The 72,089-nt window shown below is 39.9% G+C and overlaps 4 protein-coding genes across 9 annotated transcripts; 1 reads left to right on the forward strand and 3 right to left on the reverse strand.

The window, feature by feature from the left end:
- Positions 1-2,027: 2,027 nt before the first annotated feature.
- LOC126848151 (homeobox protein SIX3) lies at positions 2,028-48,450 on the reverse strand. 4 transcript variants are annotated; one of them, XM_050588786.1, is made up of 3 exons: positions 47,105-48,450; positions 3,779-4,174; positions 2,028-3,445 (listed from the first exon to the last, which is right to left on the reverse strand). In XM_050588786.1, the coding sequence occupies exons 1-3, from the start codon at positions 47,731-47,733 to the stop codon at positions 3,064-3,066; spliced, it is 1,407 nt and encodes a 468-aa protein (XP_050444743.1). In that variant the 5' UTR covers positions 47,734-48,450; the 3' UTR covers positions 2,028-3,063. The 4 variants fall into 4 exon arrangements, with proteins under 4 accessions (XP_050444743.1, XP_050444741.1, XP_050444742.1 ...); XM_050588784.1 differs by having other exon boundaries at positions 2,028-3,478; XM_050588785.1 differs by having other exon boundaries at positions 3,779-4,177.
- A 13,444-nt stretch (positions 48,451-61,894) lies between these two features.
- On the reverse strand, positions 61,895-65,442 carry LOC126848159 (vasorin-like). Of its 3 annotated transcripts, none has more exons than XM_050588812.1 (5): positions 65,218-65,442; positions 64,524-64,738; positions 63,809-64,168; positions 63,088-63,689; positions 61,895-62,664 (listed from the first exon to the last, which is right to left on the reverse strand). In XM_050588812.1, exons 2-5 carry the CDS (start codon positions 64,587-64,589, stop codon positions 62,370-62,372), a joined length of 1,323 nt encoding a protein of 440 aa, XP_050444769.1. In that variant the 5' UTR covers positions 64,590-64,738; positions 65,218-65,442; the 3' UTR covers positions 61,895-62,369. The 3 variants fall into 3 exon arrangements, with proteins under 3 accessions (XP_050444769.1, XP_050444768.1, XP_050444770.1); XM_050588811.1 differs by having other exon boundaries at positions 64,524-64,741; XM_050588813.1 differs by lacking the exon at positions 65,218-65,442 and adding an exon at positions 64,836-65,201 and having other exon boundaries at positions 64,524-64,741.
- A 497-nt stretch (positions 65,443-65,939) lies between these two features.
- On the reverse strand, positions 65,940-69,713 carry LOC126848144 (protein C12orf4 homolog). The gene is made up of 10 exons (XM_050588776.1): positions 69,387-69,713; positions 68,081-68,589; positions 67,664-67,885; positions 67,358-67,561; positions 67,136-67,251; positions 66,910-67,046; positions 66,716-66,836; positions 66,507-66,625; positions 66,293-66,418; positions 65,940-66,209 (listed from the first exon to the last, which is right to left on the reverse strand). Exons 1-10 carry the CDS (start codon positions 69,411-69,413, stop codon positions 66,096-66,098), a joined length of 1,695 nt encoding a protein of 564 aa, XP_050444733.1. The 5' UTR covers positions 69,414-69,713; the 3' UTR covers positions 65,940-66,095.
- A 244-nt stretch (positions 69,714-69,957) lies between these two features.
- Positions 69,958-71,957, forward strand: LOC126848167 (SUMO-activating enzyme subunit 1). The gene is made up of 6 exons (XM_050588825.1): positions 69,958-70,173; positions 70,432-70,603; positions 70,693-70,949; positions 71,034-71,215; positions 71,294-71,426; positions 71,518-71,957. Exons 1-6 carry the CDS (start codon positions 70,076-70,078, stop codon positions 71,678-71,680), a joined length of 1,005 nt encoding a protein of 334 aa, XP_050444782.1. The 5' UTR covers positions 69,958-70,075; the 3' UTR covers positions 71,681-71,957.
- Positions 71,958-72,089: the final 132 nt, after the last annotated feature.

Here is a 72,089-nt window from a genome sequence, read left to right on the forward strand (position 1 = left end):
AATGAGAAATTGCTAATGGGAGGTTTTATAAAATAATAATTATAATTTTTCGATATATATACACACACATACATGCATAATTTTCATTGTTAGAAATATAATACGCCTTCGCACAATGATGTGGATTACGGTTTGTCGTTATCATAGGATCGCGTGACCAGCTTTTATAGAGTCGCGCGGCGTAAATGTTAAGCCATTTTAATGCATCGATGTGTTTAACGCGTTCCATGGATTAAGCGCAAAATTTGCCACTTCGTTTAACAGTCGGGATAGGACAGGACATATAATGGATGCGAGGATGCGAACAAAATACTCATATGACGGTCCGTTGTAATGTCATAATAATCTGTTAATATATTTTCGCGCGAACGTATGTACAGGCGCAAATAATAATAATATTAATAATAATAATAATAATATTAATAATAATGCTTCATTTGCGTTCTTCGTATATTTATATATGTATAATTCTGTATCGCTAGTCATCTTTAGGTAAATTACGTAGTCTTTACCTATAGTACATGTATATATACTATATATATATATATATATATATATATATATATATATGTATATTTTTTGTATGTATAATATATATGTACTGTATAATATGTTCATATTTATAAGACGGATTATACAAGAATTTCGCTAGACGAGTCTATCTACAAAGACAAGGGCGAAAGCGTGAGGGTCCTATCGTCTCGCGCTTAATAAGATCGATTGGCCATACCCAGCCTCGAAATTCACTTTTACACTCTTCTTATTCCCGGAGTGACGCAAGTCTTTCCCAAAGAGCCAGGCGATTAATGAAATATACAAAGTCGCTAGTTTCTACTTGATCTAACGGGGAGAGGATTGATGGAAAGAAGGGAGCGTAAATTGGCTCATTGGTTTTGCATTTCGCGTTTAGCATTTTTCTACAGAATAAACCGTTCCTCTTCTCTCGTTTAGACCAGAGTTGTTCTTGTAGCTATTTATGTAAAGTATCAAATTTTTTTCCATTTTTCATTATGAGAGTTTAAAAAGGATATAATACAATAGAGCATGTAGAGTCTTATTAATAACATGAATATAACTCTGACATGTAAATAATTACGCTACAAATATAACTGAGGTCCGAAAACAATGTGTCACAAGATATTACAAATTCATATTTAAAAAAATGGATTGCAAAAATTTCGAATGAGAATAATAATCTTGGTATAAAATGTCAAAAAAGCAGGGATGGAATGTATCGTTTTTATGAATGGAATTTGTAAATCGTAAAAAAAGCTACATTTTTTATGAAGAAGAAAAAGAATACACGTAATTATATTTAATAATTTATTTTAAAAAATCTGCAATTCTTTTTACTAAGATATCTGATGTTAAGTGACGAGAAAAAAGAAAGTTACGAAGAGAAAATAAAAATTAAAGGAGCTAAATTTATTGTACAGATAATTTCAATAGACAGTTACGCATAAAATAATTTGTACGTTTCTGTTTATTTTGAAAAAAAAAAGACAATAAACAAAGAAAGGACTGCTCTCCAGTATTAATTGAATGTTTTGCTGCGACTATTTCCCGACTTTTCAGTATTAATGTCATAGCGTCTGTGGCTAGACCAATCTCTCATATCTGCCGTACTATGTAAGCGTCTGAGATCCGTAGTGATTTCAACTTTGAGTTTTCTTGCGTTCTTGTTTTGACGTCTCGTAGATCGGCTTGCCACTACGGCATTTCAATGTCGGCAAAATATAGGATTTCCACACAAGAAGTAAATACTTTCGGAATGAGAAAGAAAGAGTGATTTTTATAAAAGAAAGATCATACATAGTTCCATTAAATAAAAACTTTAATGCTCTCGAAATGTGTGAAAACTTTGCAAAATTTTGAAAGACATTTTTTAATCATGAGATTCATTTGTTTGAAATAATTTTTAGTCACGTTTTTTTTCATCGTTCTAAATGGCAGAGACATTTTTAAAATAATCACATTTTATATTTATATCGAGATATGTGGTTTATTATCTCTAATAATAATCTCTTTTCAAGATACGGTAATTGTATTCTCATAAAATGTCTGTGCATGTTACGGATAGAATATTATTATATAATATAATTTTATAAAATATAAAAATATATAAATAATATATTATATAATAAATAAATTTACATGTATAATAAACAATAATAAAATAAAATACGTTTCCAAAAGCTTTTGCTTCTTTTGTGAACATCCTCGATGAATAGATTTTGGAAACTATTCACGATAGAGAGAATATGAATTAGAAAAAGCGGCGCTATTTAAAAACTATGAGAGACTCACTGCATCTGGTTCTTGGGCTTCGACGAACGAACATGTCGGGAACATCTAACGAAAGTTATGTACACACCCTGACCGATTGACTTTTTTCTTTAATCTGAGAGATTGCACTTATTTAGTGGATTCGCACTCACTTCTCGAAGGGTCTATTCTGTCCTCGCGTTTTATAAGAGCGTTATCAGAAATTATTTCTTCGAATAAATTCTATTGCCACGCATCATCAAATAGATTCTCCCTAAGAGATTTACAGCGTAGCTTTTCGATATTTTTGAACAAAACTCAACAATGTATCTACGTATTGATATCATTGAGTGATTTTCGCATAAGTCCATCATTTTAAGCTCCTTCGATCCGCTTTCCGATGATGATGTTAATTGATGTTGTAGCGGATGAAAGTAAGCCGTCTTGTCACATCTTACAACTATCTGTGTTAGTAATCTCTGTGCGATAATCTTAAATATATTTATCGATTTTACTTCGTCACGTTCAGTCTTCGCAAAACTACGAACTGTTCTTCGGAAAGTCGTATCGCGTTCACACTTAACAATTTTTCTAGACACAATCATATATTTTCTTATCCCGTGATTTGTCGCGATTCCTGAAAAGCTTTTTCAAAGTCAGATTATCATTCGATTAGCTTTCCCATCTTCACAACACCTCAAAGCGCTCGCTCGCGACGTTACCGCATCGATAGCTCTTTCTCGGTGTCAGACGGTCCTCTGTACCGATGGCGTCTTCCAATTCGTCGTCCTTGTCGTATCACGCGGGCGAGAATGGTCTGTGAATTATCGGTCGTGGATTCGGCAGCGGCGGCGTGGCAACCCTTATCAACCCCTGACCTTGGGACTGTCCTTGAGGCGTTGGCTGACGGGGAGGCGGGCTGCCTCGAGAGGAGGGGGTGTGCGGACTGGGTACAGCCACCCTCAACGGACCGGTGACCGATAGATTCGCCGCCATCAAAGGCGGGCTGTGGGCCTCCGATAAACTGTCCGATAGGCGAGATAACCCGCCGTCGGATAGTCGCGACGTTTCGGATATCCTGGATATCCCTTCGGATAGCTGATGCTGGGGATGCGGATGATGTAACAGTCCTTCGTGCGGATGGAGTCTTGGCGGTGGTAGTCCCAGTGAATCTGGCAATCTGTAATAGAACAGAGAAAGAACTGCATTTTCTCTGGAGAAAATACAGTTTAGCAGAACCGCGATCTATTATATTATATGCGACATCTTATTGTAATAATATGTGTATATATGTATATATATATATATATATATATATATATATATATATATATATATATATATACAACATACACACTCACAATATCTCGATATACATATATTTATGTGTAAATAATTTAAATTGATTTTAAAACAAATTTTATTACTTATGATAAAAATAATGAGAAGAAAATATAAATAGAACATTTCGAGAAGAAAAAAAATTTCGTAAGAATCAGCCACTAAAACTTACCTTGATGTTGGATCACCCCTGGGCCCTACCGCTTGAAAAGGGCCGGACTCCGTAAACCTAAAAATCCCTCCACCCGGCATATTCGGATGATTAGGCTGCGGGCTGTGCGGTCCGAAACGGAAGTTCGTTGGCGGGAATTTAAAAGCCGTCGTATGGCTAAATCGGAAATGCGGCTGCGTGGGATCGAAACGGAAATTCAAGGAAGGAGGTGGCAGAGGTCCGAGAGATCCCAGGGGGACCGGGGACGGTTGGTGATTCGGTGGCGGCGAGGAACTCGGCGACGGCGGAGAAGTTCCTCCGAGGGAAATGTCCGAGTCCTCGCTGCTGCTGCCGCCGGGCCCCGGACTCAGAGTACGTCGCGCGTTTCCATTTCCTTGGCCTGATTGTTGCTGCATTCTGCTGCAAATAATCCGTAATTTGCGATTATCAACTGATATTATCGGTATATTGAAAAAAGATTTAAAAATCGTGAGAGAGATGCTTGTCGTGAAGAAGATTATCTGATATCTCTTGGCGAATGAAAAAAGTAGTAGAGAAAAATATAGCTAGCAATATGGGAACCAACTTAGAAAGAAAAGTAATAGTAGTAATTTATTTATTAATAATGTGGAAGATCTCGGAGAGCGTACATAGAATATCAGATAAGAAGATAATAAGAAAACAGAAAGTTAAGATCGCAAGAAAAAAAAAATAAATAATAAAGAAATTTTATTTTTAAATTCTATTTCCTTTTTTCTTCGTCATATTTTGTAGAAAAATTAGAATCCATCGATACTCTAGTTTTTAAAATATCAAAAGTCGCCACATACATATATAGTGATTGCTGCTCGTGTGAAAATGTCAACACCATAAAAAATCTTTTGCAATAACATTCTGTCATGTTATTACGAAGGAGATTCTTGGATAAAAAAAAAAAGAAAAAATTTGTTAGCTATTTGAACTTTAGACCGCTTAGTTTCTCGGTGCTGCGAAAAGGCGCGTACGTAAATGTGCGCGGTGGGAATTTTAATTCGTTCCCGCTTAGAGAGGTAGCGCATTGTAGGGGTGAATATACACATACGTAATATATACGTAGATGTGTGCACGCGGTGCTGAAAACACTTTGTTTCTCCAGTCATCGCCGCGGAGAGCGCGGTCGTAATTAATGAGCGCGTTCATCCTTCCCAGGTGAAGAGGCCGAGGATTCACGGGAGAGTAACGACGATTCCCGACGACGGTTCTCGCATAAAGAAGGGATCCACCTCATTACTCGGCAGATCACGGATAGATACGGAAAAACACGGTAAGCTTCACACGCGCGCCGCGCAGAAATGACGAATGACCGTGCGTACATCGACGGGAAGTTACATATTATACCGATATTCGCGGTATTACACTACTCAGAAGCATCCTCTAAAGGCATCTTGTCAGGAGCAATTAAAGAATTCAGAATGCCTCGAGATCGGATTGGAATTAACTCATTATAGGATGAAAAAAAAACTCGCGATTACGGGATCTTGGGAATCAATTTTATCGAACCGTTATCGGCCGATCGAACTTCGTGATAAGAAGGCGGATGTTAAGATCGCGCGTGACGAACGGCTGCAAGTATCGTCAAGGACGGTTGTTATTTCGGCAACGATCGTGTTTATTGTTTATTCGAGAGAGAGAGAGAAGAGAAAGAAAAATCGTTTGGGGTTCATGAGGGATGAAGAGCGCGCGCGAGAATCATTCGCCATTCTGCTAAAGACAATGAGACGTCGCGGTCGTCTTAAAAGCCTCTCGGCCGCAGATCGATCCTAGTAGCGGGCTTTCCGAGATCCTCTCGTATTTTCTTTGCTAATCGAGTCTCGAGTCGAGCCCGTACTGTTACCACGGTAACGCCTCCTCGAGAGGCGGAAACGTCGAATTGTTCGTTCTCTCTCTCGTGATCGGGGAAAAAAGCCGATTGCGACGAATGGTAAGTTCGAGGCGAACCACTCATCTTCCTCCCCGAGAACGCGCTCGAGATGCAGATCGATCTCGTTCACGATATATGTATATCGGCAGTTTCTAACTCTTTATCTAGAGGCAGGTAATAACATTATAACAATATTTCTAAATTAAATTTTTTCTTACAACGTTTGGTTAAAATTTGTGCTTATATACATATATTGTGTAATTATAAAATAAATTTCTCTTAAATAGATGATTTTTCACAAGCTTTATCGAAATATTTATCGCCTTCGTTCAGGTTATTTAATTAACACCATGAAGAATGAAGAACATGAAAATGTATCTTGCATTTTATGCTTCTACGAATATTCATGTAAGCTTCCTCTTCATTGCGTCTGACGGCACACCCGGATAGATTAATACGACACGTGCGGAAACCGGTGAATCCTTCCGACGGTGGCGTTAAAATAATTTGCGATCGTACGTAGCATAGAAACGTAGGCATACGTATGCTGAAGAGCTAAAAAGGTACGCGATGTGTAGTTAATCAGATGAAATAGCATCATACTCTTGCCAATCGGGACTTGATCGTCGTCGCTGAATTATACTCATGAATAATGAAATAACTGACCGTGAATACGCCGTTCGATTTTGATTTTGCGCGAGCATAATCATGATACAAAAGATGAGAGTGGGTTGTTAACGCGTAATTCAAGAACTCGGCTTTCATATGGAAATCCAATTCCGCTTTGTTACTTATTTAATCTTCTTTTATTATTTATATTTAATTTTCAATTAATTTATCTCTCGCTTATTATTTAATAACCGTTCCTGTATTACATGTGTTTGTGTACGAATTTTTTGTACTTGTCCTATTTTTTTTTTTTTTATTTTTATGCCAGTCTAAACTTATAATTTATAATATAATATGTCATATTTTTCTAAATACACTTTTAAATTTTTTCAATCGCTTGCTATCTCATTGACAGGGGGAACCGAGTTTCGCATTTTTCGCTTCCCTTTTTTACTCTTTCACCCACGCCTTAGCCTTTCTCTTTGTCGCTCATGTTTTCACCTTCATATGCGAGATATTCGACGCGTTTTAATTATGCTCCCGGACCGTTGGCCTTTATCTTCATCCTTTCACAAGATACTCGCACGAGGCGGTCCGACTTATTATGTGCCAGGGATCCCATCCCACACGGTATTCCACAGCGATCGTCCCCATTGAGATCGTCTTAATGTCGTGGCATTAAAGCGCGGAGACTCGGGTGTCAATTTTTCGGCATGCATAAAAGAAGCATTAAAGCTCTACGGCGCAAATTTTGTTACACCGTGGTCTGCGCTAATTGCATTCTGATGAGTGACAAATTGAAAGATTTTCAATACTTGTAGCAACAGTAACATTGTCCATATTTTTGCTGTACGTTTTTTATTTTAATGATTTTTTTATATCGAATCAATATAAGCTATCTAAAATGATATCTTGAGTAACAAGAAAAAAAAAAAAAAAAATTAAAATACTAAATTTTTTATAGTAACTTGAAATGATAACTTAAAGAAGATAATATTTTTGCTAATCTGAAATTTGAAATATTTTTCATTGTAACTTGGAATATCATGCTTGACATTTATTTGGTTCCCATTCTTCAGTATATAATAGTTGATTAATTAAATATTTTGCACTTAATCATCTCTGGCCATATTCTCAGCTCATTAAATCAACATATTCGTAATTCTTATTTGATAGAGATTACGAATGAATGAATATATGTATGTTCGTAACACATTTTAAATATTTCTACCATGTTAATATACAGAATATATAAGAGCGGATTAAGAGCAAATCTTGGGTGGGAAGGCAGAATAATTTACGATCGAATTATGTGCACTGGTTTCCTATCCTCGGCATTAAATTTTCCGCCCATCAATGTTCGGAAAAAGATTAATGAAGCATGTGCCGTTATAATTAGTATTCCGACCAGTAAACAAACTTTTTGCAAACTGTCTTAGCGTTGATAATCTCGTTCACGAGACAATATAGGAGCTAATATGGCTTTGATAGACCAGAAAATGTATCGTTGCATAGACATAAGTTTGAAGAAAGATAATTTAGATGATCGCGTTTTATTCCCTTATACATATTTACTGTAAATTCATCATCTTGTATTTATTAAATTATTATAGAATATTTAAAAAATGGATACATTAGGTCGGAAATTTTTGCTAAAAAAGCATTTGCACGAATTGGCAGATAAAGACGCGAAGCAAACTCGATTCTTCATCGTGCGTTCCTTCTTCCGCTTGCACTAAAAGCGATTTCGTACGCACTTCGTTATGCATTTACGCGTCGCTCTCGCGCGCGCGCGCGCGGATTCGCGTGGCGAATTGCAGTGCCGAAAAGAACCGGCGCGATAGCAAAGGCCAACAGGTGACGTTGTACTTTCGGCGCGAGACGCCGCGGTGATTAAAAAAGAAATTCATCAGCGCGACCGGGCGAAAGTATCAGGTGCAGCGAGAGAAGGAGGAGGAAGAGGAGGAGGAGGAAGAGGAGGAGGAGGAGGACGGTGCACTGCCGCCGTTAAAGTATTTATGCCGCATGACGAGTCACTTTTGGAATCCCGCCGTATATTATAAAGTATTATACACGGGGACGATGACCAGGGCTCAAACCGTGACGGAAGCTACTGTAATTACGCGCAAGATGGTTGTGCCCGACGTTGGTAGCTCTCCATTGATCCCCGATCGAGGAACACGCGGTGAAAGGTGCGCGGCTTTTATCCCGGAGGGAAGACAAGTGTCCCGGCTTTATTCGAATTACTCGGAATTACGCTGAGAAATTGCGTCGCCGTCGCGCCGTCCTCGTGATTCTCGCGACAAATTACGGTGCCCGGTGCCCGCATGTGGCGTACTGATGAGCGTTCTTCGGAAGATTGACGTTGAGGAATTAGCATGCAAAATGGTACGACACACGACATTATGAATGTACCGTTTCTTATTATTTAATATTAATTATCGATCTTGCGGACGCACGTGATGTGTCGATTGTCAAACTTTGATTTCTATAAAACACGTAGCAAAATAGAAAGCAGCGATTATAATTCGCTGAATCAGTGCCAAGATATTATTCGCTCCACTCAACCTTTCGAGCTGAAATCGTGATATTGCTGAGTAGTAAATGCCCGATCCAATCCTTCACCTCACGAATGAGTTTCTATGATTTTTATTTTTTTCACAACGTAAAAAAAGCGATCGATTTCAGTCCGATATCGTGAGCGGATCTATCTTAAGAGTCGCGAGAGACTGACGGGGGATATCATTTTAACAAAATCTACCCCCCCTCGTGTCAGGGGACACCGTGAATTTCGTGCGCGGTACGAGACCACCTCCCCGCCTTCGCCCTCCCCCTTCGGCTCCACGTTCGGACCAACCCCGTACCAATGCTAAATATCCGTTGCACACAATAGAGTACATATCGTTCGAGAATCTGAGCCATGCGAAGTCCTCCACAAAAGGTAACTGGATACCGGTACGAGGAAGAGACGGCATGTGAACAGAGGTCTCGCGATTTCAAGGGAGGTTACTACGCGAACCCCTCGTGTCTCTTTCTCTCTCTCTCTTTCTCTTCTGTGCCCGTGCCTTCCCGCTCATACCGCGTTTCGCCCTCGTTTCTCAAGTTCTTTTTTTCGACGCTAGCTCATTTTTAATAGCCGCTAATAGAGACGTTAAAACGATACGGGCCCTCTTGCTCGACTCGGAACTCGATGCTCAATTCTTTTCTCGCTATCGCAACCCTTTCTTTGCTCTCTCTCTCTCACTCCCTCTGTCCCCTTTCTCTATCATTCGTTCGTGTTGTTCTGTTCCTCGGTTATGTCTCTAGAGAAAAATGTTCCATTCATATATCCATCGAAATTGCTTGAAGATTGTCGTAATAAAATAATTAAAATAATTATAAAATAATTGAAAGTCTCGAGAATGATCATATGAAGAGTGATTTTGAATGTTTGTTCTCCATTAGTAAATTTTTTATCTTGAATTTTGCTAAAAGAATTTTTGCAAAAAAACAAGTAGTAACGTCAATATTTGTTTTGTGCTTTTGTGCAATGGATAAGAAAAAAAAAAAACCAGATCGTAAAAAATTGCATTCTACGCTATAATAATCAAACGTTATTATTATCGCAGGAAACTAAAGTGCGTATAAAGACGCATCCACATTCGTGCATCTTATCGCGCCACTCCTTCGCATCTCAAGGTTAACCATTAGACGGATAACATACGTTCGAGACAAAGAAGGGTTCTGGTTCGCGCATTACGCCGGAGTTTCGAGTGGCAGCGCGACGAGCGAGGCCGAGCGCATCAGCGGGACAGGTAGCCGCCCCATGATTTGCAACATTTTTATCCGGGCCAACATCGGGAGACGCGTCTCCTCTTTGCCGCGGCACGACGACGGACGGGCGCGTTGTACCGATGAGAGGAGTGCGGTTTGCATTTTCTTTGGCCTGGCCCCCGGGGTTGACAGGCCAGATCCTTTCCGTCTTTCTGTCGCCCTTTCTCGGGAGCTGCTCTGAGAAACCGGGCAAATGTTTGCTCGCGAACAAAGAGTATCCACTGACGTGGCGACCTCACTTGTTCCGCCGTCGCGTAGCCAGCCCCCGCGGGCTCGATATATGTTTGTGAAGATTTTTAAGTCGGCGCGATGCACACCGACTGAAAACCGATACCCATCGATAGTTGTCTCTCGGCTCTCCGAACGCGATCGGGCGGATAGTCGAACGTTCTTTTCTTTTTTTCCTTTTTTTTTTTTATTTTTTGGCGAATTTCTTGTTTGTTTGAGACGGGAAACATTTCACGACCCATACATTTTGTAGAAAATGTAGAACTTCGCTTGTATATCGATATTTTTTTTGCTCCACTGTTATACGTGATTTTTTTGATTTTTTTCTTTTTGTTATAAAATCACTTATATTATTTAGCTTTGTAACGAAACGTTTATATATATTTGCATCAAAATTATACACGTAGCTGTATTGATTGATGCTACCTTGGCTTACTTATATTGAACTTAATTACCTGACGTAAATCGAGCACTATAATTTGCGATACCTTATCGTTTGATATGTATTAACCGAGTCTAGCTACAAGCAAGTTACTCGAGTTACATCATTCGTACACATGTTGAATTTAATATTATTCAAATTATAATTTAATGATGGGGCATGGTAGTTATCGCATTAATTTTGCAATTCATTAATCTGTATACTATAGATAGTAACATTGATCGCGGCCTTGGCTTCTCGATATAAATGTTTCAAATAAATATAAACACATACACACACACACACACACAGGTTATTTCAAACGCGCGCGTAGCAGGTTAAGCAAAATATGAATAAAAGGAATGTAAAACTTTAACTAAACAGGTTTATAATTAAACTATTTGGAAAATATAAATTCACATTTTACTTACGTACGAAGCATTACAAATTGCAAAGTAGATTTAAATTTTATTGCAAAAAGTGTTAAATTTTTAAATTTGTCATTACGATCTCATGACAATAGTCCTGTCGCATTAGCGAAACGCGCGTCTCTTTCCCTCTCGAAAGACGCGCTCGTTGACTAGAAACGACGACGACAAACATTTTCCTACAGGAGCGTAGACATGTTGAGTGTTTGCCCAGGCTTTTGTACGGTGTACCCGGTTTCCCGGGCATTCTTCGTGGGAAAAATCTCCGAAAATTAAATCCCGACCCTAATATTTTACGAGAATACGTGGTCAGCACTAATCCCGTTGTCTCTCTCAACCCATGTGTATATATGTGTTCATCTTTGGCGGAAATTATCCTCTGTTCCATTCTCCGAAAAATTATCTGTACAACGGGAAAATGTTGTCGGCATTGGAGCGAGAGAAACGAGAATAAGACCTTGAGAACGCGCTTTTCTCCGCGAAATTTTAAATATCCGCCTGCGTGTCTTGTCCGGGCGATCGCAAAATCGACAGGTTAATGATTCGAAGATCCGTAACCGGCTACCTAGATAGCTTTGAAAATTGGAAGGGCACGTTTTGCACGGTTTACACTGATTGCGGATCTTGTTTTTCGTTCGCTTCCGTGATTTTTACACGACGCATTGGATAGTCATTTCTTCAAGTATTTTGACAGTTGATTAAAAAGGAGGATAAAGATACGTAATGAAGTGCATTGAGCGACCTAACTATGGAAGATTTTTTTCACAAATAAAATTATATTTTCCTCCCCAGAAAGAAATGATAACTTGACACGCTTATGATATTTAATATTTAAAATTAGTATAATTTTATTCGAGCTTTAGTGTTTTTGGAAAATCGTGTATAGGTTTAAAGACACCGATTATTTTCTCGGTACACTTCGCATACGCTAAATTTCGTTTCAGTTTGCCCTTAGAATTAGAGTATTTCGCGCGTGAATATTCACGGGGACACGCTGCGCTGTGGAATTCGGCGTTTCATTTAATTTAATGACCTGTTCCGGAGGAGACGGTCGGGGTACGTACATCAGAAATCGCTCGGTAAATAATTAATATGTAATCAGACTCCGTTTGTGTGCACGAGAGCGGTAGTAGGGACACGAATGCGCCTCGTCTCATGAGGTAGCAGGGGCGCCATCGAGGCAACGCTAGAACGAAGGGTGTTTGCCGGCAAACACCGTGAAGGGCCTCTTAACGTATCCTAAACGTGTGCGTAGGGTTCTTTTTGTCAGGCGAGGTGACACGGTAGATGGAATCAGAGAGAGAGAGAGAGAGAGAGAGAGAGAGAAAGAGAGAAGGGATGGATGGAGAGACTTAGAAGAACTTACGATGTTCATCTACTTGCTTTTCATGTTGGATTGACGTGAAAATGGAAAATACTTCAATCAAATTCCGGGAGAAATTCTTTATACTCTCATTTTTTCTCTCAAAATTTGCAAAGTTTCTATTTTGATCAATGTATGATTCTTGGAGTCTATTGAAAGAGAATCCTTTATATGCATTTTGAATGCATAGAAATTTACTATTCGGTAAAGTTATTATTCTTCGCGCAACCTATATATTCATTTATAGTTTCTAAGCAAAGTCGGTTTAACTGTATAACCCGGGAGTGTATTTGGGAGGAGCTACTTTGTAGGTGGTCGCTGGCGGAACGAATTTGAACTGTTGGCGAAACTCGGGGAAACAGGACGAGATCGAAAGAGCCGCTACACAATTGATGCCTCTCAATTATCGCATGACGGAGGAGAGGAGAGGAGAGAAACCTCAATGGCATCCGATTGAGGCACGCGCCGTCGCTTAGAGGCTCTCCGAGGTTCGAGGGCCCTCGAATCGATTCGAGTCCCGTGGCACACTTCGGGGCAAATTAAGTTTTGCTCCTGAAATATGCTCTTTCTCTCTTTCTCTCTCTCTCTCTCTCTCCTCTTTCTATAGCCGCGCGCTCGCCCTGTACTCTGTCTCCGACGACGATCTTGTTTGGCGGCGTTGCGAATTACCGCGAGACGTTTATTTCGCTCAGCAGAATGGAGACGCGGTCAATGAAAATTCTCTGTGGCCCGGATGAATAGTCTGCTTTCTTGCGCGATAAAAAGCGAATAAGAAATTGGTGGTTTAGGGTTCCACGTTTCGGATTATAAAAATAGCTACTTAGAAAAGGAAAAGAAAATATTATAAATACTTTTATTCATTCCGACATTTTAAACGTGACAGCGACGATTTTGCGATATATCTTTATTTTATAAAGGAGATAGAAAATTATACAACAGACTTGCTCTAAAATGAGAAAAATATAAACAGCAATGCGTGCGCTTATTATCTCCAAAATAATAAAAATAAGAAAACTGTAGACCTAGTTAAAAAATACGAATTCTTTTATGGATGTGTATCACTGAATAGAAGGACGGCGGCGAAGAAGATCCGCGGGTGCAAAAAGAGGAGACAACCTCCGGTAACTTTTCGCTTGCACCGCGGCGCACGCTCAATTAACTATATTCAGGGAAAAAATTCGCCGTCCAAATTCTGCGCGACAGCCCGTAAAGATCGTGGCTCGTGTTCACCGCGATCGGCAGGACGTCGTGATCGCGAACGTGTAAGAGAACGAAGGAGAGGAAAGAAAAAAATGAGAGAAAGTACGGGAGGCCTATTGAGCGTGCCATCGTTGTATCGTTTTTCAAAGAGTTTCTTCTCCCCCTCCCCGCGTCACGCGTTCGTTTTCTTTCCTTCTAGTCGCGACTTTTTTTTTCCCCTCCCCTCACGTCGCCTATCTTTTCCGTCTGTGTCTTTTTGTCTCCTTCGGTACGAAGAACATCGTATATACGCCGCGGTTGGGGTATAAGATTTCACGTGTATACGCAGGATGGATCAGATTGGCCTGGCCTTAAGCCGTCGCAAATTACCCCGTAAGCCTTTTAGTCGTCGTGTGTGTTTAGCTGGCTGCGCCCTAGACTCCGTCGTCCTCCCCCTCCTCCCTCCCCCTTCGCCTTTAGCCCTGCATCCGTCCCTTCTGTTGTCCGCCCCTCCCCCTTCCTGCCTCCTTTGCCCTCTCCTCGCCTCTGCGCGCGTTATTATTTTGTTGCTCCGTAATATTCTCGAGACCCCCGTGGGGCTCTCTTGCCAAGCCATCCTCTAAAGGGAATCTAACCGGAGCTCGTGCCTCGGGGTACATTGTGGAAATGATTATAAACGGCGAATTGTCATAGTTCAGGTCAGGTTTTCCCAAATTTAAATACGAGAAGTATTCCTCTTCTCATATTCTTCTCGAACAAATAATACAATTGTATTTATATGAAAACAAAAAATATTAAATTTTTGCAAAAGTATTTAATAATTTTACGAATATAGTATATTGATTGCGAATTTTAAATAAATTCTGGAAGAATTATTATTAGATAAATTTTTACTGACAACGACTCATTGGCAGATTTGTTTTTATATTCAAAATCTGCGTGGTGATTCATATTTATGCATCATGTGAAGTCGAAATTAAAAGTCTCTTCTCTTGAAGTCGTTTCTCTTGGATACATCTTCTTTAGCGAGCCGTCAAGGTTCAAAAGACCAAGATGCGAGGCCCTAGGGAGGGCGCAGGAGTAAAAATTTAAATTTAACGCAATTCTGGGTGATTACCGCGGCCCGTTCTCTGATACAGCCCTTATATACCCACCCCTTGATTGGCTTACATTGTCGATGCTTAACTGTTTCATGCACCAGTGACCGACTAGGGGGATATCATTGCGCGCGATAGGGGTAACGCTTTCATGGCTCGAGGCGGATATCGTCATTGTCAAAATTCAAATGTAAAAATCGTACCGCGAAGGTCGATAACGCGACACGCTATATTTTGCGTATTTCGTGGACGAGCTGCGAGCGAAATCATTTTTCGAATTTTATCCGCGCGAACAAACTCTTTCGTCAGACGGTCGGGTCTGATAAAAAGTTTGAAGCTCGTTTAATGTAAAAATTTATTATACATCGTACAATGTTTTTAGGGGACAGGTTTATCCATATACAATAATTCTAAAATGAGAGGCTGATAACTCGCGCATTTCTAAATATTAAACAAGAAAGAAAGATACAAATATTTTAAATAAATTATTTTTAAAAAATAAAATATTTTTTGCTGTCGCGCGAAATAAGTGTACTTATCGAGATCGAAATATATTTAATTTTAAAGATTTAATTAAAATTTTACATCTCTTGCTCGATATCTCTTTAGAGATAATCCGTATTCGAGTTACGTAGATATATAGATCACGTATGTAATCATTTTATAAAAGAAAGGTATTAGACGCGTCGAATACGTTATCGTTCGCGCATTATTGCAAAAGTAAAGTATAGCCGGGATCACCCGATACTTGGTCCAATATAATACGCGCATCATACATGCGTGCAATACACTGCGGGCAGGTATAAGCGCATCGAATGTACGCATCGTGTGCAGGACTACGGAGATACCATCTCATTCAAGGATCAGGATCAGGAGGACCCGCGGTGTTGCATTACATCACCGGTTACGGTTATCCCTTAATATATACCGGGTGTTCTCTTAACGAGACCACAAACGAGCGTCGTGTTACTATAGGAGGATCGGTTTTTAGCGTTCGTCGAGTACAAAAGTAAATCTAAAGGTCTCTCTTACTGCGAATAATCGCTGACTCGTATCCATGAGCAAGACATTTTTTGCGATTGTCGCGATGACAACATAATGCGAAAATGTGCGAAGCCTGTCATTAAAATATCATTGTCATATAACCATTAATTATATAAATATTGTTAACGAATCGCGGCGGAATATTCGCGATAGTCTATCATCTTTGCGTGATTGAGAATAAAAAGAGGAACGTTAGATGCATCTGTTTGAGAAAATAAAAAAATATTTTGATAAATTTTTAATAACGCGGTTGATCGCGAAAGAAAAATAAGTAGATGCCAGAAAAGACAGAAAGAAAGAAGAGCCTCCGTGTATTGTATCGCATCGCCCGCCATAAATGTCTGTGTGTCGCAAGATTTACTACGTCTGATTAAGCAATTAAGCCGCGCCGTAGCACTTCGCGGTGTTTTTGCCAAGAAGCGATTCGCTTCCTCGTTATACACTCTACCAGTCTTCGATATGGAGGCCTGTCAGGAGGCCGCCCCCCTATATTCATCCGGTTCTGCCGTCGTCTCTTTCCCTCCCTTTCCCCTCGCCTCTTGTCCCGCGATCGGACGCAAGAGGGGCACGAGGGGGAAGAATATGTCAGAAATCTCGTCACGGTGTACCCCGCGCTAATTGTCGCTATAATCTACGTGGCGAGACCGAAATTCCAGGTTGTTAGAGACTAACGATTGCGCAGACGATGTGAGAGGATGGGGAGTGAGGGGAAGAAGACGGGAGAACGCGGGAGGTGGGACGTTAATTATCGTGGCTAATAACGCGACTACGCTCCGTATAGTTGCGAGTCGATCCCCGACTTCTCGACTTATCGTCTCTCTCTGTCTCTCTCTCGGTTATCCGTCTCTCGATGTCTATCTTTAAAAATACGCGAGGGATTTTACGGAAATTATATTTATATAGTCATTTGTGGAGAATGTGTGAGTTGAAAATTATAATCCGTGATTCTAAAAAGTGTGAAAATAACATTGATTTTAATAATTTGTAAATAAGGAGGGAAATCAATAATCATTTTTTATTTTACATATTTCTCTTTAAAAAGTGTGAACGGCAGAGTATAAGAGAAAATTTTTATCGCGCTTGAAAAAGACAATAATAATATATCTTTTATCAAACTTATAAAATGTGTAACTGTTAAATACAAAAATGACATTTGTTAAGCAGGAGGAATATTTAAGGAGGAAAGGTATTTCCGCGCAACCGCGTATATAGATGCGAAAAGATTCGATAAACTTACCGGTACTTTTTGCGCGTGGAGATCTTGAATTATGAAGGCTTAAGCGCTGTCTCAACGCGAAATTAGATTCATCAGGACGAGAGGCGCAGGATCGAGTCGTGGAAATCGAGCGGCTTCGCAAGGCAAGAATCCGTTTAGCTAATTTTTAGTCCGACGACGCTGTGCGCGCCCCACGGCGCCGGTTTGTTGATTCATTTTATTAATTTTTCTCATTCTTCGCGGGGATAACTCGATCGGAGCGAGCAGTAGGAAGACGCGTTTTTTGACGGCGAATTAAAAATATTATCAGTAGCTACCCCAAATATTCTGCCGATCTTTCATTTTCTTCCAATCCGTGAGAAAAGAAAAGCAGACAGTCATTTTCTTTATAAAAATAAAAATTGTATGTGGTAATATTTTTCTATTTATTATTATAATAAATTTTGTAATAAAAAGTATGAATACACATCTTTTTATTAAAGAAACATTAACTCCAAATTGATCGAAATTTATTGGTCAAATTGATTATGATTAAAAAGAAACGCAAATTGATAAAAGAAGAAATGGTTTGTATTTGCGACAAGATACATGAAATAAGAAGATGCACAGGAAAGACTATAAATGGTGAAAAATTCTAAAAAACATTTTGACAAAGAACATTTTTTCCGTGGTAGCGTACGAGTCGTTGACCGGCCCGTTGGGAATAAACGCAGCCGGGAAGAAAAATTAAACGCATTCGGAGTCTCGTAGTGCGAACGGGACGGAGGGGAGGCGAATCAATTTCTGATGTGCCGCCCGTGCGCGTGTAAACCAATTTCAGGCAATTTCGCGTCAAGAATAGCCTCTTCAATCATGAATTGACCCACGCGAGGACCTTTCCAATTTTAACCGATCTCGAGAATGCTTCTTGGAGAGTGCCCTGGCCGCCGTCTTCGGTCCGGAAACTCTTCTTATATCCCGCCGTTAAACGATCATGGAACCACGTCGAATTAGATTCGACGAATTTCCCTGAACGAGACGAGAGAGCTCTCGCCTTCGACTATTTTCCGCGGATCTGGTGTCCCAGATTTCTTAGTTCGGCTTTCATATCGTAATATCGCTATTTATATTTCGAGAAACATTATAGACATTCTAGCAAGAATATGAAAAAAATTATAAGATTATAAAAAAATACTAAAAAAATATAATTTTGATAACATTAATTTCTCTAAGGAAAAGAAATATTTCAGATTATTTTCAGTTTTCAATTATAACGTAAATCGTTTGTTATTGCTCATACATATATCGCGTTTCGAGGAAATTAGAAGAGATTTGTCGATTGCATCTCTTGGGGATTAAGGACGCTTCGGCAATTCTGTGGCGCGAACATTCTCGCCGGCACTCGTATGCGTGTGTGTCCGGAGCGAAATTAACGAATCCCCGTTCCCCGGAGGCTGAACGGAATATCCCGCATCCGCGAGAGTGGTTGCTTCGACGGCGTAATGCCGGATATATATTCCGCCTGATATTGCCAGTCCCTTTTCAATGTTCCGAGTTCTTGAAGTGTCAAATTTAATAAGCTGCAATGCTCCCTCCCTCCCTCCCAAGATGTTTCGAAAAGAGGGGACACGAATTTTCTTTACCATAACGTTTGAATTTACGCGAACAATAACTCACCAAGGTTTTCAAGGAAAATGACGAGCTTTGATATATCGCAATGTAAGAAAGCAGACGACGATCCCATGTATTGTGCATGAATAAAAATTATAAAAGAATAGATATTTCGTATAATGAAATTCGTACAAAGATAATTTATTTTTGCCGAGTTTTTAGATTCCGATTAATTAATTAATCAACGCACAGCATAAATGCAACTTATTACGCACCTCACAATGCATGTCAATCTTTCTTATCAAGAACATTTAATTAATTTGTCGCTTGGATCCTCCATTAGCGATGTTATCTTTTCTTTTCATTTTTATACTCTGCAAAGTGCTAGATTTATAGCAACTTTTGTTGCAGCCCTTTGGCGTTGCGCTATAAGTAGTGCCTACTAGAGCTGCGTACGAAACAGCGCGCAGCTCGTCTATCGATTCCCGGCATGTAGCGGGAAGTCTAGGCAAGAGCAGGATGAAAGGAGGCGGCAAGAAGCTGCGATATTGCGTTTAAGGCGAACATGGCGCAAACGACGGGCAACTAATTACAGCTTTGATAATGACCAAGCCCTTGTTAAGGCAACGAGCCGACACTGTTACGCGCGCGCGCGCGCGATATCGTTAGCTTTTCAGTGAGATCCGCTCAAGGGAGTAGCAACAACGTTAGTATTGTCGTGAAGTATCTTTATATCGTTCGTAGAATAAAGTAATATTTAAAATGCTTATTATAAAGTAACGACACTTAAATGACCTATAATTATGTAATTAATAAGAGTCATTCATTTAACTCATATAATCACGATATATAGTATAATTATAAATGAATTTTATTATTTCACGATTATAAATGCATTTATTATCCATATACATTCACATACATCTGTCATTTTGCGAGCAGGTGAAGATATTTTTGTCTTCCTCCCCATGTTCGTGGATTCCCTGAAAAAAGTAAAACTTGGAAACTCGTATCCCGGAAACCATTTTTAATGGCTGCAAACAAAAAATTTGCGTCTGAGAGAATCGAGTGATAGCGCGAACGGATGAATAGGTGGAAGTTTCGAAATTAATCTTTACGTCCCATCGATCTCCGGATACCTGCCTGCGAAACGCGGTAGCGGCGGGATTACATGCAGATTTCACATGGCCGCGACGACGCATCCAGTCGTTCCAGTTTTTGCACGCGTTTTCGGTACTCGTGGACGAACGCACACGGATGTGCACGCATGTCTGACAAACAGGCAACGCTCGTGCTCAACGCGCAGATGATATCTTGGACGTGGCGTGTACGTGAAAGAGAGAGAGAGAGAGAGAGAGAGAGAGGAGCGAGAATCGCAAGAAAGACACGTCCGTACAAGAAGAACTGACGGGTTGTACGGTACGTCGGTACGTAATTAACCCGTTATCTTCGGCATCCGGTCGCGATTAATTTCACGTCTCATCGTGCAGCGCGATATTCTTCACGCGTGTCCACCGCGACATCGAGCGACATCGATTAATCGACTCTTCGAGCCTAATACGCGTAGTCCATATTTTCGCGTCGACATAATGAAGGTGGATTTATAGGTTTTAATGAAGCATTGGAGACTTTCTCACCCCGAATTAGAATTTGACTTTTGTTTTTTTGTTTCGGTACCAGGATGTTGTATTATTATTGTTCCATTCGAGGAATCGATCGCGCGTTTTCTACAAGTGTTTATTATCGTCATTTTTAACGATCGCTTAGCGTTTTACAAGTCTGTAATATAGCCGGTAATACAACCGGTTTTCTTGCTTAGAAAGCGATCTCTTTTTTCATCATGTTGCATTATCGCATATTGATTCGTTGAACGATAAATGCCGACAGTGTTGTAAACGGCAAAATAATCGTCCGGGAAGCGGTGACCGCTAATGCGTTTAATACTTGATGTTTAATACTCGACGATAAAAAAAAGACTATCAAGAGCATCGGCTTTCAGGTAATCGATGACATCTTTGACCGCGGAAACCGTGCAAGTGCACGTGGGATCGATGCTCCGGATATGCAAATCGGGAATAAGATGTCGTTTCAAGGTGACGTGATTCCACAGCTATCTCTGTCATCGATGATGTGAGACGGTCTTATAACAAGATCAGATATAAGATTGAAGAGACGCGTTTGCGCAGAAGTTTCGAAATTTCCTGCCGAGTCTCGGAGAGATTATTTTTCACTCGCTATAAGATCCTAACGACACTCGCAGAATCGTGGCAACAGTGTAGCAATTATATTCACATAACACGATTCAATGCATCGAGCGTAATAATTCGCGGAGCGCTAATTAATGACAGTTGCGATAGCAAGCAGATAAACGTCGGTTCTCGAATTTTTGTGCATCCGCGTGAGAAAGGATTCGAAGGCGATTAATTTCAAGGGTAGAGCCGCGTAATCACGGACGATGACATCATAGGATTCCTGTGCATTTATAAGCAACGAATATCGCTCACTCTCTCGATCATTTGCGTCATCATTGCGATCATTATTACATAATCGGTCGGGCGCGCGATTCTTTGTACGACGACGAGACAGAGCGGTTTGATATCATTGAAACACATTTGTTATTTTCCCATTTCCGGTATAATTAGAACGGTGTCCATGTGTGCACAAACATACCGTATCTAGTGCGCCTATGCGTCGTCCGTCCCCTTCTAAATGCATGCGTGGAATTAATCGCGCAACTTTTGCGTAAAAATTATGAAATGTACGCTGTGTCTTTTCATTCCTTTTTTTTTCCGCCGACGATAAACTTCCAGTAAAACGTGAAGATCAGACAAAGCCGAAACACTTAATCATTGAGTTGATATTGATAAAATCATCTTTTTATCACTAAGAAAAAAAAATTATAAAAAATTGTTAAAAAATATACGTCATGTTAGATTTAATATGTCGTATTTGACTTAAATACTTAAATATTTTAATTTAAAAATTGATAATTAGTCGAATGGATTTAATCAAATTAGCAACTTTTTTTATTGATATAATATTAGAAGATTGCACATAAATAATAACTTAAAAAGTTTGCTAAAAATATTTTAATGATATTAATTCTTATTTTAATAGTGAAATAGAAGACGTTCCACAACTCTCTTCCTCTGTCTCTAAAAACAAAATAAAATAATTCAGTGTGATTTATTTTCCCTATATGCTATTCACTGTCGTTTAAGTCTTATAACTTCGAGCCGAAGTTATAAGACTGTTTCGTCGTGCCGAATCTGTTGATCCACAAAGACAGGCGACGACGACGGGTCAGGTGTTGTGGCGAGCATTTCTATCTAGGCGCTCTCGACGCTATAGGAAAACGTGTCGATTCGACAAAATTACGGGTGAACCGGTTTCGAACGATCCTGTTGAGATCGATTAATGGAGACTTTTTCTTCCCGGCCAGACACAGCCCGGCATCGGTCGATTTATTACGCGCGCTCGTGTTGCTGGTAGTCTTAAAGCCGTCGCGACACCTCCGCTAAAGCGCCGATATTCTTTTGCACGGACGGTTGGAGCGCGGCGAATCGCGACGCACAATTCGCGATTAAGGTGCGCAAGGGTTACGCCATGCACAACGCGAAATTCGATAACAAAGATTTTTTGCAATAGCATACTTTGAGAACGAACGATAGCGTCAAAGCTATCAAAAATTTTTATTATTATTTTTTATTCCGATTATATATACATATTTACAAACATATATATATACATGCGCGTTACATCCGGCGTAATACAGATGCACGACTTCATGCAATCGTGTTTATCGTATTTTATTACGCGTTATTATACAGGGAGTCTCTATTGATGTTACGTCGCAAAATGCGAACACATCAACGTAACGACGCGGAAAGACGGAAACTTCCACGGTGAGCGCGGATCGTGCATGCGAGGCTTACCGTGACACGCTGAGGTAAACCCTGTGAAAAGTATACCGTATGTAATGAGGTTTCCAACGGTAATACTGTACACTCGTGCGATTCTCTAATTTGTTGTACAGAGACTTAGGAGATTAAACGATAATATACGATGATATGTTTAAATATTGGCGGAGTACAGTTGGCTTCTGATTATTGATGTCAATATTTAATAGATGTATGAATTATAAGTTATATAACGTGAGATTAACGTAATTACGATATGATTATTATGAAAAAATAGAGGTTGAAAAATTTATGACAATTTTCGAATCATGTAATAAAAATTAATTTCCATTAAATGCAAAATTTGAATATTTTCTTCATATCGTTAAAAATATAAGTAGTATTAAATTTATAAAAGTACAGTCCTTCTCCGTTTTTCTTTTTATAATTGATAAAGAGGTTGCAACGAATAATCGAGCGATTATTTACAATATCAAGAGATAAATCTATGAGAAAATCTATCAGAAAAAAATATCGAATCTCATTATAATCTTTATGAATTGTCCGTGAAATTTGTTTTGCCGCTTGGTTTAATATGTTATTTTTCCGGGTCTTTCAATTACAGCGATCTGCAAGAGGGAATAAAGACAAAGTACGTAAACGCGATGCATTTTTCGGTGGTGTAGCACAAGCTACTGTATTTTTCTTCTGCGACCAGTAAGCGCGAGAAGTACACAAGAGGGCTTATATCGCGATCTCGGATCTTTGCCGGTAAAAAGCCCGCTTTTCTCCGCAAATTAAAGGCTCGCGGCTATTTTCGGTGGCGGATGTGACGTTGCAGCCTTCGGAAGTGGCCCTTTTTTTCGAAGCCGCAGTCCGAACCCGCCAGTCGGCCACTTAATAGCCAGCATGCTGTCCCTTGTCCGCGTGTGCTTAAAGGGATGGACGCTATTCAAGAATATATGAAACGTGTATCACTCAAAATATATTAAACTATTTTGCGGGCCATTTTCTTGGAAGACATCAAAATTAGGCAACATTATTCAAGATAACAAATATTATTTTATAAAGAGAGAAAGATGCAATATTTTATTAACAAAAAATATATCAATTAATATGTATTTACATACACTCGATTCTTTTTTTAATTATTAGTTATTTAATTTAATTTAATTTTTTATTTAATTTTATACGCAATACTTGAATATTTAAAAAACAATTTTTTTTTTTTTTAAAACGTTCGTGTTATTATTAAGTGAAGATTTGCGCATTGGAGAGAATAATTGTCCATTCATCAGAAGGGTCAGTGATAAAAAAGCTATCCGTATAATGACCTTCTCTTTGCACGATAATGATCCCTCAATAATTCGGGGCGCATGTGAGAAGAAGCGCCCCGTTTGGAAGAGTTATAATGATCGTGTAACGAAACGCGGGTCCCAAGAGAAGCGTGTTTCTCGCCCGTTCTCCTTTCCATCCTTCGTTCCTCATGCGCACCTTGAAAGAGAATGAATGAGATGGCGGTTTCTTCGGTGGTTTCGAGTTTTAACAGGCGTGCAGCCCCATTCGCGAAAACGACAGGGCGACGCTAACGGTGATTGTTGGGTCCTCGTTAAATGTCAAATGTATGGTGTAAAAAATCATCGCTCAAAGTTGGATAGCTAAGATTTGCATATAATTATAATTTACGGATATTTTATGTAAATTCGGTTTTTGAGTCTTTTTTTTATTTAGATGCAAATTTTCAGTCGAAGACAATTTTTAACGGTCTCTCGTAAGACAATACCCTCTCTTTGCGGAACTTATTGTATACACGGAACGTGGTATTTCCTTGTGAAACTGAGTTTAACTCGATTCTTCGCCCGGCGGATTTCACCGCGAAGAAAACGCGTTATCTGACGTTATCTTTCGCGATGAGAAGCAGGAAACACTCAGCTGTAGTCAAGTGTCATTTGCCGGTTGTTACATCGCGTAGCTTTTCGCTTTGATGTCGCGTATCATTCGCAATTCCGCGCGGAATTCCGCGTATATATTCTAGTCTCGCGTAATCGAAAAGAAATATTGAGACGTATAATACGTGGAACGTTGAGGAAATGTCCGCAGCCGCGTGATTTATCACGTCGCCTGGTCGTGCCGATTGTGACGACTATTCAAACTGGACACGCGGTACAATATTTAGAGAACAGGCACTGTGCTAGAATTGATGCACGATGAAATATAAAAACGAGATAAATAAGTGTGATAAGAGAAATAGATATATAATATTATCAATTAATCTCTCAGTTGTCATCGTCGCGCTCTCCGCTTCCCGTTATGATATTGTTCGCTGACGTATCCGGTAACGGATATGCCGGTAACAGTGCGGCATTATATGCCACCACAATCGGTCAATTCGTTCTTCCTTTAGAAGTCCTTCCGACGCGTTGTATTCCCGGATATACCATTACAGCCAATCACAATCTCACGCTGCCATCGAGCAGCGCCTCGTCTTCCTCGGCATTCGATACAGTACTTTATTAAATTTGATTACAGTCATCATCGCCGTCTTATAGCTGGGCCATTAGCGGTCGAGGCATGTCGCCTAATATGCCACCTCCGGATAGCGCGAAGATTTATATGCGTCATCCGCGGTGCGACGTATATAATAATTAGGATTCGCATAGGACTGAGAGAGCAATTGGCCGTTCTCTTACGCGCGTTTCCCTGCCCGCGATGGGCAAGGTGGCAACTTGTGGGTCGACTCTCGCGGCCATGCGGTTAATTATGCTTTACTAACCAGCCGGAGGTCAGGTCCCCCTCCCTCCCTCCCCCTCTTTCCTCCGCACTTCACCTGGGTCCTGAGGGCAGAGGCCCCAAAGGCAACTACGGGCACGATGGCACGACGATAATCGCAAATTGGATTATAATTTGCGGGAGATAAGTCACGCTCGTCACCTCGGCTGCGAAATGGCCGAGGGTGGCGAAGGAGGAGGAGGAGGGAGATCCGTAGAAAGAAACCGCCGGTCTCGTCTCCGAGAATCGCAACGGTCCCCCTCCCCTCCCCGCCTCTCGTCTCGCCAATGTGTTTGCCACCCTCTTCGTCAATTATTTAGTAATTGAATGCGAAGAAGCCGAGAGTCATCGTTTAAATTATCATTCCTGGCGAGCCACCGGCGGGCTTATTGTTTATCGCCGTAGCGGGGTTGGAATGAGGAAAGAAAAGGGGACCGAGAGATCATCCTCCTCGCTTCCCCTCCGTACTTCCCTGTCTCGTTTGTCAACTGTCCACTGGGACAGTGTGTTCCAATTGTTTTTTTTTTTTCCCTCTTTTTTCACGAGGGTTCGTGTTTTGCGGAAGACCCCGGACACTCTACGATACCTTGACCGGAAATTCTGATGAAATAACGCGATAGAATTATGGTTTCATCAACATTATATTATGTGAAATGTGTCATCATATCTTACATAGTAGAAATTATCGAAGCGATGAGAATATATCAAAATAAAAATGATTAACATGCGTTTTCTGATTATGCAGCATAGAAACTTCTAATATATATATATATATATACTACTTTCTACTACGATTAAGGCAGGTCGGGGATGATTTCTATTTCGGTCCGCGCAGGCTAATTTATACGTTCCCGGCGTGTATCGTCCAAGGTATCGGGATATATTGCTCGAGACCAGGGGTGGTAACTTCGCCGTCTCACCTTGACGGCGGAAGAACCACGTCGTCACTACGAATCGAAACCGAAGAGCACGATTCGCCGCGCGGCCGATTCTTATCCGGTTAATAAATAGCTTGAGACGTGACTACAATGTTTCGTGACAACTTAATCACGTGGCGTAGGACCAATCCTCCCTCCACCCCTCCTTTCCCCCCTCCCCTCCCCCTCCCTCTCTCTCTCTCTCTCTTTCTTCCCGCGAGAAACTGCGATGGATGAATCTACAGAAACCGCACATATTTATGTAAATGGACGCGAGTCGCGCGGTGTCTGCACCTAACACTCTTTGTTTTACAAATATAGGCACTCGACGCCACGTATAGTCGGCCATCTTTGTTTGATGAGTTGGCACTAATGCAGCGGCGACTAGCCGCGCCGGCAACCGCGTCGATCATCGGCCCCCCCTGATTGGCATACGATTAACATTAATCATGTGGGCCGAGCCCCGATTCGATACGGAATAACTTTCAGCCGGTGTTACCGTTAATATATTTAAAGTGCACTGGATTACAATATCTCTCGGCAATTAGCACTCACGTAAGTAAGCTGCATCTCACTGGCGAAGCTGAGGGGATGTTGAAAAAGTATATTTATTCTTCTGAGATACACGAGAGCGAGAGCATGCGCAAGATGAAAACAAGTTCTCAAGACCCAGATATTTAAGATCATAAAAATATCTTTATAATTATGTAAGATATTAAGACGGAATTAAATTTCTACATATAATTTCTGTAGTAGAGAAAGGGAGAAGGAGAGAGAAATCCATATTCCCTTGTGCTTTTGAAAATCGTCTACATTAAATCTAAACACATTTTATTTACGTATTTATATTCTATTCAATAACATCTCTGTTTATATACTTGTCTCTACGTGTGTTTAGCAATTAACGTTGGCCTAACAATCGTTTTTTACGAGGCGGAGCCGCGCATGTGTGACGAGTTCTCCCCCTCGGGCGCTTGAAGCTTACAACTATCCTCTTACTCGATCACGCCGGTCTTACCCCCGCGCGGTGCCCTCTAGATTTTCGGTTATATTTGTATTCGTTGATGCTTCAGCCGCGGCGCGGGGCTGGATTAGCGCAAATGGTAATCCCGTAGGCAAAGCGCGCGCGCGGCATTACACGCGGCGTAGCGACGTTGTTTTTACAACGGGGACACGTTGTGACGCCCCGCGACACACTTGCTTCGTGTTTGCTCGCTCGTTTGATCTTTAAGCGCGCCTCATTTGACGCTTATTTGCCTTGCGAGCGTGTGCCCCATCATCTACGTCCAAGAGACTCGCAACACCGGCCCGAGATTTCTCAGTTCGCCTGTGATTCAGTTTGTTTGTGAAGATGCGAGGCGAACACGTCCCTCGCGAAGAAGGCTGAAAAGTCGGAGAAATCAATTTCGATTATTAGCCGATCGTGACTGCGAAGCGTTTCGTTTCCTTTGATAAATAAACGCGTGGCAGAATGACTCGGGCGTCGTTAACGCTTTTTATCCCTACTATACGTAATTGAAAATTGATATTGAACGAAAGTGTGAAGAGTTCGAGAGAAAGTGTCTGTAGAATTACAACTTCTCTTGGGAGTCTCTCGCCAACAGCGTATTCGTCATAGCACATTTGTGATGTTTCATGCGTCTCGACCTCGCGTCAACATACACGGCCCCCGTTGAGTAAGCTCCCTTTAATTTGATGAAGTGCTAAGATGCTCAACACGCATTTCTCGTATGCGTTTTTCTGCGTCGATCTACCTATCGAGAGATTACCGTATCTCGCGTCACGTAATGCGCTCGAAGTGCGCCATCCAATTTTTAGCGAGACACCTGGTCGCGAAGGAAACCCGATGTATACGTATGTGTGTATATACGTGTACGTGTATGCGCGTGTGAGAGAGAATACGCGAGTAACGATTAATTCTTCCGTAACTCGCCGCCGTCAGCAGCACGGCGCGGATGTGAAAAATTTCGGACGGCCAGTAATGAGGCACATTCACAAAAGGACCGCCGCGTTCACGTCGGACGGCCGACTGTCATTTGTTCTTGGATCCACGGTCATTTATTTGAACGCGGGCCCTGGGCTCTCGGCTTTTGTTGCGCACCATCAAAACAGCATCGCGCGGCATTAACGACGCCACCCTCTATATAGACAGGGTAACTCGGCATCATCGCGCGTCGATCTTTAATGACACGTTGGTTTGACAAATTTCGAGTAGCCGATAGACAGTAGCCCGTTGCGTGATTCCTGTCGATCGATCCCCACTCGTTTATCGAAACTATCTCAGAATAAATGACGCGTGATGGATTATTAGTATGTATCGACTTGGAATGTTTATCTAACTGATTATGCATGGAAATAAATAGAATATGTAATCGCTGTAATCATCGAATGATTGCGTTTTAATACATCGATCGAATACGATCGATACGCGTTAATCCGAGTGAAATTACAAGATATCTAAAAAATGTTAGTAACATAAGGTCATCGATAAATTAATACATATGTATATTGATTGCATATTTCGCAGCACGTGATCGATGATGACACTACTATGTGACATTAAAAATTCATGCAATCGATATGTGTATATTATATGTGTTTGAGTGCCGCTGGTTGTATAGAATTAACAGTTTGTGTAAACAGGAATATATTAATCGCGCTTATTTATTAACGAATTCTGGTATTACGCGAAGTTATGTCGATTGTCGTCATAATTCATTCCACGCGGAGTGATTTGTGTACTATCTAATGCATGATAATTATCAAGCGTAGTTGTCTGTGCGCAATAAAAAGCGCACGCACGCTTCCATAGTTAATGATCTACGAGAGTTAGGAATTTAAATTAGATATCGCAATTTCTGATCGCCGTTTAAAGGTATCCATGACAGTTGGAGGACATTAATCAAACTATTTTTTCAATAAAAGAGAGCAGGATATATCGCTATTCAACTCGCTGTTATACTTCTCGATCTTTTGAACAGGTTACAGCTTATCGATTACTATCTTGTGTATGCGTAACTAGATTTTAAACCAGTTTGCTATTAGTGACGATCTGTTGCGATAGCCTTGAATATATATATATATATATATTTCTGAGTATTTATAAGGCGCTGAAGCAACGATAAATTCTCAATTACAAAAGACTCATTCTAACGATTGTATACCGAATATTTTTTATTTGCACGACAGTTCAATTGAATAATACATTTATATATTTAATATTTTCATAATTTTATATAAAAAAGATGTTCCCCGGAAATTATATAATATTCATAATATTATATAATATTAATATTATATTAATTATAATTAATTTATTAAATATCAACTCGAAAAACACACAAGTAGAATATTCAATACGTGCAATAATTATGAATTTGAATTATTTTGCGCATTGTTATTTGCGAAAAAATTATGTGTATCGAAAAAAAAAAGATTTGAAAAAATCTAAAGAATTATATTTCATAGAGATCTATTACCTTAAAATAACGAATAAATATATAAATATGATATACATATATATAAACTTTTATTAAATAAAAAATTTTCTCGTGACACGTGTTTGCATTTAAAAATGTTAAATAAAGTATGAATTTTCAAGCAATACCACTCATCAATTCATAAATGAGCTAAGAATTCTGGTCGGATGAAGGCGCGGGGATATCTGATGCTATCAGTTGACAATCAGTGGCACCACCCACCGAGATGCCGCAGGTACTATTAGCATCGAGACAATTGACCGCCGCGGGTCACGAGAACAGTACGAGAAACCCGCTGAATTTATCGTAATTTTATGTATGGCACAATCAGCGGGCTCGGTGGCGGATAAAAAGGAAGGCGAAAGCGTATGATTTACCGCCTTTTAAGAACGCTACTATAGAGACGATGCCGGGACCACAGCGATAGAAGTTACGCGTTTCCGACGCGTTGCATTGTAAGCGATACCCCTCGGGATGCGAGGCGTTCTTAAAACAGACATCATTTAGAGCGACGGAAAGCCTTACGGAGAAAACCGGTTTTGTATTTAGTCTCGCGATGTATTTTTAATGGATTCATATTAATTCGTAATTTATAGCAGATCGACTCTATCGCGCGTGTTGAAAATGCACTCACGCATTTATCGTGTGAATAGAATTCAAACTCTTTATACAAATTGTAGGGGGAAAAAAATGCGAAACGCATTCTTCAGTTTCCGGTTCACGAAGCGGTTGCGATTGTTCTTCTAGTTGCAAGCCAAACTTACAAGCGGCGACACTGTGAATGAGACGAGCGCGAGAATGATTAACCGTTGTTGTCCGCGTGAGATGTGTACTTTGGAGCGAATGAAAACTCGACGGGTGTTATTAAGACATTGATCGTCGGGACGATTATAGCTACCTAACTTTCACACGTTACTCCCAGACAGCCCGCGGCGAACGAGTGCGAGAGCGCGACGTCGCGATGAGCGAATTAGGTGCCTTAAAGAGCAGCTGATTGCTTCACTTCAGATCGATGCGCGGGATTTTCTAAGACCATTACTGCAGCCACGGTGTACATCACGGCGCGGCGTCGGGCGCTTTGTTTTTGTAGAGGCAAGCAAGATGAATGACGAGAGGATTAATCGCCTCGGCGGCGAGGTAGGACGGGACGGAACATTGCCGCGGCTCTAAAACTTTATAAAGCGTTGCCTCCTCGCGAGCATGTAACCGGTAATCGGCTGCGCACGTAGTTAAGTAATTTATGCGTCATGCAATCACTGCTACGGATTGAGGTAGCCGATGGTGGAAAAAAGAGGAGCTTGATCTATGAGATTTACTGCCTCTTGTACTCGAGCCGATGAGAGCTCTGAAGAGATGAAAATTCTCTCTCTCTCTCGTGAACAGAGGCGAATATTCGCGCCATGAACGCTCTGCTCTTGTATCAAAAATTGCTTTCTTACTATACATATATAGAATGAACGTAAATACACTAAATTAAATACCCTAAAACAGATTAAAAAGACTTTTGACTTATTTGAAGCTGAATTAATATTAATTAATTAAAATTCTGAAGTGTCTGGAGAATTATAAATTATCGAAAGTAAGGACTCGAGAAGATAGACTTTAGAGTTGTGAAAAGACTTTAAATATATCCGTCCCTGAACGGGGATCAGCTGGTGGCTTTGCCTAACGATCGGAAACGATCTCGCGGCTCTTATGGCTCGGCTCGAGGCTGGCCGGTGTGTGCGGTGCAAAGACCCGGCATACTTTGTAACCTCATATACCGTGGCTAATTGACACGCGAGGCGTAGGGTATCGCAGACGACGATAATCTGGGAAACACTCACGGTCCCCCCGCATTATACTTTATAATAGTACTGGTGGTCGAGCGAAAAAAAAAAAAAAAAAAATTGAATGAGGAATCGACGCCGACATTCAATTTTCTTGCTGGATTGATAGCGCGGTCGATGAGGGGGGTGGGATAGCACGGCAGGAGGGGGGAGAAGGGAAAGACGCCGATGGAAAAAGTCGTCCTCTGGTGGGTTGTAACCACCTCCTCTCGGAACTCTTTTATGCCACGCGAGCTGAACGATCGGCTCTTAATGAAGACGTATTATGTTGTTGTCGAGAACGTATCATTTAATGCACGAGCTGTTAATTCACTATTTCGTAACTCGTGCTCGTTTCGCTGTACACTCGAATATATTTATTCTCGGATAACATGCATGGTCGTGTGAATTAATTTCCAGTCGCAGAAATGTAATTACGACAATGTCAATGTTAATACATGTATAATTGTATGCGTGAGAGAGAAAAAAGAAAGAAGTGCATTATGCAAAATAACATCCTGCTGTTACATAAGCAAAGAATTACCAGAATGATTTTTTTTTCGCCTTCATAGAGAAAACACTCTGTTTCGAATTTATCTTCGGTAATTTCTTCGGGCGTTATCCTTCACGTTTCGCGGAGATGCAATTTCTCGCGGAAATTCTTAAATCGCGTTCGGGGAACAAGTGCCACGAATTACGTCACGCCGGGTGTCGGCAGTTTCGAAGTTGATACGTCGCTTTTGGCGCACATCCGGACCAGGAGGATACCCAAGGCGGGACGAGGGCGAGATATGTAGTAGGCGGGAAAAAAACAAAGAGCGCTCTCTCTTCGAGGACCACCGTGGAATCGAATGTTACTCGTCTTCGCCGCCGCATCGAGCGTCCCCGCGGGCGCACTTATAGTTCGCCGGCCGAGGGGGTCGACGAAACGCTCAAATCGATACAGTGTTTTGTTTTAAGTGACGCTAAAAGGGTCTGACGAGACAAAACATCGGGGATTCGGGGACACCCTTTGGTCGCGTCGCCAGAATTTTTCGCCATCTTCATTTACTGTGGGGTGTTTATGTGCTTAGAAAAATTGCGTTGAACTCTCGTTTCACGCGACAGAAGCAAATGGTACGTAATATCTGCGAATATATATTTCTAGACATTGTAACGTTTAAAAACTCGTCTATTTTTATACTTCAAAGAGAGAGCTCTCACATCAAATTATTAAAAATTATTAGAGATTTTACAAATGTACGGAAGTCATAACAGGCGATATATATATATAACCAACAATTAAAATCAACAATTTCCACGAAGGAGAAAAAAAAAGTAGTAACCACGCTTCCAGTGTCGTACAATATTTTCCAAACGAGCGGCCGTCATTTGGAAAACACAAAGTACCAACAGCGACGGGGAGTCTCTCACTCGCTCTCTCTCTCTCTCTCTCTCTCTCTCTCTCTCTCTCTCTCTCTCTCTCTCTCTCTGTTAATAAATATGCGCGAGTATTGTGCGAAGCGTTCGCCACGAACTATTACGGCGCGCTGCGTTTTCTCCCCGGGCAGCCGAGCGGACGCATTACATCGTTGATAAGTTTTTTCAATTCGCGAACGTTAAAAAACAAACGCGTTGCCTTCGGTGCCGCGCGCGCGTTCGATCAAAGCGCCGGCATTGTGACGAGAAACACGAATTCCTGGTCTGGAAACGAGTGTTTTAACAACGCCAACTCCCCCTCTGTCTCCCCTCCACCCCCTCCCCACCGTCCCCGTTCCCACTTCCGCGGCGCCCCTTCACGGCTCTTCCACCCTTCCCCATCCCCCGTCCCCCGTCCCCCTCGCCCGTAGCCCGGGCACGGCTCTCAAAATCTATTTTCATCGGCGGACAGATGTAACTTCGCTCTCTCGTGGCAGCGACGCGTGCATCGATCGTCAGATGTCTCTCGCCCACCTCACCCCCGCCCCCTCCTGCCGAGGGCGTACGCTCTCTCTTCAATCTGCAGTCAATTGTTTCCAGCTAAACTGTTTGCCTTTCAGTCGGCACCCTTTTGCCGCGCAGCTCCGTCTATTTGCCCCGTTAAATGCGGCGCGAGCTTTCGAGACACGCCGAATTTTCGACGCATGTCGTCGGCCGAAGGAGAAAAGGAACCCCGCAAAGAAATCTCCCCCCCCACCCCATCTATAACGAAATCCGCGATTGATATCGCGATCAGATATCAATGATGTTCTTTTCTAATTCGTGTCTATTTTTTTTTTTATGTAAATTATCTTTTGCGCACATAATATCATTGTAGACAGTTTATGATCTATATACATTATATTACAGTATATAAGCTCAGCTAATTAATAAAGCGATTCGCTTGTATATCGCTGGTTTAATATTAAGAAAGCGGCTACTTTTTTTTGTCGCTAAGAGATGATTAGGCTGTCATACTGGATTCGATTACGACCGGATCGTTCTGGCGAGTTTTAATTTATTTTTAAGCCGAGTTCGGGCCTCTCTCTCTCTCTCTCTCTCTTTCTTTCTTGTCGGAATCACGAGCACGACTTTGCACGGGCACGATGAAATTAAGACGCCACCGCGTCTTATAGGTTTTCAATTCGAAAACAATTAATCACCACTGTCTCCCGCGCGCCTTGCCTGGTATAACGGCTTAATTATAAAACAATCATACTTGGGTACCGGTACATGTAAAAGACGATCGAGCGCCCTCCGTAGAATATGTGCTAAATCATCTGCTGGTCGTTTGTTACAGGTATATATCGGAGCCTTTTTCCTGGTATAACTACCCGCCGTGAGCGCATGAAACGAGAGACGATATCTTCGATACACCATCGGTTCGGGGTAAGTACGCTCTCGTTTCTCCTCCGATCCACTTGGATGAATCTATAAAGTCATCGGACGTGTCTTCTAAGTGAATAGATCGCGACTCACCAAGAATTTAATCGATCTTGAGTAGTATTCGAGCGTCCTATAATTGTAAGACGCTTTATGGCATCGAATAGATGCCAAGTTGCAAAGAAATTTGACGATACAATAATAATTCTGGCTCTGTAATATACGTATTATTAATTTAAATTACGGTGAAAAAATTAATTATAGTATTTATTTAAATATAGTATATTAAATTAAATATTTTGTTTATACAGGGTGGGCCCAAATGTTTTGATCAGGCTTTGAAATTTTGTAAGAAATTTAATTTTTAAGGAATTTTAACTTTTTAAGAAAATATTTTTCGACTCATGTTTATAGAAAACTTTGGACCCACCATGTATAATATTTCTTTAAACATTTATACTAAAATTTATTTATTAGCTAGAAATATCGAATTTGTATTATGCATCACACATTGATAGACGCGAAATTATCTCGTGCCCTTGCCCTTCTCTCTAAAAGCGCTTTCGTGAAAGCGATCCATTTTATATAGCTTATACAATGACTCTTTCAATCGGCTTAAAAAGTGGCGATCCTATACGAAGACGCAATTCCCGGCGCACGGTTTGTCGGGGAACATCGAAAAATATCGGTCGTCGATCCGACGATGCGTTCTTCTTCCCAAAGGTGGCCCGACGATCAGGACGATCGATATCTCCTGTCAATCTCCTTTTTTCTTTCATTTCTTCTACCCCAAAAATCGCCCTCCTCCCCGCAACTGTTCGTCGCGCTCGTCTTGTCGTGGCTTCATTCATGCTCGAGGAATTCCTTCTGTTTACGAGTTCTTAAAGATCGCGAGGCCTCCCTGGCCGCTAACCGTCTCGTGGTCAGATTGTCAGTCGCTTAATTAACCGTGAAACGAGCGTAGGGTAGCCGGACACCGTAGACGGGACCGCAGGATGGTAGGACATTCGATACACCCTCCGAACTCTCGCGCAAGAGCAACCTCGTTGGAAGAACGGCAGTCCGACGGGGAGAGAGAGAGAGAGAGAGAGAGAGAGAGAGAGAGATAAAGGTAGAGAAAGAGAATGAGAAGTGGGGTCGTTGGTTCTCCGCATACGAGATAGTCCTTGGAAAACATCGTAGATAGATACGTACCTGGCTCTAACTAGGTAACCGGACACCCTGATCACGGGCCGGTGGAATTCTATATCGCACAGGTGGTAGTGGCCACCGCATGAAAGTGCCTCCAATGACAGAACGAATGTTCTTCTATCTTATTGCTAGAACGCGGATCACGCGGGAATCTGTGACATACTTGTGCGCGCGCACCGGAACATTGCTCAACAATTAATTATTTCTCGAATTAGAAATCCATCTTCTCGTTCGGATGAACGAAAAGACTCGATTTCTATTTGTAATTTAAGAAATTTTATTCACTCGCATTAACAATATATCAATATTTTATTCAATTAAAATATCATTATGTTCGTCATAAGTGGATAAAGCAATCAATCAGTGTCAATTATCGGTCACGTTTAATTCGTTCTATTATTTTCTTTGACCTGACGAGAGATATCTCTTAAAATTACGATCGGTAACATTCACGAGCGAGCGTTAAAAGTCCATGCGAGATTACACCGCGCGGTTACATCAACGATGCTAATTGATCTGTAATTTCATCCGACGCGTATCGATTCGCGGATTCGATTTATACGTTTTACGTTACGCGCACTCGAGGTAACATCATCGTACATGCTCTCGCATGCGTTTATTAGATTATTAAGGATCGAACAGGTGACAGGTCGGAAGAGAAGACGAGCGCGAATCGAACCCGCGAAGATCAATCTTGGAGTTGAAGTCCGCGCGGGTAATAAATTTCGATACACGCGGGCGCGTATCTCGATATCGTTAATTATCCGTCAGGGCTGCGTTGTTACGGAACGAGTGTAATGAGCGGTGTCAGGTGATCGAGGCTCGCTTGAGCGTATCGGTTGGCGCCGAGGTCACGTCAACGAGCGAGCCGTCTCTTCGCGCGTCGACACCTTCCTGAGAACGCGCATCGCGAGCATTGTAATCACCGCGATGTGATGTATCACGCTACATTATAGACGTCCGTCGACATGAGGATCGAGACTCTTCTCCTCGATTCCGCGCCGTGAGCGATTGGAATACCTCAGATCGACACAACCGACAATAAAATATGCGAGATGAAATTTTTTTTCAGAGACGGACTCGATTTCATCTTTCGTTTAGATTACACTCTCGCGAATCGATTACATATTTTTAATGATAAACTCTTATCGCGCTGGCTTATATTCTCAAGTGACCATTGCTTATTCAAGTTTAACTTTTCATTATCGAGACATTTAATGCAAGTTTGATCTCTTGGAGCGGCAATTATAACGGGAGCGTATAAATTTCAACATCGCTGCGAGCAGAGTTGGCAATGCTTAACATCTGCGCGAGCGTAAAGTTGAAAGTTATACATGTCGAAAAGACACGCAATCGCGCATTAACTCGGTACCGCGAGAGGGAAAGGATCGCGCTCACGATGGCATCTCATCGCTATATTTCATTGCCCGGGAACAAAGCGTTGCGAGAGGGATATCGGTTACCTCATGAGCCCCTTCACGTACGATCGTCGAGTACTCTTTTCAACGCCTTCAATGGTTCCTCCCTCCTGACGGAAACCGCGTTTTTTTTTTCTTTTTTTCTCTCTCTCTCTCTTTCTTTCTTCTTCGCGCTTCTTCGACTACGCCACTTCCATCTCCTCCACGTCTCTCCCCCTTTTCCTCGCGAGTTCTTCGCCACGGCAATCCGCCTCGGCGCGATCCTTCTTTTCAGCGCGCATAATACGCTCCTTTAGCCCCCTAATGAGCGGCAATTACTGTGTCTCTACGGCTAACGATCAGTGACGATCGATGATCGCCTCTCTCTCGCGCGCGGAGGGCCCCCGCGTTCACGCCCTCCATGAACCGGCAACCATTTGTTCGAGAGCGAAACAAAGCTGGACCGGCGGCCGGTGCGCGCGATAACACTTGGCCGGTGAGGATCGATGAAGTTGCAGCGTAGCTGCATCTCTCTCTAGCATATCTCATCTCACTTTGCCCGCGCGCGCGTTCCGTACGTGGAAAACTCGTTCCCGCGCGTTCCGAAGGAGCGAGCGTTGAAGAGGCGCTCCGAGTCAGCGGAATATTAATGAAATGACGATTGGTGCCAGCTAACCTCTGCGTGTCTGCAATTACTCGTTAAATAGGAGGATGATTATTAGTAGGTAAGTCTTGAGGCGTCGGACACACTTAACGGCTGTTCTCATCGGTACTTGAATGGACGCTGGCTTTAATTAAACGTTGTATGAGTGTACTATCAAGTTTTATAAATTGTAATATCTATCTATCTATCTATGTATCTAAATAATTTCAAATGTATGTACATATACGTACATCATATATGTATATATGGCTCGTTAACTTTTGTATTTTTGCGTATTGTGCGTTTGTCGCGTGATACAAGATATATTTCTATAGTGTTTTATCCAATTTTCTTAAACGATAATATTTCACGCTTTCTAGTATTATTATTTACGTGTATAACTGAGGAAATTGAGAAATAGAGGGCAAGAGTGTATTGCTACGCTCGATCGTAATTATAGCGAATTTAATTTATCAGCCAAAGTATGAATGAGCACTCTCGATGAATGATCTCTCGCAGTTTACACGTTCAAGGCTGATCGAATTGTACTAACGAGAGACAATGGCTGGTTCCGATTCACCTGAATGCAAATAACAATGTTTCGTTTGAATTCGAAATTCGCTTTCGTTCGTATACTATTTGCTATATAGCTGCGCGATCAGTCATGCGCGAGCGTGTGAAATTTCGATCAGTCGTCAAGAATTACAGCGCTCGCGTTTTCGATCGATCACCTATCCGCGCGTTTGGGTTAACGGCGTACAGAATGGAACAACGAAAATTTCATGGAAAACAAAATTTCATCGGAGGATCTCTCTTCGAGACATCGCGAATCCGACGATTCTATTCGCGTAATGTTATTTTCGTGTTTCCGTCAAATTATCGTATTTCTCAAATATAGATCCACGTCACGTGAGTGGGCGTGATGAGATCTCGCTCGTAAATGTCACGTGTGTTTGCGTGTGTGTGTGCGCGCGCGCGCGGATTCATGTATACGCGTCATTGGTGCCAATCTCACTCTTCGAGAGAGGGACAAAGGATCGGCGGCAACGGGAATCTCGACTGTCGAGACGCGGATGTCTGATCGTACAGACAGACGAAATTGTTGGTATAGGTGCGACGTTGACGCGCAGAACGGGAGAGAGAGATTGCCGGACGCACGTCACCAGGCGATTCCGTGTACGAATCGATATCATCGTACGAATTAGTAGCTTGCGGTCCAATATCTCGCCCTAATATTTCGCCGCTGACTCCCCGTCGGGTCGCACACACGTTTCCGTTAGCACGTAGGTGCTTCTCTCTCCTAACGCGCGTTTGGGGGAACCCCCACGGTGATGGCGTGAAAACAGGCACCCGCGCGCTTGCTCTTGCCAGGTCCGCACCACTCTCGTGAAACAAAAAGTGATCCCGGCGGAAACAAGTGACAGCTGGCCCGCGCACGTCAATTACCTATTTGTACCTTTTGCCCCCTGGCCATTTCATCTTCTTTCTAGGAGACGCATCTCGCGAACGCGTCTAATTATTTGTCGATGGACAAGCTCCGATGGGTTGGTTCCTTTGAGAATTTGTCGGACGGAAACGTTCGCGACGCAGACGGACTTTGTTAGCGAAATATTCGAGCTTAATCGGCGGCACATATTAAAGCGGATTGATAGCTATTTAATTAATTGTATTATTTTAAACCGGAGCACGTGTTTCATGTAAAGATAACGTTAAAAACTCGCATAATCTTTATATATATATCTTGTTCTTCGCGAATTAATTATATCGTCGCGAGTCCTGCACTTACTCCGCTTCGTGTACGAACGGGCGGGTATACACGGCGATTTTCTCCGAGCACTTAATTACACACCGACACATTCCATGTTCTTATTAAATCCCGTTTTTCACGCGCTCTCGTTTTCTGCATCGCGATATGTACTCTACATGACCGCGCGCGCTGCCTGCCAGCCGCTATCAATCACGTTACCTCCTGACAACCCTTGACAAAAAGCTGCCACGCGAATTGCGCGGCCATCCCAAGCGAGTGGCAGTAATACCCGAGTTCTTTTTCATTGCTTCCTGAATATCGCTCAGAATGTCGAAATACGGAATCATTAGTAACCGCCGTGCGCGATCCCGACCGCGACTCGCTCCTCGCCTCGGCCGTTGCCTCGGTAATCTATCACGAAGGGCTCGTGCGAGCAGGTGTCATGGCAGTCTGGCCGCTAATGATCCTGGACATCCAACGTGGAATTAATCATTGCCTTTGTCTCTACTACTTTTTGCCCGCTACGCGGCTTTTTGGCGGTATTTTATCTCTCTCTCTCTCTCTCTCTCTTCTGGCAAATCGCATATACGCTGCTCTTTGGTCATTATCGTCGTTAACTCGCCGACCAATGCTCTCAGTCCATCTCGATGGTGAACGCTTTGGATGGGGATCATCATCGATTCGATTACTAAGAATCGCAACGTAACGCAGTTTGCACAATATGACGCGTGTTAATTCTTTAATATATTCCGTATCAAATCACGATGTTCAATTTTAACTGACAGCAATCTAATAGATAGACTTGACGATCTTAATGTTCTCCCGTTGGAAATTCAAAGGTTAAATCGATTTGTAAAAGCAATCTCGAATGCAGAGGCAACCGTCGTCTCCGTTTACGATAGATTGAACGATCTCGAAACGACTGTGCTCGATGTTACCTTTCGCTTATGTGTGAGAGGATTATGATTTTTGTTTGTGATTTGTAAAAAAAATTTCCCTCTGCGTTGCAATTTTCTCACGCTGGCGCTTTCCGAAACGGGAATTCCGTCGGACATCTGTCGTCCATCTACGGGTGGACATTGCCGAAGACTCGCGGCCGCAGGACATTTTTCGCGGTTGCAGATTGCGCAACGCGATGACACATCCGCGTCTCTTCTTCCATATTCCTTTCTCGTTTAAGGTCATCAAGATAACGGCGGTGCTGCACTTGAGTGACACTTGACCGTGACTCGAAGAAGAGAAGGTACCGGAAGGCATGTAATAATGATTCGAAAGGACGTGCATCTCGTAGACGGGAAGACTTCACGTGACCATAAATCCTGTCACCGTCTTTTCCGACCGTTGTGATTTAGGTTTTATGCAAAAATGTGTTTGCGTCTCCTCCAGGTACATACGAGAGATAATTTCCGAGGTGACGTGTTTAACTAAACACATATCGTCTTGACGAATGAATCTTTATGATACCAATTTCTCAGAATAAACGTATGAATCATTACGACACTATTTTCCCTCAAGAAAAAAATTTATTGATTTAAAAAAAAAAACTTAATTATTTTAGTATCTTAATAAATATATGTAGAAAATATTTAAGAAGATATAACATAAATTGATAGTATGACGATATAATATAAAAACATTGCTGCAAAGTAATATACACACATATTTTATCAAAACAAAAAGCATATTATAGAAGGGGCGCATCCTTTCCACCGCTTATAGTCACTCGAATAAAAAAAGAAAAAGAGCGCAATCGAGGTCTCGGGTCGTTCACAAAGAAAGTAACCGGCATCACGCGAATCCTGATGGAAGAGAACAAGTCCGGAAGGGGACGAAGGGGTGTAGCGACGGGAGGTGGCAACGCAGACGAGATCTGCGTGGAAACGCAAACAGCGGGGCCTGTAATACACCGGAGACTTTATCAAAATCTGATAACTTCAGAGGCGAAGCCAACGTCGGAAAGAGGAGAGAGGAAGAGGAAGAGAGAGAGAGAGAGAGAGAGAGAGAGAGAGAGTCGGAACACGCTCGAGCTAAGCCACCCCCGAAAAGCCGGCGACGCAGAGGGTTGTTGGAGGTGGTTATACGTATATCCTCCCCTCGATCACCCGTGCCTGGCCGTATACGACCCCTCTCTTAGTAAGCCTCGATTCTCGCATAGGCTACGACGCTCCGAGTTCCCTTGGACGTATGTTTGTATTTGCGTAAGGATTTCTGCGCGTATACGTATCTGGTTCTACGAACGCGTTTACGCGTTAAACTCTCGCGCATTTTATACAATTAATAACGACATACGGTTCTATTCTAACGTACCGAAATGCACAACGAGATTTGCCACTCGAAATTAATAAACGATTAACGATTGAGAAGAATTGAAATAGTATTTTGGGATGACAACACTCTTGAAAGAATGCATCATTTATTTAGCATTTATTTTTTTTTTCTCGACGCATCAATTTTATAATTGATTATACGTTCTCGGCGACCTCCATCTTCGTCATTCGCGTTCTACCGCAAAACGTGACAGAGTGCACCCAGCGCCGGGCGGAGCAGCAGCGGGAACCTACCCGTTCCATTTTCGTCTTCGTAATATATAGCTCTTACACACATCGACACACGCATACATGAACGCCTTCGCACACGTAATGGCGACCGCGCATCCACACAGACACGCGAGTAGCTACGTGCGAGCACGGAGATTGCTCCGGGGCTTTCGGGGTTGAGCATATTGAATAACTCGCTCGCTGGACCGCGAAAATATACCGCGAGGCTGCCAGAGAGTATGCGGATCGACGTTTCTGAAAGGACCTTCCAGGATCCTCGGGGCGGGCACCGTATCCTGTCTACGTGTCTATCTAACCCAACCCCGGGGGTCAGGACGACGACGACGACGACGACGACGACGACGACGACGACGACGACAACAACTACGCGACGGAGTACAGACTCGCTTCGGCTTTACCCCCCCCCCCCCCCTCCCGTCCCGCTCCCCCTCCGTCTGTCAGGACTGAAAATGCACCACGAAGGGAATTTCGTTATGACGGGAGCTGGGACGTTCTTCGCGGGCGCGCCGACACGTGACGAAAATGAAACATTTGGGACGCGCATCTCGAGGATGCCTTTGCATCTCGATCATTCTTCAGACGAGACGCGGCACAAACGACGGTTTAGATGGTAATAATATCAGATGCGTGCCTAAATTGTTGATTACATTGACGTAAATCGATGCAGAGATAACGCTGAAATAATCGGAAATATTTTAGCAATTTTTCAATCGGAATATATGAATGATAAAAAAAGGATGCGGAAATCACGTGAAATTTTTAGTACAGAATGTACTTATTTACCAGAATTTTACAGTCTGATCGTTGGCGGATTTTATCAATCGGGAATTAAGCTCTTTGCAACAATGCACGGTGGGTGCCTTCCTCGTCGATGTTGTTCAGAATACATAATTCACGAATAAAAAGGGAATTGCCTAAAAGAGTGGAAAGTACGGCTGATAGATGGAAAAATGATGGAAAAAAGCCGCTATTTTTTGTGGATTACATTATTCAGCGTTTCGGAACAAACAACGATTGTAACAAACTGCGTTATCCAGTGATGCAAAATATCTCTTATGAATTTTTTAATGGTGTGCTTTTTTCCACGTCATGGCTAATGAACGCTACCTGTATACTCGGTGACCGAGTTATTAAATATTGGAAGCACGTAACAAAAAGCGCAAAAAGCCATTTCGATATAAATAGGAATTGCGGAGAAAAATTACAGAGAAAAGTCCACATAATACCGAATATAATTGAATAAAATCTGTAAAAATTTATCTAAAAATTATTTACAATAAGAATTATATCATAGTATGTGTGTTCAGTTCTCAGTATTATAAATCTGCATAATAGAAATTTTATAAATAAATAATTATGCTTACTTGTGTATAATTACTTATTTATATTTCTACATGATACAGTTAGTAATTAGTAATCGGGCAAATACAATGTGATCAAGATAGATAATAAATGCAAACAAAGAATAATGCGAGGAGTTTGTACAAATAAAGTGTTATCTTAATATTAATCATATTATAAATTTGGAAGATCTCAAATAACTATGAAACAATGACATATTCCTATCAACTTTCAAGTTTCACGTTTCTACGCTTGTCGATTTTTCTGGAAAGACTTGCAAAGTCCTCGAGAGGCTTTCTACCTCTATCTAAATGTACAAGCAAGGATGTATAAGCAAGGACTTCGTCCTGGGATTCGAAGGATTACGTGCAGGAAAATGTGGCTCGGGGCCAGACACGAAATGTCATTACGTCGGGTAACGATAGGTACATCGCAGCCATTGATGGATAGCTTCACTTGAATATAGAGAGCCGTGGGATTGTGACTAACATAAGCGATTTTTTTTTTTTTTTAATTATTTCTCATTTTCCAAATAATAACAATAAAATAGTGTAGCATAATTTTGTGCTAAGTATGCAAACTTTAGCTCTAGAATAATTTTTTTTTTTTATTCTAATAATAATAATTTTTTAATTATTCAATTATTGTTTCCTTTGAGTCAAATAATATTTTTGAAAAAATCACTATTTTATATTTTGAAATTGTTCAACGTATTCATTTGAATGTTTTGATAAAATAATATTTCATAAAATTATATATATATAATAATAATATTGTTTTCTGATTACAATACTACATGCGAAATACGCCTAGTACTCTTAATATAATTCATCATTACACCAAAGAAATTCCAAAGCAGTTTTCATTTGATCTTATCGCATTGCATAAATCGAAAGAATTATGCAATATTATGTTCCGTTCAATAAATCTTGTGTTACGCATATTTTCTCGCGACGGAAAGACACGGCAAACGATCTGTTTTACCGTCAATGACGCAACGAGCAGTTTTATACTTACGATCATTATGCGACAACTTATATAAACATTTTCTCATATTTTTAACGGCGTGGTTTAGAGACGGTGCGAGTCTCGAACGTATAATCTTTATTCGCTGCGCGGAACTCATCAAGATCAATTAGAACAGTATAGTCGGGTCATAGTCAACCGTTAACGATATATCAATTACAGCATTAGACGTAGATAATGACTATTAATGACTTCATTCAGAGCGCAATAATTACACGATACGTCTACGAGCATTGAGGACAGATCTAGGTCGGCGCGACTTTCCACGGCAGGTTTATAGTGTACAGATTATCGAAGCATCCTGATTTATGATTGAAATAACGCAGCAATACGGAATGAATTAACATTTTAATCCGCCAGAATGCTGCATGTCGCTCGCGAGACTGACATGAGAAATTCAATGTACATTCTGAATATTAAACGACGATTCTACCAATTGATTTTTGTAATGCTAAAACATTAAAGTTAGCTTTAATTATTTTTGTACTGAAATTTTACATATGTTATCAATCATTTAATTAATTGGATATTCACATGTTTTTTAAATGTCTTTTAGATATTTGGATTGGCTTTTAATTTTGCATAACTGTTAGATACACAGGCGTGCTTAATATCTTTGACTTAAAAGCCATCCAATTAACCTTCGAAATTATTTAGACGGATATCAAATAAATATTTTTTCCCAAACTCAATCAAAATAATATCACGCATGCAAGATCGCGTGTTCGCACTGTGATATTCGGGGAAGCAATAGCGAAAATGTTCGGGTAGGTCTTCCTAGAATTCATAAATCACCTCGGGAAGAACATCCGGTTCGTCGGCCACTCGACGTTTTCCAACGAGAAAAAAAGGAAGCGTTTTTGGTTGTTAAGAAAATCCTCAAGTTTCCTTTTTGTACGCAAATAATGGCGGCTTCGTCTAGCGATAAATAGCTGAACAATGGCGGTCAGCAGATCGTTACCTGGCTACGAGGCTGCTCATCGAGTTGCATAGAAATGACAGGTACAAATCCCCAACAGAAATACTTCCGTTTTCCTCACCGTTTTTCTACATCTCGTCGATGATCTCCTAATAATGTCAAGTTGTGACTAATCAATAGAATTTCTCTTTTCACAATCCTTGCATTTGGTAAATTCACGTATTATTTCTTTTCTTTTCGATGACAAAGGAGATGATACATCAGGTTTTAAATACGTATCTCCGCGTTTTCAATATTTCATAATTGATGAATAACAAGCGAAAAACTATCTGTATTGAAACATCAGTGAGTAATGATTGTCTAAATAGTTTTGAAAAGGCGATTAATTTTTATTCGCAGATCATATATTTCGGGTTCACATATTTCTAGACAATATATTTTAAAAATATATTTTTATTTTGAACTCTCGTCTTAGAAATATAATTAATGAAAAAAAATGCAATATTCAAAGGCACGAGAGAAAGGGGGAAAAATATTTCCGCATGATATTCCTTTCATTTCCCTGCACAAAGACGGAGAAAGCAAAGATTTGAGACTGTTTCAAATGCTATTTTAAAGCTATCCTGGAACTTTGGCGTTCGAGTGTATCGCCGGATAGAGGGATAGAGAGAAAAAGAGAGAACGCGACGTCAAAACACAATTTGAAAGACGTAATTCGAAAATCGTCATTCGCCCGACGGCAGCGACCCTCCGTCGGACGTCAAAATGAAATTACGCGACCCTCCACGCGGGGACCTTGGGGCAAGCACAAAGGCTCGTTTGCCGAGGACACAGTACAACAATCTGTCTAAAGGGACCTAAACCACTAATCGTTTCGCGATTAACTTCCATTAAACGCTACTTAATGAACAAAACTTTTCTTCTACCTTATAACCAACGATTTCTAAGACGTATGTGAATCGGCTTCTTCGATTTATCACGGTAGATTCTTCGCGTGACATTTTATATAAAATGATGTTGATTATCTTGATAAGTAGAATTATGATGATCGATGAAATGTTCTCTCACAGTTTTTCTCATAATTGATCTATATTGGTATTGTAAAGTTTCATACAGCGACTAGCGGTGGAAAACAAATAGTTGTAGGACACAAAAGATTTTCCGGTGAACTTTACACCGTGGAAATATGTCTTCCATATGGACTCATTGTTTAGCCATGTGTTACCGGTGAAATATGAAGATGTTTTTTTCTTCTGTGTGGAAAATTCAAGGCTCAATCTTGAAAGTTTAACGGGCACACAACTTTCGTTTAAGATATGCATTCATTTAGTATGCACACGCGTATATTTTTACAACAAAATTAAACAATTATTTAGCACTTTTGATATTGCGTATTCAATAATTTAATCATTATAATTTAATTATTATTTAATATTAATTATAATTTTATTAATATTTTATTTAATTATTTTAATACACAAACTTTTGATTTAGTAATTGTCATCTAAAAACGCGCACGTGTTTGTAGATTTATGCTCGTTAACTTGTCGCGTGTTTATTGACTGAGAAGATTTGAATGAGCACGAATATTAGAGCGATGTTTATAAAATATTCTGCTCTCTTCTTACTCCCCAAACTATATATACGTTATATATTAATATATTTCATAAATATATCTTATCAACCCCCCTCTCCCATTTTATAAATTTAATTATATATATATATATATATATATTTTGGAACGATTGCTATGAAGTGTAGTTTATATTAGAATCTGTCTATTTTTATTTTGCCAAAAATTGATATCGCGACTTAAGTGAAATTTGACAAATCGGATAAATTGTTTGACAAGACGGCGACGGGAAACGTGGTTTTTGTCGTTCAGGCAATTATTCTTCTTAGAAACTCGCTCTTTTCAAAGAATGGAATTAGATTTATGACACACCTGTTTTTCGCTGCAGCAGCGCGATCCCTCTGCCTTCTATTTTTGAACCAATTTCCAACCTGCGTTGGCGTGAGTCCCGTTGCAGCAGCTAGCTCCCGCTTTTTTCCTGGATTTGGATAAGGATCCTGGAGATACCATTCTCTAAGCAACGATCTGGTTCTCTCCTTGAAGCAGTGCGTCTTCTGCTCGCCGTCCCAGATCGTTCTCGGCAACGGAAATTTCTTTCGGACGCGATATTTATCCACGGGTCCCAGCGGTCGGCCGCGAAGTTTCTCGGCTTCCTGGTAGTGCGCTTCCAACCACATGGCCTGCAGCTTACCGTGGGAGTCCTTGGTGAATTTGTGCCTCTCTAGAATGGCGTAGAGCTCGCGATAATGTCCCGAGTGGAATGCGACGATGGCGCGCGCCCTGAGGACGGCCTCGCTTTGATTCAGTTCCTGGATATTGGGATGAGCGACCGGAAGACTCCATAGAAACCTAGCCAGCCTTTCGATGTCACCGCTCTCTTCCAGGGTCTCGCAGACCGTGGCCACTTGGCTGACGGAAAAGGATAACGTTGGCAAAGCGAATATCGGAGCAGGTACGAGCGGACCGTTCGCGTTCGACGGCGTGGTCCCAGCGGCGGACATCTTCCTGGAACGGCGATCTTCTCACGATCCACCAATTCTGGTCCAGCCTGCCTCGAAGAGTCCACGTTATCCGGTCGCGGTTCAAGAAACACGCGGCTCCGATTTATGTTTGCTCTTGGATTTTTTCATGATTCGTCGAAATCACCCGCGATATGTTCTCTCATATTACAAACGTCACTGGAAGATTATCCACTTCACCATTGACACTGTGAAAATTTAAAAGTCTGGAAATACAAACGAAGCAGATGTTACGACATCTAGAGAGAGAGAGAGAGAGATGCAACGAGTTTTTAAATTTCTAATGAGAAGAAAGAGAGAGAGAGACAACTATTCTCAAAAAACAACTGACTGTTTCCGCAAGCATTAAATTCTGAAAGCTTGATGATCTCTTTTTTTTCTCTCTTGTCGCACGACACGTCACTGATTATATTCAAAACGATTCTTGAAGTGACACGTGACAATGTCGCGACTTGGTACAGTAGGAGCACGTCGTAGGAGCTGCGATGCCCATCGTAGATCGCTCTCAGGTCGGTTCGCGCGAAGTTCGTTCTCCAGGTCGCTCAGGGTAACACCCACTAGGCCCAGGCACGCTGACGCTCTTCCACGTCGTGGGGATATCACGCGAGGCCGCTGTTGCCTGGATCGTATCGGATAGCAAACTGGTTTCGTTTACAAGCCGGCATCTCGGCACCGGCCCTACCCAGCATGATACGTTTGTACGCGCCCGTTGCAACCAGGCTGTCTCGCTGGCGCTCTAGACGTACCTCTACCTCTGTCTCGCTACCTCCACCACCTTCCAACTTTGCAGAGGGGTTACGGGCGAGAAAAAGAGACAGAGATAGAAGGTATCGGGGTGCCAATGTACAGACCACGCCTACGAGGCACACCGGGATTGGCCGGATCCTATCCATGTAGCCATGGTAACCTTTCTTCGTCCTTCCGTTAGGCAGTGTAGGGAGCTACGCTTGTGTCGGTTTAATTATCCCTACCACGCGTGCTAACCGGAGCTGGTATGCGAACCCCACCGTGAATGCTCTTCCACCACCATTGATGCTGGCGGCACCTCTCACGCACCCTCTCTCTGACAGGCGGAAAGGAAGCGAGACGAGGAGAGAGAGAGAGCGATCGATGTACTCGCTAGAATGTGGGACGAAGAAGTTGATAGCTTGTACGCGATTGTAGAGGGGAGGCAAGGCATGATCTCGCGAGCTGCTGCTGTTCCTGCTGCCGTGACGCCACTGCTGCTGTTGCTTCTGTTGCCGTGATCGCGCGACGAACTGTTCTCGACGTTAGTACCCGGTGATAGCTAGATAAGATTGATAGGCTGCCAGCTAGCGCACTCACACGCGTTTACGTATTTTTGTTAGTTTTAGTTCATTTTTCAATCTTGCGGACAAATTTTTTAATGTTTTGTTCATCCGAATTTGCTCCACTTCTTTGCTTTATTTATCACCAATGTTGAGAGACACAAAAATATTTCCTCTCACATTATTATATGATAATAATGACATTTTACATGGAAAATATTTTATTATTAGAAAATTTATGAAAAATTTATATAAGAACACAGTATGCTATTTATAAGAAATTTATTATGTTATACTTGTATTTCTTTATAAAAATATTTTTATATAACATTGATAAAAAAAAAAATCTTAGCTTTGTTGAATAGCTCAGTTGTGTCAAAACGGCGCTAAGATTTTATGCGCTGAAGTATAATATTCAGCTTCCACAAGAGAAAAGTCTTATAATCGATTAGATCTCATATATCTTAGAAAGAATGACGATAGAGCGTATTGAAGAACCGTAGATGCGCGACGGCGCCGAAGGCGTCTCCGTTTTATCGAACGCGCAGCCACCGCGAAAGCTCCAGTTCCGATGGATATTCTGATTTTATTCCACTTTGGTCGCGCGTCTCGTAGTCCAGTAAATCTCATTTTAACCTTGGAATCCATAGACGAATTCAACGAAATTTGTTACACATACGAATCTATAAAGGATCCATAAAAGGATAACTGTCAAAAATGAGATTTGTCATAACGCAGTTTAAAAGTCTACTTCGAGAAGCATTTCGAGGGAGATTAAATTTTAGAAATATAATCAATAATTCTGTCTATACATTAGGATTGTTTCTTTCAAAATTTATCGACATTTAAATTTTCTTTAAATTTATGGCATTTAAATATTTTTTATCGATTCAATCATCGAACAACATGTAACACATCCATCGATGACTTATGTTTCGGCGCGAATGATAATCGCTCAGACTTAACGTTCCGACGAGCGCGACCGTTAAATCTCTCTCGATCGATTCGGATAATGAAAAAGTAAACGTGGTTTCACTGTGGCGGATGATTCCTTCCGATTGCTCTCGTTTACGTTCCGCTCGACGGTCGTTCCGTTACACGACCGGCAACCGGCAGCGGCCGCGATTGGCCAGGGTTAAATCGGATTACGGGGCGAACGGGATTACCTCGAGTTTTTCGAAAGACACCATCATCCCCGTAGTATGGTCCCGTAACTCTCGGGGCTTCGTGTTTTCCGCCGTCACAATCCGCCATCCATCCGTCTACATCATATCTATGTTATGTTCGGTATACACTGCCTATACACTGATAGTGCAGCCAAAAAAGGGGTCGTAATATCTTCACTGCCGCGTTAACACTCGACCGCTGTAATCTACCCCTTCTGTGTGAAACTTTATTATGCACCTATCGTTGACGCAGATTTATGCTTCCGGATGAAGTTTAACGATTTATAACCATTTTGTAACGCAACGGTTTCCGATACATAGTTTGTTTGCGATTAATCACAATATATTTTAGCAATATTCTTCGTGAAATTTATGAATATTGCTTATTATTATAAAATTAATTGTTTGTAATGTAATAAATGTTTTTCTCAGCTTTATAGCTGGCTCATAAATTTTTTAAATGTTATATCGAATTTCTTTCTCTTTAAATGAAGTGTCTTTGGATACAATGTAAAACTTTCATTATTTTAAAAATAGATACATTGACATATCAGGATCATAATTTTATTTTGGTTTCTTTTAAAATGTACATTACACATTTCAATCATTATAATTTTTTATCCCAATTCTTATCATTCATATATCTCTTTTCTTCTATTTTTCTGCCAGCTGTATATATCTATTTTTCAAAAAATATTTGTTACCTATCGTGTAAATTAGAATTGTCTCAAATAGATGAAACGCGATGAAATATTTTCTCCGTTTCAACATACGTTTATTGTAAATGAATGTGACTAAAAATATTGTATAGATACATGCGCACACAATGTGAATATTACGCGATTTTTTTTTTTACAAACCAGGCACGCTGCTTATTTTATATTTAGAGTGTATAGTTTATTCCGACGGTCATAATTGCATATTGGTGGATCTGTATTGGATCGAGTCATCAGTACGCCGTCGCGTTTTAGTAAAGATTTATGGACAATATATATTCGCGTCAAAAATTGAAAAACTGCGAAAGAAAAAAAATGATATTTTGTACGAGCTTAAACCAAAACGGATATATCGACCGTTCTAGTACTTTTCCCATGTGTGGGCTTGAGAAAGGAAAAAAAAATTGGTCAGATTATTTCCTAGAAGTATATAGGTACAAAAATATAAAAAATAACACATCAGCAGATGTTCGTGAATGACCGTCGACGAATGACATTCAAATTGGACTCGTTCAAATGGGACGCAGAAGATAATTTTGAGATGTCCAATTATCCGCGATGGCTCATTCTATCTGTGGATTGATGCTTGAAATTTTCTCCATTTATTTCTCGTAATCTTTTATGCATCATTATCTTTAGTATATACAATTATAAATGTGGCATACTTTACAATATATGATTTTATAGTTTACTTATAATATATAAATGTCACGTCGAATAACGAGATTTTTTTGAAAAAAATCTCGTAAATCTATGTAAAAATTCGAGTATTCGGCAGATATCGAGGATTGATATTTGCACAGACACAAATCTTGAAAACGCTACAACAATAACAGCGACAACAGAGACGATTCCGGGCGTTTTAATGGTGTCACAGCGTCGAGTCTTTAATGATCTCTGGAGCGCGTTCGCCCGGTGCGATTAATAAACGCGTAGACAATGGACAGATACCGAAGGTCGCGCATGCACATACACGCGGACGCGCCGATAATGGATTACGGTCGTGCAGGATATATAATAGAATATCGGACGCGGAATAGCTCACAGATAAATGTCGCGATAACGACAGGTAGGCCGCGGGTATTATACCGCTCCATCATCTCACCCTCGATTACGCGGATCGATCTATCGCGTGCGGCGTCGTTTGTTTGCCGACCCGGAGCCTTCCCAGAACAAATGATTCCGTCGCATGGCAGCCATTTTACTTTCTCTCGCCGCGCTATTCTTTTCTCCTCCGTCGCATCCGCCGTTTTTCCCTAGCCGCGTCGATTTTCAAGGGTTCGCCGCTCTAAGCGAAAAACATTTATCGACGAGAGGAGAGCGTAACTCGTGGGTGGGTGTATTGTGGTGCGAGACCGGGCGAGGCTGCCTCGCCATTGAATTCCTCATCTGGCGGCGGCTATTACTTTCCGCGATGAGAACTGTCAAGAAGGAATCGTTACACGGGGTAGATTAATCGCCGCCAGGAAACCGAGGAGAGGCGTAAAGCATGTTCGGTGTGTATGTATATATATGTGTATGCGCAAATAGGTATATATTCTACGCCGCACCTAGCCGATTACGTCGCATGATAGAATGTAACTGCGCGTTCTTGTGGCTCTCTCGACGGATTAGAACTACGCGCGGTTTACCACATGGAAGTAATTAAATGTTTCTAAATATGCAACCAATTCGCGACTATCTTACGTAATACGTTGCGCGATAATTACGCGCCAAACTCGTCAACGTCGCTGTTTAAAAAAAGAAGCATACAATTACTTACGTCACGGTACACGTGTTTTACACAAATAAATAAGCTAAAGAGAAAAAGGAGTAAAAACTTTATAATTTATAAATTTATCAAGCCCGAAGCAAGAAAAAAATATATGACCATTTATCGAAATTCTTTACACGGATAACAATATATAAAAATATGACGGATGTGTCAAATGTGTCAATCTTATTTGTAAAGCAAATTAATTTGTATATTGCCCGTTTTTGCCACGTGTTGAACAATTTAGACAGTTGCCCTTCTCTTAACACACTCCGATAGATTTATACTAACCCAGTTTTTGTGTCGTAAGACTTAGGGGTATATTAATCTCGGGCACTTGACGCACAATCACGAACATACGATCTCAACCGATCTGTGATCCGGATTTCATATATGTCGACGATTACCGTCGACATATTACTATCGCACGACGAACACGCATAGGTCGGAATTATTTATCAATCTCCGCGGATAAACGGCTTACAATTGTAAAAATCGTCGGCCCGCAAATCGGTATAAGCAGACCGATTTTATTGGACGTAAGCTCGCACTATTGTACGTACGTAGCAACCTTTCATTCGTGCTACCCGAGTTCGCAGCGCTCGTTGCAGCGGGAGTCGCTACTGACAGGAAGGGGAAGAGCGAGACGTATCGTTGTGGGATAATCCTTCTCTGCTCGGTACGGACTATGGGGTATCCTCGCCTAATATGGCGGCTTTATTATTTAACGTCCGTCTAATGGGGAGTTCCTGGTACCGTAGGCTCGTTGCCACGTATCGCGTTGTATTGTACGGGCTCATGTAGTCGCAGTTGAACGAGACCGAGCCGGCTCTTTATGTTCCGTCGCCGTTTTTTTCTCGCCTCATTCGAGTCGACAGGTTCCCTTTTGCAGCGCACAAAGTCGTATATACATCATATATTTACATCTATGATACATTTCCGTGTATAAATGTTGATTATTATAGACAAAAATTTTTGTCAGACATTTGCAAATAAAATATTGTTTTAAGCCTATTCTATTTACCTTAATAACTTTGCATCTCGTGTCAATATATTAATTGATTGATAAAAATATTAGACTGAGGAAGCATTATGAAAAGTTATTAAATTTAATAAACATGCTTGGAATTTATATATTCGTGATATTTTTATTATTATAAATTTCTATCATAGAAATATACAACACTAAACCGAATTATTTCTTTAATTGAAGTTAAAAAATTAATTAAAATTTAATACATACTTGAGTTCAACACACACACACACTCATTGATATCGCGTCTCGTCGCTTTCTTAAAAGACGTAGACACGTAGACACAATGCGGAACAGCCATCTCATTATTTTCCCGACGGTCCTTCGCACACGTTGCTTCTTATCGTTGGCAGCGATCTGCCAACGGAGCGTACGGGAAGTCGCCGTAGATCCGGCAGCCGAAGTTCGCCAGTCGAGAAGTCAATTTTCGGAAAGCCGCAGATCTTCAACCTCTCACACACAGTGGCGCCGGCGGCGATTCGTCCCACTTCGGGGTGTGTGTTTACAGAGGATCCACTCCGCTAGCCCCGGAGGATGAAATTTAAGGTTTCGAAAGGAGGAGGAAGGAAGATTGCAGGGTCTTGGGGGAGGGTGGGATGAAGAAAAACCTGACCGAGAGATCGGCGGGATGGCGGGGGTCCCGCTGGATGACGGGACTCATCTGCGCGATGGCGCCATGGCCATTTGTTTGTTTTACTTTTCTGGGCCAGACCCGGGGCTTCACTAACCGACCGACCCTCCTCCTATGGACGTAATCATGGGTTAATGAGGTCGTTAACAAGGGTCCCACTAATTCCGCTATCCTTAGTCGGAGACTGCGGCCGCGTCTCCTTCCCTTCTACGAGATAATATCGTACCTCATTGCGGCCGCTGTTGATTTCGGAGCACTTTATAGGCGTCTCGTGAATTTTGAGACAATAGTTAAAATATTGTCGACTGTGTGATTACTTCGAACATATTTATTTTACAATCAGTAAGATATACATACTGACATTATCGTGTAATCTACATTAATAAAGTGAATTATTCGTACATCGTGCATGTGCGAAATCGAGCGACTAATGTCATCGGAACTGTTTTTACGTGCCAAGCCTTCTAATGAGATTAATTTCTTTCGATTCGCGGAGATATAAAAGAGCGCCACAAAGATTACACCGTCAACCTTCATTGCGCTCTTAAAAAATTCAATTGAGCGTCGATCCGCTATGGAAAAATCTTTCACCGCGCGTGCTCGTCAGAACGTTAAACGAGCTGACAGAGAAAATATAGTTCCCATAAAGCGAATTTGTTAAAAAATTTCTCCGCCGCGCGAAGGCTTGTCCGTACATTCATCTACTACGCACTTTTTTCCCCCGCGATGGGAAAAATCTCATCGCCCACTTTATATTCAAAATAGAAGAGATTCGTGCCGACAGGCTTTTCCAATGCCTCTTTTTCAGGTAGATATTCCTCGAGAAAATCTCTACACGTCGATTAAACGTTTCGCAAATTTTCCATTCTCTTCCTCTCTCCCTTGCTTTTCCCTTCTGCTTCTACGTGTCTCGTATCCTTGCTTCGTCTCTTTCCCTTTCTCTTTCTGCCGCGTTGATCCGTCTGTATCTCATTTTGACGCGTACATTTTTTTCTCTCTGTTTCCTCTTCGTCGTTTCTGTCTACTGTGTATACTCTCGATCTCTGTTGCTTGTCGTTTTACTCTCCCTCTTTCAGCCTCCTGTCACTTTCCTTCCGTCCTACCGTTCACCCTCCCTCCAATCCTCCCTTGTTCTCTTCGCGGACATCTCATTATTATTTTTCGCACGCTTTCCCGCGCGTGTCCCATCGTTCGACTGGCCGATAAAATTTTCCGGGATATTGTGTTTGGCATTATCGCAATCATAAACGCGCGAGCGCCACCCTCTTGCACATCAGCCCCGCGCGCTTCCGGGGGTACGCGCAGTATTCCGAATTTATATCGTGCTTTTAACAGAGTCGGCGTAATTTTCGCGTGTCCGCGCGCAAAGCCGGTCGACCAAAACGCCGCAGCAACGAGCCGCTTTTGCCGGCCGCGACATTTGTAATGTTGAATTTCGTTCAAAATACGCGAGAAGAATGCACTCTGATGCGACGATAATTCCGCGAATCGTTGACGATTTTGTGAAGCCCACGGGAAATTTGCAGCTGGCGACCAGCTCGTGCGTAAGATACGTTATCACGGACCAAATGGGCGTGAGATGTATCAGCAATTTTAATAGAATGTAATGAATTTATAACCGCAAATCCTTTCGTACTTTATAGGGGAAAGTATCAAAATTGATCGGCGAGAGAGAAAAATTGTAATCAATTTTAATTTTGTATAAATGTTGAAAATTTATCTTCTTTTTTCATAGAAAATAATTAAACCAATAAAAAGTAATGCAAATTATATAAATTTAGGAAATACGCAATTATTAATTTGATATTTATGAGATATGTATAATATATGTGATTATAAGCGTCTCTACGTTTGTCATGTATGAAGTCTATTGTCGCGCGTGTATTTTCGTATGCTATCTGCGGGATGGCGCAAAAAAAGTCACACTCGCGACTAAATGCACCGTTCTATTCCTGCTGTCTTCGGGGGTGGCGCTCGTCAATCTGTGGGATGTCAAGTCGCCGACTGCAACGGCGCCACGAAGAAGAAAACGATGAAGAAGCGCAGGAAGTGCCCGGGAACTCGATATTGCCCCGGGCAAATACGTTTCCTCGGGCTGTTTGTTATGTTACATCTTAGCCCGGCGAATGGGTGGCATTTTAAAACGCCTCGTTGTCACTTTGAGCACTGCAGAATGCCTTTTTTTTTTTCTCGAAAGCATGAAAAGACCGATCTTAGAAAGATTTGCATACACATTTTTACGTGTTTTTTTCGATTTTGAACTACGAATTAATTTTTTTCTGCATTTACTCTGCATGTATGTGTGTGTGTGTGTGTGTGTGTGTGTGTGTGTGTGTAATATACATAAAATATATTTTTTATATCGTTTATATATGAATATATTTGAATATGAATATATATATAAACTTTTAATGCAATTTTTATAATCCATTCCAAAATTTTATAATTTATTAATCGAAATTGAGTTGAATGATATACAATGATAATATAATATCATTTACATTTTTTTTGTGTCATCACTATTTATTTCATCTTATTATCTATATAAATGTGATTCTTAAATTCTTAAAATTAGATTCTTAAAATCATATTTCTCTGTCAACCCATGCCGGTAGTTTTTGTATATAATATGAGACGGATACTGTATGGATTTCAAAAATCTCTATTTTATTTTATGCTGAGAATTCTTTCTATTGGAACAATAGACTTGTTAAAGGCATTATTTGCAGATTTCTTAGTAGCCTAGAAATAATTATAGAGGTTCAGATATTCTTAGTGAAGAGGGCAATGAGAAAAAAGACGAACGTGACTATCCTCGAAATTCCAGGATTACCGTCCGATTCGTTTCGGTTTCCTTGAATATTTATTTAAGGGGACAAGTGAAAATAACTATACCTTTTTGTTATATTATTTCTGGGTTGAAGACCAGAGTCACCACAATCTTTATCTCTTGTAACTGATCTAGTGTCCGACCGTAACCATTTTTTTTTTTTTAGTTTTGATCGAAACCGAAAGCTAGTATTCAATTTTTTCTCAATTTTGCCAAAACCGAAATGAAACTAAAATCCTGATTTTTAATCGAAACCGAATTCGATCGGATTTTTTAAACTGATTACTCGAAACATATTGCAGAGATTGTTCATTTATCATTTATTTATCTTATTGTTGCTATACTGCACTATTGTTAAAATAAATTTCAAATGTTGAATAGTATAATCATCAGTTTTAATTGTCTAGAGAAAAACTTTCGAAAACCTTCTCCTCATATAAAAGTGTGTTATTTTTTCTATTTGCAGAGACTTGCCAGATTCTTGGAATAAGAGATGAGCAGAATTTTTAAATGGCAAAAAGTAGATGTTAAATTTCGACGCGACAGATAACACGATATTATCCTGTGCATGAAACGTGCCTTTCCCCAACTTACGGAGACTTACTTGTCGGAAGTCCTGGTCAATTCTAGGTCGGCGAGTAACCGGTGAGTATTTAAAAAGCGTATTTTTCGCCCATTCACCATTGTGCTCGGAATGGACACTCTCACGACCGAACGCGACGAGATCGAAAGATCGAGGTATTGATCGTAAGCGGCTTGGCCCGTGGGGCCGCTCCTTTGTGCTCACGATCAGCTATTGGCCGTGTCCGTAAATTCACACCTCGACATAATCGGCGTGTTCCGACGAACGACCGACACACATTTGGCAACTATTGCGGCTGGTGATACTTACACCCCACAGGCACGCAGTCTGTCTTTTACCCAAAAGATGACTATTCAAAAGTATCTACACACGACAATCGCGCACACAATTGTGAATGAACGCCCTAGTAAGGGTCATTGTCATATTTCGTCTTATTTTCCATTGTATTTTTGCTACATCTTCCTTCATATTAATCTGATGAAATAACGATCTAAAATAATGTAAAAATTTTATTATTTATAGTTTAAGTATGGATGGGATCGTTACAGAAATTCACACAGAATAATTCCATAAAACCAGAGATAACTCTATTGCATTGAATGCATAAAAAAAGAGCATTTTGCAAAATTTTTATTTGCACAAAATATTGTTATAAATATCTCTTCTCGTGGTAACAAATCACTACAACCTAAGTAAATCTACCTAAGTGTGTGAGGCATTTTTGTGTCGTCTCCTCATTTAAATACTTATCCCGGTGCGAGAAACTTGCCAAACTCTTAGGCGCAAAAAAGCCGCTTGCTTTCCTTTTGCGGTCTCGCACTCACGCACTCACGCACGGGAGCGCGCGCGTTAACAGGCGTGTAGTGCAACACGTACATACACGGAGGGTTCCATAATATAAGTTCATCGCGGGCGCGCTGATGCGTACGTAATCCCGTGGTGCTTACCGATAGCATCACCAGGGTTTTATTTTCATTATTCATTTGTTCGGCCTCTCTCCCCATAGACACAGGCTCGGAAAGCTTACACGTATAACCCCATGTTTCTACGTCGGTTTAATCAGATAAAACCCCACTGGCGAAAATCGCTCCGCGGCATGCGGCTGTTTTCGGTCGATGCGAAACGCGCGTTTGGATGCACGTCTGTAAGTGCAGTATGGTTTAACGAGGACAGATGTCTGTCAGCATATATGCAATATAATATTGTAAGACCCTGTGTCACCTGTATATTAAAGTTGCTGAAGAGGCTCGAAGTTAGTTCGCGAATGATGCGTTTTATGAATGGAGCAATATTCTCATTAAAATATAATGTTATCAAAGTTATCTCGCGTGTGTTTGCCACATCATAATATCTGTTATTATTAAATGTGCGAAATAGAGCTCTTTCTCTCTCTCTCTTTCTCTAGTGACTGATAATTATTCGTTGATTACGTTAATTGAATCAGTGTGATATTTGAGCGTGTGACGTATATTATGCGGCGACTTGAAAGCAACAATATTGTATATCATGCTATATATAACGCGTGCGAAAGTTACCTGTTTGCGAATGCGTTCACCGTGTGTTTTTCCGCGTATATACGTCCGCGGGATTTCATCAAATTCTTTAATTACCAAGTGAAGGATGATGCACGAAGCGTGAGAGTCGCTGCCGGAAGGGTGGGAGAGAAGAAGAGAGGAGAAATACGAGGAACGTAATTAAGGGATTAGCTTAGTTAATACAGACGCTGGCTTAACGAATCGTAATGTAGAGGGTTGTTATAAAAATATGTTTCGCCGAGCGCTAAGTCAGCTGTGCGCTTGATTAACAAAGTGCGCGCCTCGGGAAATTTTTCTGTCGTTTAGAAGAATATGTATATGCACGTTCACATGTGTAAAAAGCAAAGGAAAAATTAAATCTAACTGTTCACGTGTTCCTACTTCGCAAAAGAAATTATCTAACTTATTCAGATACATGGAATGTCTTTGATTAATTAATTAAGAATCAACACTTAAATTATATATAAAGAGTGCAGTAAATTTTAATGAATTTTATTAGAATAAGTGTATTTTTCAGTATCTATTATATTTCAGTATCAAATATTATCGCATTAATTTATCACAATTTATAATTTACTCAAGACACTTATCCCTCTCGAGTTGCGAAGCACAAGGATATTGTTTGTCCCAAGGTGTCGATATATATCGCCTCGTTCGGCTAAATACTTGGGAGCAAGTATCTCGACCGTCATCGGGTACGGGCAATATCGCCCACGCTGTTTTTCCAACAAAACGCCGGAGCGAGGCGTCTTACGGTATATAGGATCTTCTCTTCACGGTCCGAAACACGATATTCCACGACACGGCTCGCCCCCACGTGTTTCGCCGTTTGACCGTTAAAATTCGCCTCCGCACGCTCTCGCGATATCTCGTGCTGGTAGGCGGTGTATTATTTTTCCACTGGCTCTCGCCAAATTGGCTCGCACGAAATCTCGAATTACGGATACTCGACACCGCCGCGCGAGGAGGGTAGAGCCTCTATCGCTCACCTCCTCCTCCTCCTCTCTCTTTTTCTCTTGCCGCCAAAACCTCCCCTTCAACCCCTGTGTTCCCTCACCGGCACGATGGAAAAAAATATTCCGCAATGTTCAATCGCTTTATCCGTACGCCGGATGGAAAACATGTGGAATTCTCGTTGATTCAAATTGATGTTCCATGTAAGGGATATGTGATACGCAGAGCAGCGAATATTTTCATTGTTATGTAATGAAAATTAAATTAAATTCGAATCGTACGACTTTTCAGATAAATTGATCTAAGAATAATGTATGATGTGTGTAGGTCCCACATATAAATAAAAATCAGATAAAATTAAAAAATTTTTACATGGAAATTTTGACATAGTTTTACGTGTTGCTTTTTAAAATAATATATATACGAAAACCTATTATAATATAACATAGTGAGTTGAGGTTTTGCCAAGCACTTTCGTAAAATTTTTAAAGAATATGAACAAAAAAAACATCTAATCACTAGATTAACAAGAGATGAAATGGCGTCGAAATTTACCGCACCCTGACGGGTTAATCGTGGTATATGGAAAAAAAGGCGTGTAGAGTTAAAGAGGACAATTGCACATTTATGCCGGGCGTACCTTCACACGTAAAGAGTTATTGTAATCGCGGGCTTCCGTTCCCGGCACACCGCGGCGCATCTTCTTCAATGATTTTTTGCGCTCCTCTCTTCTGCATGTTGTGACTCCCCGGGCATGCTTGTCCATGGGGGCCTCTCTTTCTGCTCGGGCGTAACCCAATATAGGCCTCCCATAGGAAGATCATACCTCGATACAATGGCTGATCGCTACATCGCACGCGATCACGGTGCACGTCACGTAAACTGACGATCTTCATAGCACCATTTGCTGGCTCATCGTATAACACGCCAATATATTGCGCCCCTTCCTAGAATGGAGCGCGTAACGTCCTGCACCTTAACGTTTCATCAACGATCGAAGTATCGTGCATACCAATATCTGATATTGGATCGATCACGATGTTTATTGAGATTTAAGTCGTTATGTTGAAAAATATAAAAATATAAACTAAAAAGAAATTAATCATTAAAAAAAAATTTTTTGATAGTTTTCCAATGTGCATTATAATGTGTAAGTCGTAAAACTGTAACGAGTTTACAAAGGATAATTTTCTTTTTATATTTTGCATCAAGCCGTTAAAAAATCTTTGATTCGATCATTAATTTCTTTTTCGAAGTAGGAACACGTAAACAGTACTTGAAAGAAGTATCTTTTATTCTATTCTAAAGTATGTAATGTCTCAGAATAAAGCTCATATTCAAGGTTGACTTCGATTCTAAAGAAACTGTATAGAGAGCTTCTTCTTTCGCTCATCGTTCGGAAGAGGTTCAACCGGAGACTGAACTCTTTGCGGCGGAATCTCGTAGAACTTCAATTAGTTATGCGTTCTCAAGATGCCACGCACGATAATTCGTGCGTTCAGCTACGCGTTGCCACGTTGTTACGCGGAAGAGGATCTTGCCGTCATTCAGGGCAAATGAGCCATTGCGTTCTTTGTATCCGCTTTTCTTTTGTGCCGCGGCAACGGGCGCGCCGCGTGGAACAAAGGTAAAGGGTTTTTTAAAACATGCCGATTCTTACCGACAGAAAAAAAAGACGTTTTATTCGACCGCAGAAGAGTTTCGCATTATTATCGAACATTGGGAATACCCTATGAATACTCCAATCCGTGGCACATGGTCTTTCGAATTTACAGAGCGTGGCATAAGAGACTTTTCTAGTGTTTGCTACAATATATATTTGATTGTGTAGTAATTTGTTATTTAATGATATAATCCTGGAATTAATCTTAATCAGGCGGGCGAAAATTTTAATATCTTGCAAATAGTAATTTTTAGATTGCTATTTGCAAGATATTTAGCTATCTATATACATCAACGTCTGTTCTTATTGACATTTTACGTTATGTTGTCATTAACAATGCTACATTATATTATTCAAAGTAAATATTGTGACAAAATTTTTCCAAAAAATCGATAAAATGTTTACGATGAAGCCGAATAATTGTCCGTATATTCTTGTGTATTCTTTCTCTTAAATTTGTCTGCTTCATTCTTCGTTGCGTTCGTGTGCCTCGGATACAGCCAATATTCGGACCAGATCATTGTTCGATTCAACGACGTTCTTGTACGTGACAGTATCCCCGTTCCTTCCCTTAAAGCTCCAGTGACTTATTGGTCGTTTGAGGAAGACTAAAATCGTGGCGATGATTAGTGAAACAATTACTAGCGAGAGACATGTCCACAGGATCGGATAAAGAATTGACGAGTCGTATTCGCATTCCAGCTCGTAGTTTGGTATTTCAGCAAGTAGTTTGCCATGATGTTGATCCGGTGCGTAGCATCTGTTGTACATATAACAGATATTTGTATTTTTGTTATTTTTAATGATTTAATATGCTATAAAATAAAGTTAGATTATAATGACGGTTATATCTATATCTGAATATAAAACTTTAATTGGCTTAAGCTTATTATTTTAGTAAAATATTTTCATGAAAAGAACTTTAATTCATAGAATTCTCGAGACATCTAAAGGCAAGGAGATGAAGCTGCATGTAATGGCAAGATTCAAATATTATTATCATTTTATTTCACAATATATTACTCTAGATAGAAATTTGTGTGTAATAAGTAATAAAAATATTTTAAATAATTCAAATGAGAGAAAGCGAAATAAAATGATGACACAATAAAATCTTCGTAATTTACTCTACTTTTAATCGATACTGTACCAACTGAGAATAACATCGTTCTCTGTCGCTCACCTGATATCTTGACTGAGATTTCTGCTCGAATTTAACAGACTGATCCATTCTAATTTACAGTCGCATCTCCAGGGATTGTTCTCCAGTTCGACGACCGGTGTTCGTTTCAGCAATGCACGCAGCTCGATACCCAGGGTTTCAAGGCTACATTCTTTTATCGAGAGACGCTGTAACCGAGGTAGCACAACACCAAATTGCGGCCAAAGACTAAGCCGAATTAATCGTCTGCAACCGATCATTGATAATATCTCCAGACTAGTGAGGTTTTCGAGTTCATTCAGGACGAATGATGTTAAGTTCGACATGTAATTTAGCTTCAGTTCTCGTAACTGTGGTAGATACAATTTTTCAAGATTTATCACTTGCGTGCCGGATAAATCCAGCTCCTGCAAATTTTTCGGCAATAGAGGTATCGTGTCGATTGGGTTCCAGGATAGATCGAGGGTTGACAGCTCCGTCAAGGTCTTGAAGAAGACGGATGAGAAGTAGGGTGCGGATATATTCTTCAGATCAAGATGCTTCAGTGCCGTTAAGTTCCAAAATGCGCTTTCATGTATCCCATCTCTTATAGGATTATGGGATAGAGATAGATATTCGAGATCCTAAAAAAAAGTTTAATCGGTTGCGTTTTGTTAAGATCACGAACTTTGAAAACTTTTAGTACAATTTTTACGAAAAGTACCCGTAAAAGGAAAATTGCTTTCATTAAATGTATTATTACCGTTAAATATTGTAGCATGGTTTCATTGACGACAGTGAGTTTGTTGAAAGAGAGATCTAATATCTTCAACTTTGGTATCCGATCATTGAGAGCATTGTCATCGATATACTCCAATTTATTGTGGCTCACATTTAACACTTGCAGATTATATTCGTCTTTGCATAGGAAAAAGAATCGCTGAAGATGATTCTGGGACAAATCCAGCGTTCTAAGACTATTTAAATTAGTGGAGCAATCTAGAAAACTGTCAAACTCATTTCCTTTCAAAATAAGGTCTGTCACTCCTTCTAGATTATTATACTGCGATTGCATTTTCACAAAAAAGATTTCTTTTTTTAATTTATGAAATGACAAGTCGACCTGCAACGCAAACAGTTTATTAAGCAATTTTAACTCATTCACAAAACGATCTCCGATTGTTACTGGAACACATATACGATCAAATAAGATTCAACAATATTGAAACCGACGTAAAGTTTACATATTTTCTATTAGAAATAGAAAAAGAGAATGTCTAGCACGCACAGAATATAAATTTAGAGTATGAATTTATAGAAACATAATTTACATCGCGAATGGCGATTTCTCCCGCAAGAAAGCGCAAAATTTAAGAAAGCGATAAACGCGACCGGAAGATGATATTCGCGATACAAGCGGGGAGTATGTCACCGAGTGTTCCGTCGAAAAAATAATAAACATCGCGGAAAAAACCCACCACCGTTGTCGCCGAGATGAATGAAACGGCGATGGCCAAAAACATGAGCGATCCGAGCCACATCATGCCAGGTGGTATCTGATTAGTCGATACTTTTTTTTGGAGCGATCCGATTTCTCGATGCACCCGACCGCACCACCGGGACCACCTAGCTTGAACTATGCTTCTTACACCGCGATTCGATGGAATGGCAACGAATTCATCCGCGACACTCTCTGCTGAAGATTGCAATGTCGAATTAAGAGGGGGATAAAAGAGTCAATTGTATATTATAACGCACTCCACGCTTCGATCGGCAATATAATTGCATACCCGTTATCTTATAGTGAAATCACATTTGTCGCCTTATCTTTCTAAAATCTTCCTCCAATGGACCAGTGTAATCTCATTGATAAACAAAATTGTTTCGTTATATTAACAACGCGATCACTGTTTTTTGCTTCGTATTTGTATATGAATTAATAATTAATTCCTTCGTGTTATTGAATAATTTAGTTAATAAAAATGTTTAACTGCTTGTATATTTTATCTCTTACGATGAAGCTCGATAAATCTTGGTAAAAAATCTCGACTGCACGATCGATTACGCATCGAAAGCAAATATTTTTTAACAGAACGACTTCGCGCGTCAGCGCCGAGCGTTAAATTTAATTTGTCCTCGGTCAGAAGTTCAAATTCATCGAGGCTAACGTACCGCTTTCAGATAAATTGGCGATTACGAAGCGATGCCGCGCACGTAAATCCACCGATTTGCGGCAGCTGGTCGGCGATTGTCTCTCTCTCTCTCTGCTACACTTAATCGCATATATTTTTTCAATTAAACATCATTGGAACGGTATCTCCGAGTTTGCGAAATTTATGAGTCGTTAGAAGAGAGTCGCGGAGAGATGAGTTAATGTTGCATCTCGCGATGAGACTCGCGCCCGAAATGCTGTTAACATATCTTCTCTGCTACGAAAATAAAAATATGGTTAAAAGCGATAAACCTCGCTCTCTGTGTCTCGCGTCTAACGGCGATAATGCTGCTCATATTCGTTTTGTCATTCGATTATTTTTATTGAAATTATTTAACAAATTCTGCGATCCTCTCTTTTTAAATGCATATATTTATATAAATATATTAAATTTTTTATATTCAACAAATTTTGCAGATAGAGACAAATAATTATGTAATTATTAAATAATTTTTAATAGTTTAATATAATTCTGTGAGAAATCAATATTAGATAAAGAAATAGAATACAAAAAAATGAAGTTAATATTTTACTAATTCCATTAAAAGATAATATAAGAGCAATAAAATATACATTGCTTTTGATATATCGAATATGAATTCCGAAATATTTGATGAAAAACTTGGCATTGCGGGTTGATTCGGCGGACAATTAATTGTGTGAAAGTAGTATAAACAAAAAACTCATTAAAAGATATTTATTCACATTCGTATCTTTTTCGCGGCTGCAATGAATAATTGCGATTGCATATGAGCGATGATATATATATATAATAATAAACATTGCAATATTTCCTATGCGAGCGTGTATGCGCAACGATAACAGAGGCAAGAATCATTTACTTTTTCGGGGTTTGTGGGGTGCTGGTGGCCTTAAAAACCAGCGGATTTGATACTCGAAATATGCTGGGCAGCATTGTAGCTAATGTTCCGAACACCTCCTCCGACATTCCCTGCAAGCAATAAATAACAACGGTATCGGCATGTTTACATTTTTTTTAACCTTGACAGATTACTCTTATCGCTCCGAGCATACTTTTGGCACGAGAAACTGGAGATTCTTTAGCTCGGCTCCACCCCAAGACGCCATTTCGATCATGAAACCTTTCACGCACTTGAAGACTAGCTCTGCTCGCTTCGTGCACCAGGCGACCGTCATATCCTATGCCCGTCATATCGATGCAGATCAATTACATTTTCACCTAATTATCTAAGAATTATTTGCTTGAGTTATCAGTGCGATATATTACCTCTGACATTTCGTGGACAAGTAGCACGGGTATTGTTAGTGTCGTCACATCGTTGCAACACGCAGTCTTCAAAATGTTTCTCAGTCCCAGAATAGCGGGATGCCTTGAATTGATATCACCTAATAAAATTAAGCGCATATAAATCATATATCAAGTATATAAATCGCATTTAAAACGAAAAATTTATGATTGTAAATACGATCATTTACCAGATCTTAAAGAGTCATTCACCACCATATGAAATACTACGTGAACTTGTGCTAAATTGGAATGTCTCGTGATAAAAACATCGCCCGTTTGCAAGCTTTTACTCGTCGTGGATTTTTTCGTCTATACGATATATATAATTATATATATGTAACAACTATCAATTTCAAGTCAAATTTTTAACAATGTCACCTACATGAGGATCACTTCCTTCTCTGTAATGCGCTTGTCTCCAGGCTACGGCATCTTTCACGTCTTCCTTAATTTTTTCCAACTGCTCATCGATCGGCGGGAAATGAAATTCTGTCGTTAACTGACATATCGAGCATAATTCTGCAATAATAGTATTTTAACATGTTATTGACGCCGTAAAAAAATTTTTAGGACTGCTGATGAACGATTTATTACATTCTAAAATATACCTTTCGTTATTCCGGAATAACTGCCTAAATGATTATCACTTAAAAGAACTAATCCGCACAAATCGTTCGAATATAATCCTAAAGCTGTTTGCAATCTTTGCGGCGTTGGATCCATCCTAAGTTTAATATATTTTCTATTATAACTGTCTGACACAGAGAGGAAGAAGACATTCACTTGGTATATTGCATATTAATGATTAAGACAAAATTATTACAAGATACCCAGATTCGCTATTTTTCGTGCGACAAAAGTCTAGCACATCTCCGGTCAATATACGTATGTTATGCATTTGTTTCATCTGCGATCCCAAATGTATCGTAAAGCTTTCTTCCAATAGAGGATAATCGGTCGTATGTTTTTCTTCACTATGCACGAATTTGTCTAAAGCCGGACGTAATGGTGGCAATGGTATCATAGGCGAACCACTGTTAAAAAAAATGTAAAATACATAAATTGTTTTACTCTAATATGATTTTTTAAGTCTTATTACATTGATTAAAATCAAAATGCGCAAAAGAATAACATACACCGGTGTGGGTATCATACTAGTTTGTTGTTCCTCGAGCATCCTCATGATCCAATTTCGATACTGTCGCCGTTGATCTAATCTTAAAGCATCGACTCTAGATCCCCAGTAACCTTGTAATAAGCTCTGCTCCTCAAAATGTCTACCTGCCATATCGTTTATTGATTTTTCGGTGGATCCTGCCTCGAGAGCCTCGACAGCAATGCGCATTTCGTCGGTCTGTCTGGAATTTATAAAGAAATTCTTTTTTACACGAAAAATTATTTTTTCCTTTTTTCAATTATTTCTTATTAAGATTCTATAAGCCATAAATAATTTTTATTTCTTACTTTTCATATTTTTTTAAGAATATACATTTAACACAAATATACATTAAAAAAAATGAGAAATATAGACAGAAACTGTAACTTTTACCAACTTTTGTGTGAGATGCTCATAGTCAGTATTTCTCATTTGAATTACTTCAGTGACATCCCGTCCAAATTTGTGCTCTGCTTGCAAAATTGGTTCTAAAGATGGAGAATGTACTAATCTGTGATAAGCTGCTGCAAATAATTCCTCATCTGTGGTTCCAATAGGATCAGAGTATTCTACTGTCTTCTGTTTGTATACCTTCTCCCAATTTTTAATTATGTCTTCTAAATCCAAACTGCCTGTTTTAGCAGCTTCGATAAGTTTTTCTGACTTATCATCATAAAACTGCAGCGTAAACTCTTTGATACTACGTTGTAGAGCTTCTAATAAGTCTGATTCTACATAACATGGTAGCTTGAACGATGACATTATACGATGCATCAATTCTCTTATGGATCCATGATATGGTATTTTTATTGGAACTTCCAATGTATATTCTTGATTTGTAGTGCATGTTGGAAATTTGTAGATAAATGTCTTTTCAATGTGCTCCTCTTCCACTTTATTCATTATCTTTAATGATATTTATTTTTCATGTGAATTTTATAAAAGGTAGATATATAAACAAGAAATAATATTTTCTGAATAGTATAAATTTAAGAATACTAGAGAAATAGTAGACATTTTCTAAATAGTACATATTTAAAATAATTATATGAAGCAATTAATAGCTGATTAGAATGATGTATTTCATGTAATTAACTTTTATCAGCATGTAGGCAGACATTATGAGATTTAAAATGATTTAAACACTTATGCCATCAAGGTCAGCTTTCGCAACATTCGGGTTAAAGGGGCAAAGATAATTCTTAGTACATAGTAAGTTTGATTACGTTTGTTGTCTATATTTTTCAACGATAACAGTCGATATTTACGGCTATATGATAATTAATATACAATTTTAATTAGTTACAGATTTGAGTATATAATATAATAAATAATATAGAAAATGCCATATTTATATTAAATAAATACGTGTTATACATACAATATTTATTGTATGAGATAGATTGTAAAATATCAACAAAAAAAAGCATTCAATATTTTTACAATTTAAAAATAATGCAACAATTGTGAATGATCCAACTTTTATTTCAATTTTAGTCCAAATATATATATTCTTGAAATTCAAAATAAATTTTCAAATAATTTAAATAATATATTTTTTGAAGAAAATATTTTGTTGATCTCCTGCCTTATCAATTCACGGGGGCGCTAGTATAGCTTCTTTAAATGTCACAATACTGAAGGCATAGTAAATAAACTCTTGCCTTTTGCTCGAGACTAGTGAATCCTATTGTAGTACTCACATTCATTGTTTCATTAATATGCGTCATTCGATTGTTGATATATAATATATGTCGATTGATCGAACTGTGTCAACTTGTAATTAACGCATATAACCTCTGTCTCCGCGCATGTTTTTTTGGATTATTATTAGAGGATAAAAATTTGATGCATTTGACATAAACACAGAGATGCGATACTTTTCGCGTTTTGTTATATTTATCAAAATTTGAGGATACACTCTATGGAAAATCGCATATACTGACAGTATTTAAGTCATTCGTATACGTATACTCTCGTTATATGACGTACTGTCAATAAAATACACATATACATACGCACCATGTAAACTTACATGAAAACTACGTGACAATCAATGATTGCGTTCGGAAAATACATATATACGGTTGTTTATATACTTTTGAAAAAGAGACGTGATTGGTAGTTCTAGAAGTATATACCAACTACAGATGTTCAATTGAATTTTCCAAACACAGCCAGTTATCTGTCACTGTGTTTCCAACCTAACATTTATTCATTCTATGACGTAGGTGCGCGCCTGTAGAATGCGACAGCATCTGGAACTAAATGTCAATGTATGCGTGAAATACGTGTGAGTTACGACGCCATATTAGTTGATTATAGAAAAGTTCTATAACACGTTTTTGGCGGTAAAAAGAGAGTTTCATAGCGATAAATAAACATTTTCACGATGGTGGATCAGAATAAGTTGGCGGAAGAATTAACGGATCACGAAGCCGAATTGTACGACAGACAATTACGTCTGTGGGGTTTAGAATCACAGAAACGGTAAGTTTTACTATCATATTCTGATTGATACCTACTTGTTATACCGGCATTTTGTGAAATTGCGAATTAAGAATATAATACACATTATACACATGTCAAAGATCTTTAAAATGGATGAAATACATTTTTTGATTGTCGATTATGTTTTCTAACGAATAAGTAAAATATTTTAGAGTATAGCGCGCTCTTGTACGTCTTAGCATTTCAGTTAGGATATCATTATTTTTTCTTAAATGTTTTTCAATATTTTTTTTAAAGATTGCGGGCTGCGAAAGTTCTTTTGATAGGACTGGATGGTTTTGGCGCAGAGATCGCTAAAAACATTATTCTAGCAGGAGTCAACACTGTTACATTTTTAGATCACAGAAATGTAACGGAATTAGATAGATGTTCACAGTTTTTTATACCAAAAGAAGATATCGGAAAAAATGTAAACATTAAATAGTAACATATATATATATATATATACAACATTCTGCAATGCAAATAATTGCTTATTAAAATAGTTGTATATTTTAGAAAGCTGAAGCTTCATTATCAAGAGCACAAAATTTAAATTCTATGGTTAATGTTAATGCAGACTCAGATAAAGTTGATGATAAACCTGATGAATATTTCGGACAATTTAATGTGGTATGTGCTACACATTGTACCATCACGCAGCTAAAAAGAATTAACCGAGCTTGCAGAAAACAGAAAGTCAAATTTTTTGCTGGAGATGTATGGGGAGCACTTGGATATGTATTTATAGATTTACAAGAACATGAATATGGAGAGTATGGATCTTTATATTTATAAACTTGATGTTTGATATAATAAGATCTTAATCTCTTAATTTGAACAAATGGAAAATTTTTCAGAGATGTTACAAAACAAAAAAAAGTTAAAATACCAGAAGGTGGTGAACCTGAGGGAAAAGAAAAGATTGAAACTATAATAGTTAATGAAAAGCGTACTGATACATTTGTACCTTTTGAATTTATCCTAAATGTTCCAAAATCATCTTTAGTTAGAGAGGAAGAGATTTATTACATGATGTTAAGTATGTTTTAAAGTGAAAAAGTTTTTATTTAGTAAGTATTTTAAATAATAATACTAATTATTTTTTTTTCTTTTTTAGTATTATTCAATTATCGTGAAAAGTATGGAGAAGATCCGTTGCCTAGTGAAAGAGGTTGTGAAAATCTGAAGAATGAAGCTTCTGCAATTATTAAAAAATATGAATTGGAGGACAAAATAGATCATTTAGTAGAGTATGTATATGATGTAGAATTTGGTACACATACATTACTCATTTAAAAAATTAATTTATTATTATGACGTGATATATTTTTGTAATCACAGGAGTGATCTATATGCACAACTCAGTCCAGTTTGTTCTATTGTTGGTGGTGTCATGGCTCAAGAAATAATCAAGGCAGCATCGCTGAAACATGCTCCACTCAACAACTTGTTTACATTTAATCCAGTTACATCATGCGGAGTTATTTTGAAATTGGGCTATTAATCCAAGGTGGAGTGCACATTTATCAATACTGTGATATATTAAATATTACATTTTTTTTACCTTTCCTTCATCCTTTCTACACATGAACAACAGTTGTGTTACACATTGGAAAACTTGTCACAGAAAGGAAAATAAATTATATTATTATATAACTTTATTTGGAAAATAAAATTTTATATATATACATATATATATACGTACACAAATATATATATGTATATACCATATAATACATATATATGATACACAATTATAAATTTAACATACACAGTTATATTTATTATTTATTACATACGTTTATTTTATATACAATATATTTTTTGTATGAATATAGAAAAAGTGCATTTTTCGCGCGTATGATTCACTATCGAAACTTCCGGCAAAGCAATTTCAAACTCGCTTTGTGGAT

This window comes from Cataglyphis hispanica, chromosome 3 (assembly GCF_021464435.1).
Source record: "Cataglyphis hispanica isolate Lineage 1 chromosome 3, ULB_Chis1_1.0, whole genome shotgun sequence".
In the NCBI taxonomy this organism is placed as follows: Eukaryota; Metazoa; Arthropoda; class Insecta; order Hymenoptera; family Formicidae; genus Cataglyphis; species Cataglyphis hispanica.

Coding starts and splice junctions, on each gene's coding strand:
- LOC126848167 (XM_050588825.1), top strand. CDS start 70,076: ATGGTGGATCAGAATAAGTTGGCGGAAGAATTAACGGATCACGAAGCC. Junction 71,216..71,293: donor GATTTATTACATGATGTTAA/GTATGTTTTAAA, acceptor TTTCTTTTTTAG/TATTATTCAATTATCGTGAA. Junction 71,427..71,517: donor AAAATAGATCATTTAGTAGA/GTATGTATATGA, acceptor TTGTAATCACAG/GAGTGATCTATATGCACAAC.
- LOC126848159 (XM_050588812.1), bottom strand. CDS start 64,589: ATGATGTGGCTCGGATCGCTCATGTTTTTGGCCATCGCCGTTTCATTC. Junction 64,169..64,523: donor TCATCTCGGCGACAACGGTG/GTGGGTTTTTTC, acceptor TTTGCGTTGCAG/GTCGACTTGTCATTTCATAA. Junction 62,665..63,087: donor AATCTCAGTCAAGATATCAG/GTGAGCGACAGA, acceptor TATGTACAACAG/ATGCTACGCACCGGATCAAC.
- LOC126848144 (XM_050588776.1), bottom strand. CDS start 69,413: ATGACGCATATTAATGAAACAATGAAT. Junction 67,047..67,135: donor TTATTCCGGAATAACGAAAG/GTATATTTTAGA, acceptor CTATTATTGCAG/AATTATGCTCGATATGTCAG. Junction 66,626..66,715: donor GAATGACTCTTTAAGATCTG/GTAAATGATCGT, acceptor TAATTTTATTAG/GTGATATCAATTCAAGGCAT.
- LOC126848151 (XM_050588783.1), bottom strand. CDS start 47,733: ATGTCCGCCGCTGGGACCACGCCGTCGAACGCGAACGGTCCGCTCGTA. Junction 4,178..47,104: donor GCTGCTGCAGCGAAAAACAG/GTGTGTCATAAA, acceptor GATTATTTGCAG/CAGAATGCAGCAACAATCAG. Junction 3,479..3,778: donor AGGGGTGATCCAACATCAAG/GTAAGTTTTAGT, acceptor TATTTTCTCCAG/AGAAAATGCAGTTCTTTCTC.